Genomic DNA, 65347 nt, shown 5'->3' with positions numbered 1-65347 from the left:
CCCTTGCAGGTACAGAAACCAGAGGCCTTAGGAAGCAACCTGTTGTGAGGACTAAAGAATAGATATTTATTTTTATTTATTTATTTATTTATTTATTTATTTATTTATTTATTTATTTTATGCAAATGGCTGACGCCTGAGCTTTGGATTGCATGCCAATGTCTGCATTCCTGCTGAAATACAGTACTTAAAAAAGCAAGTGAGGAATGGCAAGGCTCCTGGCCCACTCAAATCACTTCGAGTATGAGATGGTATTGCTAGTGTGTAGTTACTATTGCTGACTAATGTCTTGGGTGAGCTTAACCACTGAGTCACCGCTTCATCCCTTCCTTGTTTCTTAACAATGACCATTTCCACCTCCCGTTATTATTATTTCTCTCCCGGTAAAAGTATCAGTGGCTTTGAATTAGTCTATACAAATTTTAAAGATGTGAACACAAGTGAATGGAAGAGATACAGGAAATCTAATCTACTTCATAAACAAGGAAGAGGGAAAAGATTAATAAATACAGTTCAGTACTTAAAATCCATGAGGGACAGAGAACATGTCCACTTTGAATCCTTGGTGACCACTGACTCAAGATCTGAAATTGAACAAAAAATTGTTCTTAATTCAATTAAAATCTTGCTTCACGGTACCTGGAAGGCTCCAAAAGGAATCCACTGTCTCCCTCACCCAGGACTCAAGGACAGGCTAGAGACACAAGTTGCCTTGACCTAACAATATCAGCTCTGTAAAGCCCAAACCCAGATTAGAAGGGCTGGACCGGTATAAACCAGGGTGATTCCACCAAGAACTACCTTCTGGGAGCTTCCCACAGGCAGGCCCAAGGGGCAGTTCCCAGCAAACACAACAGTTTAGACCAGAGTCTCTGGTTGCTAGACAACAGGGCTCTAGTACACTAGGCTTCCTCTTTGAGCTCTCCAACTTCCTCAGTAATATTAAAGGGGGAAGTTTTTATTCAACTCCACGTCCTCAGTTCCCTCTTGGAAACTTCTGGTCCAGTGCTATATATCCCATCCCACCACCCAGCAGACCAGTTTCCACACCCTGCACTCACAGGCAAACTCACCCAGAAGTCTAAGAGGTTTCTGCTTTAAGACAGAGCTTCCCAGGCCTGAGAACCCTGCTCTGCCCTAAATCCTGGACTGGAGTCACAGCACAGGAGGGAATTCACTCACAGCAAGCTTCTCTTGCACCAGGAGAGCGCCAAAACCTGGGAAGGATCACGGCCATTGATGAAACATTCATTTAATGGAATTCCTTTGAACATTACTTCACAGAGCAACTATCATATATCCAGAGTCCAGGTTGATAGTTGAGAAGAAAACAACATAAAAGCATCCTGAATCCCAGTGTACCACCAGTTTTCCCACCTAAATCTTAGCTCTTTCTGCAATGCCTTTGGGCCACAATGACACAACCACCTGGCCATAAATGGACAAGGCTAGCTTGAGATATTTGTAAAATTCTACTCCAATAATAATAGGTAGTATCTTGACCAATGCAATGTCAGATCCACAAATCTTATGAGGGTTAATTTTTTTTTTTGGGGGGGGGTCAATTGCAGTATCTTTTGAAAAATAACTTTCTTCAAAACATGGATGTCTACATATACACATTAAAACAGTTGCAGATTAATAATTTCAAATCTCTTTTGAAGGTATAAAAACAGTGAAGTAACAGGTGGGATTGCACCTCAGTGCATGGCATGCTTGAGGAGGGGATTTGATCCCCCAACATTTCAAAAACCTAATGCAATGGTTTATCCTAGCACTCAGGAAGTGGAGGCAGGAGGATCCAAAGTCTAAAATTAAAGGATCCAGGAATTTAGAATCATAAAATTGTGAACCTAAAAAATAAAAGCTGGCAGTCATCAACTCGAAAAGTTAACTTCTAACAATGAGTCTCTGCTTTTAACCCCCTTACTCCTTATAGTCAACATCTGCCTGGACCAAAGTTTACTTTTAATAGATGTTTCTACATGACTTCCATCATGCATCCCATGCCTGACACTTTCCCCCTAACTATAAAAAGGGGACCAGAACCCGCCACCATTGCCACAACCTCAGAATCCCAAACACTGGCCGTGTTCTCAGCTGGCTGATAAGCTTTTGTGCCCCATGGTAATTTTTTTTTCTTTCTTTGTTTTTTTTTTCTGGAATAAAATCTGCTTCTGGATTAATAGACTTTGGTAGTCTGTCTCCCATTATTGTGTGACCCCAGACCCAAATAGATCATTCCCAGCTACATAGTGAGTTAAAGAACTACAGTCTGAGCTACATTAGATCTTGTCACAAAAGCAAAAACAAACAGAAAACTTATCAGGATCCATCTGTCTCCCTCCCCTCCCCCAATGCTGCGGTTATAGGCACACATATCTAAGCCTGTATTTTTGCATGGATGCTGGGAATTCAAACTCAAGTACTCGTGCTTACAGAACATGTATGTAGTCTTACCTCCTGGGCCATCTCCAGCCAATACAAAATTTTCATTTGAGGTTCATGTTTTTACTTTCAATATTTATTTGCATATTCACTCAGTCGTTCACGTCGTCAACATACACACAAAAAAAAATACACAATCTGCTAATGTGCCAAAGATTAGAAAAAGTAAGATATGTAAGCCTATGAGTCATTGCCTCTTAAATCACTGACAGAATCAGGAATGTTTATTAGGCCCTCTGTGCATACAAAAGACAATTAAGATACAATTTCTGCGGTCAAGAAGATTAAAACACATAAAACATAATAGTAGCATGCTCGTTTCTTTATTCAGTCAACAAACATTTACTAAAGGCTTAAAGTACCTGTTTTAGGTACTAGAGAAAAATGAATGAAGAAAGTAAAGCCATTGTTCATGGGAAGGGCCCAGTCTGCTAGGCAGGTGCTACAGAAAAGGAAATAATTTCAATTAGCAATTGATTCAATGAAGAAATATGGGCACCTTGGGGTAGGAACTGCAGAAAGTTCAGGGGAGACTTGAGAGAGCATGGAGCAAGCATCCTTGTCAAGCTGAAAGATGTCACTGAAGCAAGAAGGTATACACTAATGGGACCAGTGTATCAGCCATAGTCGGATTATATCATGGCAGAGGCATATAGGTATATACACAAGTATGTGCTTGGACTTAGAGTCTGTCTGAATGTGTGTGAGAAGACACATACCTATCTTTGTATTAGAGCATGGGATAGAGAAACTCTGCTTGCCTATGTGAGGGACAACACCTCAGTCCAGGCAGCCAGCCCTCATCATCGGATAATAAATCAGAAATGTGTCCTCTCTCCCTCCATAGAAATTCTTTTGGGTCCTCTGATTTGTTGTTCTTGTTTGTGTTTGTTTGGTTTCTATTTTCATCTCATAAACTTAATTTCTGCTTTCTGCTGTAGAAAAAAAAAACGGATAACTTGTTTCATCAAATAAGATTTTTAGCTATTTGTTTTTCTGGCAAGGCTGATTGACTGGAACAGAACATTCGGTGAGCGTAAACATGTATTTGCTTGAACTAAATGGCACGATAAATAACCTAAGTATGAAATGAAACAATCTGAGAATTGCAGATATTCACCAGAAACACTGGAAAGTATTGATAGATGTTAAAGAAAGTTCTGGTTTATGAGTGAATAACAGTGACTGACAAATAGACTTTAAACAGTAAGCCAAACGAAGGTGACTTATACTTGCTTTTTGGGAAGGTGAGCAAACAACACACTCCACTCAAAGACCTAGTCTTCAGAAGACAGATGATCTAGAATCTGCTAGTATCTGCTGTGGGATGTTCTGTATGGCAAATGTGTTGCTGATTAGTCAATAAATAAAACACTGATTGGCCATTGGCTAGGCAGGAAGTGTAGGCGGGACAAGGAGGAGAATAAAGCTGGGAAGTGGAAGGCTGAGTCAGAGAGACACTGCCAGCCGCCACGATGACAAACAGCATGTGAAGATGCCAGTAAGCCACGAGCCATGTGGCAAGGTATAGATTAATGGAAATGGATTAATTTAAGCTGCAAGAACAGTTAGCAAGAAGCCTGCCAGGGCCATACAGTTTGTAACCAATATAAGTCTCTGTGTTTACTTGGTTGGGTCTGAGCGGCTGTGGGACTGGCAGGTGAGAGAGATTTGCCCTGACCCTGGGCCAGGCAGGAAAACTCTAGCTACAAGTATCCGTACAATAGGGAGGTTCTAAATTATCAGAAGGGAAGACGTTTTTATCAGAAGAAACTATTTGGCTATAATTTCCTACATGCCTATTTTCCAGATAATCACTCAGAAGAAAAATTCTAAATGTTTGAAAAGTAATAAGTGGATGTTATAAGGTTGCCACGGGATTATTGGTTGCCTAGTCTATGTTCCCAGTTTCTGAAGAAAGGAATAAAATAATATGCAGCTTATAAATTTAAAAGAATAAAAAAGCTAAGCATGGAAACAGAGTCTATGAAACTCATAAATTATTTGCTCTTTTGCCCCCATCCTGACAGGGTCTCAACCCTTGACTAGCCTGGAAGTCGATGATGTGTAGATCAGGCTGGCCTCACACTCACACTTCCTGACTCTGTCTCCTGAGTACAGTGATAAAACCGACTGCTCCAATATGTGCATCAAAGTCACGGTATTTTGTTTGCATGGGTCAACCTGACCCCTCCTCAGCACCCTGGGACATCCCCTCTCACAATCCAGACTTTCCATGCTGAGATTAGCTCTTCAGAAAGCAAGTTGGTTGGTTAGAACTGTGCACCAGAGGGTGCCTCAGGCTTTCCCTGAGAATTTAAGGAGTGGCTCAGAACTCTGTGTGCATCCGTCTCCATGGCAACACTGAAGCCAGGGAAGCAGTCTGCTGCTCACTACACAGAAGACCAGCCTAATCAGAAGGCAGAGCCTGTGTAGAGGGTGATCCCTGTTCTGGCGTTTTCAGTAGGGGTATCCTCTACATCTTTCCATGGTCCTGATGAAGAAACTTAATTGTTTCTGGACATTAGGTCTATGTTTGGTAGCCAGCAAACTTTCCAAGGCATCGATCAAAAGACCCAGGGTGCCATCTATCTATGACCCAAAATTTATACACGAGGTTGTCGACAGCCATAATGAACTTCGAAGGAAGGTCAACCCCTCAGCAGCCAATATGAATTACCTGGTGAGAAAGGGACCGGTGTGCTATCCAGAAGAACTAGTGTAAGCAGGAGAGGGCTGGCTCATAAATCAATTGTCTGTTCTTTTTGTCTTTTAGCTGCATTTCATATGATTCCCCAATTAATTAAATTAGGCAAAGAATTTCAAACACAGAGCCACGCAGGAATTCTGTGTTTTAGAGAAACAAGAATAATTAACATTTGAAGGGCATCAAGGACCACTGAAATGTCACCTACTTCCATTGCCCATGTTGACTAAGAGGAACATCAGTTGAAGGGCTCTCTTAGATCAAGAGGACATAAAAAAGGGTTATTGAGAGGGCTTGTTGGTAGTGGTAATGCAGATATAGGGAACAATGAAGGCAGAGAAAATGGGTGTCAGTTCAACTAGCCAGAAGACAGTGATGGGCACTAGTTCCACATAGGAAGAAAGTCCTGAGTAGTTAACACACATGGTGATGTCTGGTGCCTTCATTTGGGTTTTATTGCTTGAAAAAAACACTATCACCAAAATCAACATGGGAAAAGAAAGGGGTTTGTTTTTGTTTTTGTTTTTTTACCACACACTTTAGAGCCCTTCATGCGGGGACCTCAGGGCAGGGACCCAAGGCAAGAATCTTTAGGCAGGAACTGAAGCAGAAGCCATAAAGAAACGCTGCTTATGGATTTTCTTACCGTGCTGTGCACAGCTCGCTTTCTTAGTCCACCCAGGACCTCTTGCCCAGTGGTGGTACTGTCCCCAGTAGCCTGGGCACTCTTACATCAGTCCTTAATCCAGAACATCCAGGTGTACACACTTGTTCCAGGCAGTCTGATGGATGCATTTGAACTTTTGAGGTTCCTCACCTTAGATTTCTCTAGCTTGTAATAAGTTGACAAAAAAAAAAAAATCCAACCAGGACATCTAGGTAGAAAAGTAAGTGGTTAGTCGTGATATAAAAGAAGAAGTTGAAGCAGGAGAAAAATATCACAACAAAACTGTTGCAAGGAGAAGTTGAGTGGAGACCTTTAGTGTTAGAGTGATATAGCTTGTCTGATTTACCCAGGACAGGTTACAGTTTGGAGGACCAATGTTAATCTCCGCAGAGACTGGGTTGGGGAGGGCCCCTGGCCTTGACCTGGCCACTTCCTGTGTCCATTGCTTCCTGTTCACCATGAAGAAGTTCCTGGTGTTAGCCTCATGATGGGCCCAGAAACATGGCACCAAGTGACTACCATGTCCTGAACTCTCTGAAATGGTGATTTCAAAGTAACTTCTTCTTTAAGATGTTTGTTTCAGGTATTTGATTGTAGTACAAGAAATCACGAAAACAACAAATACTTTTGTAAAAAATGATGTCTTTAGAAGAGCTACAATTAACTGAAATTTAATTTACCACACTTATGAGGCTGATTTTATTATAAACAAATATGTACTAATCAATTTAAATATTATTCTATTTTTTCAGACTTGGGAAAAGGAATTTGCAAAACTGGCCAAATCATGGAGTAAAAACTGCAAATATTCCCATAATCCCTGTTTAAGAAACCGATATGGATGCATTGAGGGTTATGACTTTCTTGGAGAAAATATGTATTTAGGTAAAATAGAAGTTACACCAAAGGAAGCTATTTCTTTTTGGTATAATGAAAGTCAACATTATGATTTTGAGACTATGACCTGTTCTAAAGCTTGTGGACATTATACACAGGTATGTACTTGACAGGTTGTTACTTGACAAGATGTAAAGTAGCTCTTGTGTTCATTTTAGTTACAAGAAAAAATTTTCAATATTTTCTTTTACATTCCTTTAAAAACTCCATTTTATTGAGTATTCCATGTACTGAGTGTAGTATTTTCAGTCTTTTAAAAATGCTACTCTGAGGCAGTGGTGGCACACGCCTTTAATCCCAGCACTCAGAAGGCAGAGCCAGGTGGATCTCCATGAGTTCGAGGGCACCCTGGTCTATAGAGCGAGATCCAGGACAGGCACCAAAACTACACAGAGAAACCCTGTCTCGAAAAACCAAAACAAAAAAACAAACAAACAAAAAAGACTAAAAAATGCTACTCTGCTGCCATTTTCTTCACATTACTAACAACAAGAAATCTACTGTGATTCTCTTGCTCAGCCCTGTGGCTTTTCGACACCTAGGACTGTGTTGACTTACTTCCAGTCTTCATCAATTTTACATCAGGTGTCCGGGACATCTTCACATTCCTTGTGCTATAGAATCTTGAGCTTAGCATTCCAAGTCTATAGATTAAAACACATTTGTAAACCCTAGGTTGCTGATCCTTATAACACTTCCCTCCCCTTTCCCTCTTCCTAGTGGCCTGCTACCAGTGTTGGAAGCGTGCACGAGCCATGGCAGTTTGGTGCCTCTATTATGTTTATGGAATTTTTCTCTCAGTGATCAATTTGATAATTTTATCACTGTGTCTTTTACTCACAGTCATTCTTCCACATGCCAATGTCCCATTAATTGGATTTAGTTTACTTTCTTTTTCTCTTTGCAATTACATTATAATTACATCAGATTCTCCCATCCCTCTCTTCCCTCCAGCACTTCTCCTGTACCCCTGATAGCTCTCTCTCAAATTCATGTCCTCTCTTTCTTTAATTGTGGTTACATATGTACGTGTGTGCCTAAATACATAAATACAACTTATTCAGTCTATATAATGGTACTTATATGTATATGATTTCAGGTCTGACCACTTGGTATTGCACAACAAATTTGGGGGTTCTTCTCTGGGGAAGACTACTTCTCCCACTCTTAATGTTTCTTAGTTGCCTGTAGATCTTGTCCAGCATTGAAGCCCAGCGAGATGCCTCACTTCCTCATTAGCATGTCTACTGGTGTGCTCTTTCTTCAGGTCTCATTTAGGGATCCATGTTGATGAAACTCAATGGGAGTAGCTTATACCCTCTCTCCCACTATGAATCCTGAGCCTATGTACAAGAGTTGTATTATAGATGTATCAGTTGGATTAGGGCACCAGAGTCACATGCTCTCCGCATTGATATTTTCTGTAATGATATCCATGTGTTGCAAGGAGATGTTTCTTTAACGAAGGGTAAGATATAAATTTTACTGTGGACATTAGGATTAATATTTAGAATGCAGTTAAGAATTATGCTTTTTCAGGAAAGATGCAGATGTAGGTCCTAGTCCAAGATCCATGACTTCACTCTCTAGGTAGTTGGCTAGGTTTCCAGTAACATACATGATTTCCTTCTTTGACAAAAGCTTTTTGGGTGCCTGCCCCAAAGAGCTTTCTCCCAGAGTCCAAGGAAGAATGTACAACCAGCTAGGAAATCTACTTATCTGAGGGTAAGGATAAATCTATGCACATTGTGCCCTTTCAGTCCTTCACTTTATTGTTCTAAGTAAGCCTCCTGATCTCTCTGCTGTTCTCTCCTTGTTCCACTGCTTCTCTAAATCTACAGCTTCTTTTCAGCTCTCACTCTTAGCCCCTCTCTTGCCTGACTATCCATACATCTCTAACAGGGACTTCTTGCAATCCTGAGAAAAGTTTCAAAACCTTCAAGTCATAGCACATTCCCTAAATGGCAATAAGGAGCAGAGCCATTACCATGGTAACACAAGGTTCCAAGGTCTCAGGACCAGAGGGAGGGGGTACAGTGCCCATTGCGACAAACTCTGAAACATAACTTTTTCTCAGCAGACTTGGCAAGTGAAGAATTGGCAGGATTTTCTTGGGGTGGTTTGTGTCAGTAGCCTTGATGGAACACCTGCAACTCTGCCCTTGTGCATAACTGTAAAGTTTTAAACTTATGGTCTAATCACAAAGGCCTATAGTCTAGTTTGCATTTCCTTTGAGGTAAAACTGAGCTAAATGCATGCAGTTTGTGTTAGACTGAGGACAGATTATTATTTTCTGTGTTAGTCTGAGCAAAAGGAACAAATCAAGCTGTAAGTGTCTACAGTCTCATGGGACAATGGATTTGGCTATGAAATGTAACCTACCATATTTTCTATATATCAAAATTGCACAGCTAAATGACAAGCCATCTTCCTGACCACCCACAGATCTATGTACCCATATGATTGAGATGTAATCATGATATTACATATACACATTTTATGAAAATGCATGGTAATGGGGAGATATCACAGCTGTTATTGCACAAGAAGTTTACAAGAAACAACCAATTCATTCAAAAGGCAATACCTCCAACAAGTCTTGTGTGGTAGCTTGGTCCTCGACCAGAACCCTTGGTTCTGATAGGTTGACCTTTTGAACACTATTTGTCACCTACTGTATACTCCCATGGCCTTTTGCTACCAGCAGTTCTCAATATTTCTTGTTGATACATCTTACGTACAATTAGAGAACTCTTGGTTGCTGCCAAGGTACATATGTCCCATATAGTTTTTTATTATTATGGCTGAGGAATATCTTGAGATATTGAATGGTACTCCGTCCAGCAGTCTTTTTGCTCAGGATTAATTTGGCTATCCAGGGTCTCTTATGGGTCCTTATGAATTTTAGAAAAGTTATTTTTATATTTTATTTGAAGATGGGGATTTTAAATGCGCATACACCAAATCTGTTCATTGCCTTTGGTAGAGTAGTCATTGTTACAACACTAATTCCACCAATCATGAGCATGGAGTCTCTTTCCACATTCTTGCATTCTTGTGTCTCTCTTTCTCTCTTTCTTCAGATGTGTAGTTTCACTGCAGAGGTCTTTCTCTTCCTTGGTTAAGTTTATTCCTAAATATTTTATTTTCTTTGAGACTATTGTGACTAGAGGAGGTTCATGATCTCTTTCTCCACAAGTTTGTTGTTGGTATATAGAAAAGCTATTGATTTATCCATGCTCATTTTGTGTCCTGACACTTTGTCGAAGTTTTCTAGCAGAAATTTTGAGATCTCTCATGTTTAATATCATGCCATCTGCAAATAGGATTGTTTGACATCTTCTTTCCCTGTTGGCTTCCCTTTAATTTCCTTCTCTTCTCTTACTGCTCCAGCTAGTGCTTTGAACACACTGTTGTAAAGCAGAGGGGATGGTGGACATCCATGTCTCATTCCTGATTTCAGTTTTTTGCTAAATTTTTCTCCATTTAAGATGATGTTGGCTGTAGGTTTCTCATTTATACCTCTTACTATGTTGAGGTAGGTACCCTCTAATCTTATTCTAGTATTTTTATATTATGAAGGCATACTGGATTTTTGGCAAAAGCTTTTACTTCATCTTTAAGATGATCCTATCATTTTTATCTTTAAGTCCATTTATGTGCTATATTACACTTATAGGCTTGTGTGTGTATTGAACCATCCCAGCATTTCCAGGATGGAGCCAATCTGGTCATGTTAGAATTTTTTTTGTTTTTTTGTTTTGTTTTGTTTCCAGAGCTGAGGACCGAACCCAGGGCCTTGTGCTTGCTAGGCAAGCACTCTAACACTGAGCTAAATCCCCAACCCCAAAAATGTGCGCCACCCACCACCACCACCCTTAAGGACCATAAGGAATTATTTTGTTTGTTTGGTTTGTATTTTTGTTTTGGGTTTTTTTTTTTTTTTTGGTTTTTTGTTTGTTTGTTTTTTGAGACAGGGTTTCTTTGTGTAGCTTTGTGCCTTTCCTGGAACTCACTTTGCCTGCCTCTGCCTCCTGAGTGCTGGGATTAAAGGCATGCGCCACCACCGCACGGTGGGAATTTTTTTGTTATTGTGTGTCTACATTTGGTTCTCAGGTATTTTGTTGAATATTTTTGTATCTATGTTCATCAGGCATATTTTCTTTTATGTTGTTGGTGGGTTTTGTTTTGTTTTGTTTTGCCTGGTTTTGATATCACATTGGTAATGGCTTCATAGAAGTAGTTTGGAAATATTCCTTCTGTTTTGTTATTGTTTGTTTGTTTATTTTTTAGTTTAAGAATGATTAGCCTAGATCTTCTTTGAAAATCTAGTAGAATTCTGCTTGGAACCCACCTGGACTTTTTTAGATGGAAGGCTTTTCTGTCTGGTTTCAATTTCTTTATTTGTGATGGGTCTGTATAGATTGTTGATCTCTTCATAGTTTAACATTTGTGATCTGGCTAAATCTAGAAATTCATCCATTTCTTTCATATTTTTTCCAATTTAATGAAGCACAAGTTTTTAAAGTATTCCCTTCTAATATTCTAAATTGTAATGTTTCCCTGTTCATTTGTGATTCTGTTCATTTGGGTCCCTCTTTCTTTCTTTTGGTTAGTTGGGCCAAGTGACTGTCAATGTTGTTTATGTCCTCAAAGAACTATAGCTCTAACATTTGTTGATTCTTTGTATTATTTTCTTTGTTTCTACCTCATTAACTTCAGCTTTGATTTTTATTACAGCTTACTATCTGGTTGTTTGTGTTTGGTTTGCTCTTAGTTTTTCTAAATGTTGAAGTTGCATCATTAAGTCATTTATTTATGTTCTCTCTTTCTTCTTTCCTTCTTTCTTTTTGAAGAAAGAGTTTAAGGAGGGGGCTGTGTTTTCTGAAGGTTAGAGTCCATGACCATCATGGCAGGGAACATGGCAGCAGGCAGGTAAGCACGGCACTGGAACAGTAGCTGAGAGCTCACAACTTATTCACAAAAACACAAGGCAGAGAGCTAGCTAACTGGGAATGGCTTGGGCTTTGGAAACCTCAAAATTTATCCCCAGTAACATGCCTCCTCAAAAACGCCATACCTCCTAATCCTCCCCAAATAGTGCCACCAACTGGGGACTAAGTATTCAAATACATGAGCCTATAAGGGCCATTCTTATTCAGATAACCACATTCAACTCCCTGGACCCCATAGATTTGTGGTCATCTCACAATACAAAATGGACTTAATACAACTTCAAAATCCCCTATCTCAACACTAATTAAAAGTCCAAAGCTAAAGGTCTCTCCTGAGATTCAAGGTAATCCCTTAATATTGAGGAATTAACCAGTCCTTGGAATTCTCCTATATTTGTTATTAAAAAGAAATTTCAAAAATGGAGAATGGTAACAAATGTAAGAGCTGTTAATAAGGTGATCCAGCCAATGGGCTCCTTACAGTCTGGAACTCCCCTGCCTTCTCTATTACCTAAAGTATAGTCTATTGGAGTTATTGATTTAAAAGACTATTTCTTCACTATAAAAGAAAAGGATAGAGAAAAATTTGCCTTCACGGTGCTTCTTATAATAATTCTCAGCCTGTTAAAATATATCAATGAAAGATTCTCCAACCAGGGATGTTAAACAGCCCCACCTAGTACCAATATTTTTATAACAGCCATTGGAAATGAATCATGTACAGTTTCCTCCATCTATAATTTATCTTTTTATGGATGATATCTTACCGGCTGATTCAAATATAGATACTTTAAAGAAAATGTATTAAGAAGTAAAGAAAATTTTGCCTTGTTAGGAATTACAAATTGCTCCTGAAAAACTACAAAAAGGAGATTCTATTCATTTCTTAGGATATAAAATAGGTTTACAAAAAATTCAGCCCCAAAAGGTACAAATCAGGAGAGATCAATTGTAGACTCTTAATGACTTTCAAAAATTGCTGGGAGACATTACCTGTCTATGGTCCACTATTGGATAACAACTAAGGAACTGAGTAATTTGCTTCAAACCTTTAAAAGTGACAAGGACTTAAATAGTCCAAGAGAATTATCAGCTGAAGCTGAGAGAGAATTGGCTTTGATGGAAAAGAAATTATAGGATGCACATGTGGATAGGTTGGATCCAGAATTTGATTGCATCCTGGTTATTTTACCCTCTACACATTCCCCTACAGGGATTTTAATGCAGAGGGAAGATAATATCTTAGAATGGATATTTTACCACACAAACAGAGTAAAAAAAAAAATTAAAGACATATGTGGAAAAAATTTCTGAGTTGATTCTAAAAGGAAAATTAAGACTTCGTCAATTGACAGGAATGGACACAACAAATCATAGTGCCTTTTACTAATGCTGAAATTTCCTCTTTATGAGCAGAAAATGAACATTGGAAAAGAGAGTTTGCAGTAATTTTTTGGGGAGAGATTAACAATAGATATCCCAAAAGCAAGAGACTTCAATTCATAAGGAGAACTAACAGATGCTTCCTCACATTGCATGGGGAACACCAATTTCTGGAGCCCCTACATTCTATACTGATGCAAACAAACCAGGAAATGCAGGTTATAAATCAGAAAATTTGAATAAAGTGGCTCAAAGCCTTAATGATTCTGTTCAAAGTCAGAATTCTATGCTATTTTCATGGTATTATTAGATTTTCCAGAACCTCTTAATATAATACTGACTCTCAATATGCAGAAAGAGTTGTTTTACATATTAAAACTGCTGAATTTATTCCAGATGATACAGAATTGATTTCATTATTTATTCCAATACAAGAAATAATCAGGAATAGGAATAATCCCATATATATATATATATGGGATTATTATATATATTATATACATATATACATATATATATACATATATACATATATATATATATATCTGATCCCATACAGGTCTGCCAGGCCCCCTAGCATAAGGCAATGATGAAATTGATCAGCTATTAATAGGAAATGTGCTGGAGGCCTCAGAATTTCATAAAAACACCATGTCAATAGCAAGGATTTGAAAAAGGATTTTTCCATCACTTGGCAACAAGCCAAGGAAATTATAAAGACATGTCCTACTTGTTCCTTGTATAATCAAACTCCACTACTGCGGGAAGTAACCCAAAGGGTACTCAAAGAAAAATTTGGCAAATAGATGTGTTTTGTTGTGCAGTTTTTGGAAAATTAAAACATGTATCCCACACCACGGATACATATTGATGATTTCAATGGGCAACTGCTTTGAGTTCTGAAGAGCCTGATTCTGTAATTACACATTTATTCGAAGTCATGGCCATCATGGGAATATCTGTGCAAATTAAGACTAACAATGCTCCAGCATATGTCTCTAGTAAAAAAAAGACTTTTTGGATATTAAAACAAAAAACATATTACAGGTATACCACACAATCCTATAGGACAAGCAGTTATAGAAAGATCTAATCAAACTCCAAAAGATAAGCTTAATAAACAGAAAGTGGTAATAAAGACCTTCAGAGATAGATTGCACAATGTTTTATTAACTTTAAATTTTCTAAATGCAAATGAGAAAGGAGTGACAGCTATGGAGAGACATTGAATAATAATAATAATAATAATAATAATAATAATAATAATAATAATAAAAACTACTGAATTAAATCAGTTGTATACTTTAAAGATGTGCTGACCTCAGAATGGAAACCAGGATATGTGTTACATTGGGGAAGAGGTTTTGTTTTTGTTTCCACAGGAGAAGAAAAGCTATGGATACCATCAAAACTGATAAAGAATAAATTTGAAAAACAGAGACTTCTTAATTAGAAGAGGTGATAGTTCATCAACCAGCATGACCTTTCAAACTAAACTAACTTATAACAAGTGTTTTCCATTTGATCAGATATAACTTGCCAAAATGGAAACTCCCCAAAGTTAGGGTTCGGGCAGGGTTATTCTTTTGTCTTTCCAGGAGAATGAAGGCAACCAGCTAAGGAATCTGAAGACCACTGGACAAATGAGACAGCTGAAGAAAAAAGATGACTCATCCAGAGAAAAATGTCCCAAGAAAAGGAGTAAATTGGCCCATTGGGATATCACATTTCCAACAGAATAAAATTTCATATGTCTCTCCAAATGTGTGTTTCTGCTGTTCTCTACAGACACATAATGCAAGTGGTCTTTTTGTAGTCTCAGTTCAATTAAAAATTAAAGCTGGGGGTTGGGGATTTAACTCAGTTGTATAGTGCTTGCCTAGCAAGTTCAGGGCCCAGGGTCTGGTCCTCAGCTCTGAAAAAAAATTAAAGCTGCTTTGGAGTTGGAACATGGCTCTCTCCTTCTCTAAACCCAAGCACTCTTGTTAAAAGGAAAATCCAAATCTCTTTTTTATGTCAGAAAAGCCACCTGATATGGGACAGAAAAAAAAACAAAATTAAGGGACTCTTCTATTGCCACAAATCTCATGATCCTTTGGTTTCATTTTGATTTTTTAAAACTTTTATTAAGGTATGAATATTATATCAAAATTTGTAGTATGTGTATATATATTATAAACTTTTTGTCCTGATATTAATGGTCATATAGAGTACTAATTCTAGAAAAGGGCTTCATCTAGCTTCCTGTACATGATTTTGGGTTTGTCTCTATCAGGTAACTAGGAATTAAGTTTTTGTACTCTGGCTGTATTTAAGAAACAAATTATGGTCCTTTAATCTCTTTGAGATCTGCTGCATATGACATTTAAAATGTTTAAGTTTTCTGCAGTGAACCATGACCAATTCCTAACAGCAAGTCTCTCTAAAAGGAGGACGGGGCCCCACAATGATGATTCTACCTGGAATATGACAGTGCCACTAAGCTGACTAATGCCACTGAAATATTGGCTCTGGACTACAAACCACTCAGGACAATTTCAAGGTGGCTAGCTGAGATGGTTCAGCATCACAGACTATTTAATCAAGACTTGTCACAAGCCCTGCACCTTCCCGTTATACAGAGACTGAACAACAAATGACACAGCCAGCTCTCCCAGGACTTGACCATTATCCCAATTTTTTTCAGGGTCCCCTAAAAATGCCATCACCCCCAGAGAGCTGGAAGTAATTTTGAGAATGTGGTGCCCACATTCCCAAGAGGTGGGGTGGGTGGTTTTTGGTTGTTCAGTTTGGGTTATGAATATTTGTCATCATTTAGGGTGCTTGGTTATATGTTATTATTGGTAGAACCAGGAAAAAAAAGCTGAACAAAGGAGATTAGATTCAGGGATCTTGTTCTAAAAAGAAAAAGGGGGATATAGAAATAGGATAAAAAGGTAGATTATTGAATCTACTTATAAACTAAAAAAAAATCTACTAGTTTTAAATATTTTATGTTGGCTTGGAGTCTTATATATTGATACAAAATTGTGGTTATTTTTGTTATACTGTATATATGTTATAGAAATTATAGGATAAGAAGGTAGATTATTTGAGTCTGTCAGATATGCTAAGCCTATAGGCTGAAGATGATGCCCCAACACTGTGGAGAAACCTCAGGTGACTGTCTAGGCAGCTGTCTGTTTCTGTCAACTCACAAATTTTTTGGAAGTTGCTTGCATGCACTTTCTGTTTTTATTTTTGTTAGCTAATATTATTTCCTTCTTGGGTCTCTGAGGGAGTTGAAGATTAGTTAGTTATAGTTGAAGGTTAGTTAGTTATAGTTGAAGATTAATTAGGATAGAAAGTGAATTAGATACATTTTGGACTTAACAAAATAGGATAGATAATGAAATTATTTTCTCTGAATTTGTCAAATACAAATGGACTAGACATTGTTTAGACATTTATTACTTGTATATATTGTATATAGTCATTGTACTTTTGTATATAGTTTTTCTTTTGTTAGTTATAACCTTTTTCTTTTTTTTCCTTTTTATTAAAATAGAAAAGGGGAAAAAAAAAATGTGGTGTCCTCCTAAAAGCCTAGAACACAAACCTTTGAAAACTAAGTTATGGGAGCATGGGCCACATGTTCTACAATGAAGTCATGTTTTGATGGAAAGCTGGATACTGTATACATGACATCAATCATTAAATTCACTGTTTCAAAACGTGAAAAAAAAAAAAAAAAAAGAAGGTAGATTATTAAATCTACTTATAAACCAAAACAGCAACTACTAGTTTTAAATATATTACACTGATTTGGATTCTTGTACATTGATACAAATTTAAGCTTATGTTGGTTAGAATATACTGTTCACATGTTTCTACTCTTGTTCAAGGTATTGTCCCTATACAGCTCACCTAACAATGTAATGTAAATTTCTAGTCCTTGAAAGTTATTATTACAAACTATTTAAGATAATAAAGAAATGCAGGTTAGTAGTTAGTCACTTATTACGATCAAACTTGTAGTTGTGTTAGGTATGTTTTCAAGGTCAAACAGAGATATATTTTAGATAGACAGGCTATCTTCAAACACTTCAGAGAGCTACAGAATGTGGCATTTAAGATGTTTTAATAGCATAAGGTTCTTTTTTATGACAATGAGAGATATGTGTCCAGGCAACACCAGATTACCTCAGAGAAGATGATGGGCATCAAAGAAAAACCATATGGTGTTTACTTTCTTTGTGACAGAAGTTAGCCACTGGGCAAAAAAATTTGCCCTTGCCTCAACTGCTGACAGTATGCTGTCCAAATTGGACAAGCAGGATACAAAATAAAGTTACTGAAGAACTTTGCCAAGACAAGGGGGGACAATCCTTCAAAAATCCTGCTTCACAAAAAAGTCTGTCAGATATTCTAGGCATGCAGGCTGAAGATGGATGCCCCAATGTTGCAGAGGAACCTTGGGTGACTGTCCAGGCAGCCAGCTGTTTCTGTCATTTCTTAATTTTGGAAGTTGTTTTCTCTACATTTCCTGTTTACTCAGGTAATAATATTATATCCTTCTCAGGTCTCTGATGAAGTTGAGGACTAGATAGTTATAGTTATAGTTTTCCTTGTTGCCAGACTCAGGAAAGAAACTCACAAATAGAGGTGTAAAGTATATAAAGTTAATTGTATAAGGTGTAAAAGTATAAAAGGATAGTTTTGGGTTGGTAATGAAAATTAGGATAGAAAGTGAATTAGGTACAACACTTTGGACTCACCAAGATAGGATAGATAATGGAGTATTTTCTCTGAATTTGTCAAATGCTAATGGGCTAGGCATTGATAATGTAATTATTACCTGTATATATTTGTATATAGTTATTGTGCTTATTGTATATACTTTTTCTATGTTAGTTAAAGCCTTCACTTTTTATTTAGACAAAAATGGGGAATATGTGATATTTCTATTGTGTTCTCACAAATAAAACTTTCCTGAAGATCAGAGGGTGGAGCTAACGACTAGTTAACCACAGATGTCTGGATGTCTGTGCAGACAGGAGCCCGGAAGGGACAAGGCTGGGTAAAGATGGGAGTGATAAATTGGGGTGGAAACAGGGGTTGGCCCTTTTTGGTCAGAGGATTGGTAGAGGTAATAAGTCTCTAGTGGCTGCTGCTCTGCTTCTCAGATTTTTTCAGCTTTCACCCTGATATCTGATTCCTTGTTTTTAGTGATAAGACTAATTAGGATCATGAAAGAACCACACTTTAAAGCTATACACTATCAATATATGTTCACTAATCTCAAAACTAAAAATATCACAATTTAAATATGAAGCAGTGCTGGGGAGATGGATCAATATGTAAGAGTGCTTTGATGTGCAAACATAAAGATTTTTTTTCGAATCCCCAGAACCCATGTAAAAATCTGGGCATTGTCATGCATGACTATAACTCCAGCACTGGCAGGAGTTTGGGGGGAAGCATAGTGGAGACAGGAGGATCAATCCCTTAGGCTCTCTGGCCAGATAGCCTTCAGCAGGCTTAATGAGAGACATTGTTTCCAGAGAATATGATAGAGAACAATAAAGCAGGAACCTAACATATTCTTGCTTCCATGCATGCAGAAACCCATTCACAGAAAAATACACATGAGCGAACACCACACACATAACACACACAAATACACTAAGCAAATAGAATTTGTAGTACAGATATTAATAAACCAGACTCTAACTAGCTCTTGGAAATATATACACTTGCAGTTGTTCCATCTCAAAAAAATTTTTAAATATTCAAAATAATTATTAATTAGCCTAATCTTATTTTTATAGCTCAGAAGTGATCTGCTACTCTGAGCCAGGTATGTGGTGAGAAGCAAAGTTCATCTCTTAGTCCTCAGCTAACCATGCCTGTTCCTGAGCTGTGCTGTCTCTCAGGCAACCAAAGATCCACTCAAATGTCTTTAGTAAAATAATGAATTACATGTATTTCAGCCATGAAAAAAAGTGAATAACATCTCAAACTGTGAAATAGTTTCATTCATTTTGGTAATGAAACTATAAAGTGTAAAAAGTTAGAAAGTCTGTTTGCTCAGTTTTTTTCTTAGATTTTTTTTTTTTTTTGGTTTTTCGAGACAGGGTTTCTCTGTGTAGCTTTGTGACTTTCCTGAAACTTTGGAGACCAGGCTGGTCTCGAACTCACAGAGATCTGCCTGGCTCTGCCTCCAGAGTGCTGGAATTAAAGGCATGCGCCACCACCGCCCAGCATTAGATTATTTCTTTTCCAAGGAATATCCATAAAATATTTCCTTCTCTTTTAGTTTGGAGAATAGAAGATATTTAATTCTGTCATTGACACAAGGGACTGGAAATGTTCATCATCTCTTTAGCTCTTTCTTATGGTCCGTTTTCCATACAATTCTTCTTCTTTTGAAATTAGTTTTCCTTACATCTTAAAACATATTAAAATTTGCCACTCTTATCAATGACCATTTAAATAAACTTTGTACATTCTTAATCCATACCTATCTTATGACTTAACAAAGGTAAGATTATATTTAAAGCTGTGAACTTTAAAAATCACAGTCAAATTAGCAACACTTTTTCCTAAGAAAAAAGAAAATTATTTTCATTCCCAGCCTGATTTTGATGTTTCTTCTAATATGCCCATGGAGAGAATTAAAATATGTTTTCTAAGTTATCCAAGAGAAATTATGCTTTTACCAATGTATTATATTATGGTTTCATTATTAAGTTATCCTTTTGGTTTATGATAATTATATCTGAAAGAAAATGATTTAAATTGACCTTATGAAAGGCCCATTAATAAAAATGTAACTTAATGTGTTTGATATTAGGGAAAATGTAATAAATATATATTATATATATATATATATATATATAATATTGTACATATCCTCATAGTGAATTGTGTGCATGGATTGCTTTATTATGTTATTTCTTAATTCCTTTTCTTATAGGTAGTTTGGGCCAATTCACTTAAAGTTGGATGTGCACTTTCAAATTGTCCTAATCTGATGGGAACTTCAACTGCGCTATTTTTTTGTAATTATTCACCACCGTAAGTTAATTTGCTAAAAAAAAAAATAGTGTTCTAAGTTGATAACAAATATTTACAAAGTTGGGTGTGATGGAGCACACCTTTCATTCCACACCCAGGAGGCAGGGGTAGTTGTATCTCTGTGAGGTCCAGGCCAGCCTAGTCTACATAATGAGTTTCAAGCCAGCCAGTACTACATAAAGAGACACTGTCTGAAAACAAAACAAAACAACAACAACCAAACCCAAATGTCTACAAGACAGAATCTTATACTAGACCCTCGAATATTTCTGATGAAGTCTCCCTCTGCAAAACTAATTTTAAAAGTCAAAATAGGATGGTGACAAGTATTGCCTAAATGAAAAGCCTTTCCTCTCATGAACTACTTCAACATAAGAATAGAAATGACAGAAATTGAGCCGGGCAGTGGTGGCGCACGCCTTTAATCCCAGCACTCGGGAGGCAGAGCCAGGTGGATCTCTGTGAGTTCGAGGCCAGCCTGGGCTACCAAGTGAGTCCCAGGAAAGGCGCAAAGCTACACAGAGAAACCCTGTCTCGAAAAACCAAAAAAAAAAAAAAAAAAAAAGACAGAAATTGTTTCTAAAGTTTAAAAAGTAGAGGCTGGGAAGATGACTCAGTCAGTAAGATGGTTGTCTTGAGTCATAAGGACCTGAGTTTGGTCCCCAGCACCCACGTAAAAGGCCAAGCACGGCGGGCTTACCTATAATAGCAGAACTGCCAGTACCAAATAGGCAGAGTCAGGAAGATCCCTGGTACTTGCCGGCTCAGCCAGTTAAACCAGTCAGTGAGCCACAGGGTCTGTGAGAGACTGTCTCAGAAAACATGCCTGAGAGGGACTGAGTCAGACACCCAACAGTCGTCTTTACACACATGGACACAGGCACATGAACACAGAGGCAAAGGTAATTTAAAATAAACTGCCATAAGATGACCTAAACGTAAAACACAAAAAGGTTAGCAAATGCAGCTCCAATGAACATTAAAATGGAATAAGAATAGAATAAAATTACATTCTTCAGAGCAATTTTTTGAAGAAAGAATGTAATTGTTAAATGCCCTGTCGAGAGTTCCTACTCAAGTGAAAATATAAACACAATGAGGTCTAAAAATGAAATTTTGGAACTCAAAACCAAATATATACTAATATAAAAGAAATATTTTAGCAGGTGATAATGTGATTCTTCAACAAACAAAAATTTTAGAGCTAAAGATTTGTAAAGGAAAACACAAAGAATAAATACACAGGACTGATGAAAAGAAGGTGAGAGATGGACATGTGTGTATCTATGGCTGCTCTTTCTTCTGCCTTTCCCAGAGCAGCTAAAGCAGGATGACAAACACTGCCCCCAAAGAAAGGGAGAATACCATTTCTCCACATAGCAACAGGATTGTGTAATTGCTGTCATGCAGCATCACATTTCTTTGGAAGAAATCAAGAAAGGCTAACCATTGATGAAAATCACTAGAGGACAATGTCACTTTCTTACAATTCAGGCTTTTGGAAAGGAAGAAGGGACTGGAGAAGAGAGGAAAGAGGGAGAGAAAGATGAAGGGAAGAAAAAGAAAAGGAAGGGAAGGAAGGAAAGGAAATGAAGGGGAAGTTTTGATGGTTTCTCAGTACATAGGAAATGAGTCTTCTGTTGAACAACAGCTGTTGCTCTTGTTCTTTCTAACATGTGACTTACTGAAAGACAGAAACAGCTTGCATAAATGTAGATCTAAAAAAGGTAAAGAGCATCATTGACTCATGAATGTTCTCTGTTTTTGCAGAGGAAATGAGAACAATACCAGTCCTTACATAAAAGGAGAATCCTGCTCCAAGTGTCCCACAAATGACTGCCAAGATAAGCTCTGCCATAAGCAAAAAGGTAAAAATAATAACATAGTATTTAGATCGTAGTGTTCTCATAATTTCATTATATTTTTTTTATTTCTGGCCCCATCTGTTTTTGATTTCTAGGAGACATGGTTGTTTCTATAAGAATATAAAGCATTCACCATAAATTATATATAAATATATTTAGTTTGGATGATTGTCCCCTGTACTTGGGGGTTTTTTTATCCCCACCACTTTGGTGGCCAGCCACCCAGATCCTAAATAAATCACACAGGGAGGCTTATTCTTTCTTACGAATGCCTGGCCTTAGCTTGGCTTGTTTCTAGCCAGCTTTTCTTAAATTATTCCGTCTATCTTTCTCTATTTCTGTATACCTTTCTTTACTTCTTACTCTGTGGCTTGCTGTGTAGCTGGGTGCCTGGACCCTGATGTTCTCTTCCCAAATTTCTCCTCCTATTTATTCCCTCTGCCTGCCAGCCCCACCTATCTTTTCTCCCGTCTCAATATGGGCCACTGAGCTCTTTATTAGACCAATCAGGTGTTTTCAACAGACAAAGTAACACAGCTTCACAGAGTTAAACAAATGCAACATAAAAGAATGCAACACATCTTTGCATCATTAAAACAAATGTTCCACAACACAAACGAATGTAACCCATCTTAAAATAATATTCCACAACAACCCCCTCCACTGATATTTCCCCTTTCGAGTAAAAAGACAAAAACACATTAAATACAACTGAGATCTAGTTTGTGGCTGTGCTCAAAGTAGCTACTGGTTGAAATGATTGTTTGCACATGCTTATAACCATGGTCATTTGCTTGTTATTACTCTAATAGTGAGTCATTTAGAGGTAAACACCAGTCTCCACCAGAATTGTGATTACAAACATGTTTCTTTTCCATCATCACCTTTTTTATTGATTAATTTTGCTGTTTCACGGCTTCATACCTCTATATAATCCATTCGGATTATTCTACATCCGTGCATTCGCCCTCTCACCCCTGTCAAACTCCTCTCATTCCCACCAGTTCCTCTCACTATGCAGCCAACAACAATCTTCCGTTCCTGACCTTCCTGCCTTTGCCTCCTGAGTGCTGGGATTACAGATATGAACAACCACACCTGTTTTATACTGGCGCAAGGATCAAAATGCATTGTAGGCAAGCACTGGGCCAAGTGAGCTATATCCCCATCCCAGTGCTTTTGAAATTATTCTACGTATATTTGTGATTAAATCCATAAAAATTAATTTGCGTTTGCAGTTGTTGTGATGGGTACCTTTGAAGGAAAATGAATAATCAATTGGATGAGGATGACCAAAAACTTTCTAGCCCAATGCACAGAAAGCAAGAAGTATGGGCTTGATGGTAATTCACCAGACTCCCCAGCTGATGAGTTCTGAATTAGTCTCCATTGAAATGATATTTTCTTTTAAAATGTATTTGAAATTATCTCATAGTTCAGATTTAATTAAAAGGCAGGCTTTTTAAAGTAATGTGATCTTTGCCTCATATTTTCTAGTCAAAAGAATTTAGAGATAACAACAATCTATCTACCTTTCTTCCACTTCTCCTTCCTGCCCAGTACCCAAATTGATAACGCTTTTTGCCAGCATCACTGCTGATTCCTATTTCTCTTCTTATGTGTGTATATATGTGTATGTGTATTATATATGTGTACATGTGTATATATGCACATTATATATATATATATATATATATTGCTTTATACAAAGAAAATAAGATCAGATTATTCCTTCCTTCAACTGCTCAGTTGCTTTGTATTAGAGAAGGAAAAAACCTTCTTCCAAACCATACAACTAAAAAGGTAGCACCACCTCGCTGCTGCCCTCTCTCACCATCCTTTCCACTATTCTTTCTTTGAAATCAACACTAAGCTCCTTTATCACCACTCCCAATATTAAACTTCCTTCCAGTTTAATAGCCAGTATCCATATCACCATAGATCTGTGTGTAAGTTTAAGACTGTTTCTGCTGTTCGTAATATGCTCGGTCTATTGGTATAAGGTGAATTATTTTTGCAGATACGATGAGTTTCCAGCATCCAGAATTGGAGAGTAATTGTATTCCCCTTGAATAAAGACTTTCTAGTTCTTTGGCTAACCGACAAGAAACCAAAAGCTTTAGCCTTCTGCTCTATTGGAAGGAAGCCCCTTAGTATAGAAAGGAATTCACACTCTTACTGGGAATGACGCTGAGAAAGGTACTGGAAGTAGAGACACCTTTTCCTGTTCCAATGCCAAAAGAGCTTTATGTAAACACAGTCATGATACTGAACCCTAACGATTCCCGACTTAGATAATTGTGGGAAATAATTATCTGAGGTTTAAGCCATTAAGGTTTTATTTGTTTGTTTAGTTAGTTACTGTTGGTTATTTTGAAGCAGGGTCTCATGTAGCTCAGGCTAGCCTGTTGTAAAATGTGGGAACTGGTCTCTCAGCTGGGTTCTCACAAACCATTATGTCCAAAGCTTAAAATCACGGTACATGGTAGGAAGTGAATCAAAATACATCAGTGAGCAGGAGTAGGGAACATCAGGGGTAGGTAACAAATGAAAAGAATGAATTTTGAACACACATAGGATCCTATTAAAATTGAAAACTAAGGAGAAAATTTAGATGTTGGAACAATGAATTTGGGGTAGAAATGAAAATCATATTTAAAACTTCACATAAAAGAATTGAATTTTCCTCAGAAACTTAAACTGGACATGATAGAGTGCCAAAAGAAAGCTAATTTTTTGTGGTTTTGCCTATTTTAGATACTTAAGCATCTAATACAAGAATCATTCTAGAAATATGTGTTGGCAAGATACTATTGTTAGGCAACACTGTAAAGATTTTAAGTCCAGTAAGTCTTGAAAGTTTTGGGTTTTTAAGATCAAGAATCATTTCTGACTTGATTTCCTTATTTTAAAAGGCAGAAAAACCAATCAATAGTTTTCGTTTTACATAGTTTTTCTTTCATTAAACCTCCATAAATTATACATGAGAGTACACAAAAAATATTTCAGTTATTTTTTCTTTTGGAAATTAAATGGGGCTTTTAATTGCTGTATTTTATTGACAGGTCACCATATTGGGAAAGCAACTCAGCAGAGAGCATGCCATCTACTCATGCTAGGTTTTATTCTTCATAGAATACTTTAATTGTTATTTCTATTCAGAAGAAATTTTTAAATGCTACAATAAAGACTATTTTCTGACTAATTAGGACTCAAGTTCTGTTTAGTTCTCCATTACATCTTCTATATTCTTGTCTGAGATTTAACTTCAATGCCTACTTTTCAATTCAAAAGTATATATATATATATATATGTGTGTGTGTGTGTGTGTGTGTGTGTGTGTGTGTGTGTGTGTGTGTACATATAGATAAATATTAGTTTAGAAATTGGAAAGCAGTGGAATGAAGTTAAGCTTGAGTTTTTATTTTTAAGGTTGTTTGCTGATAATGCACATGTATGTATGTCTGTGTAGGTATGTGCACACGTGAAGACCAAAGTTCAGATCCTCATCACCCATGGGTGCTGGGGTAGGTGTGGCAGTGCACCTAAACCCACCACGTGGGAGGTAGAGACAAAGGATTCTGAGAGCAGGCTGGCTAGCTAGACTTCAATCAGCAAGCTAGGAGTTTAACTGAGAGACCCTGCCTCAATATTGAAGGTGGAGAGCAGTACAGGAAGACATCCCATGTCATCCTTGGGCCAACAAACATGCACATGCACCACACGTGTACATCCAGACACATGTGAATACACATACACCAAAAAAGAAGAAGTAAAGGAAATAGGAAAGACTGATAAAAAAAGAGTCAACAAAGTTCAAGCATACTCCTACTATGCAGAGAACAAAACCATACATTTGTGTATTTTTAATGTTATTCCTTGTTTTTTCTCATTAAATGAACACAAAAGATATATTTTTAAGTTTTCTAGTTTTCACAAAATTTTAGTAGCCAAATTAAACTTCTACAAGAAGAAGTAGAAAATCTGAATAGGCATATGCTTATTAAATAAATTGAAGAAATTATCATTTAATTTCCCAAACAGAAAGCATCAGGCCCAGATAAACTCACTTGTAAAATTTACAAATATTGAAGAATGCTATTATACATAGGCAGAGGCTGCTGAATCTCTGAGTTTGAAGCCAGCCTGGTCTACAGAGTGAGTTCCAGGGCAGCCAGGGCTACACAGGGCGACCCTGTCTTGAAAACAAAACAAAACAAACAAAAAAGAGTGCTATTACAACAGTGGTCTATAGCCATCTGTAGAAGACACACAGAAAAGGACACACTTCCCAACTCAACCTATTAGGTAGTGAATTTTGCACACAACACCAAAGGCATGATCCGTGACAGGAAGAACTGAGATAAGCTATACCTCATAAATTAAAAAGACTCCTAAGTTGCTGACAAAAGCAGAAAAAAGATAAAATACTTTCAAAATCATACTTGCATAATATGCAAATGCCCCTTCAAACTCAAGAATTAATGCTAAACTCGTTAGAAAAAAAAAAAAGAGGACCAAAGACCTTAGCCTCAATAAAAGGAAAAAGGCATATAAAAAGGCACTGTACTTCGTAAATCAACAGGGAAAGGAGACTAGATGTAACAATCCCGCCCACCTATTAGAAACCTCCAGAAATTGACACCACCACATGGGAACGATGTGAAACAGCAGAAATTCTCTTTCAACCCTGGCTGGAAAGCACAGGGTCCAAACACACTGCAAAGTAGTACACCAATTTCCAATCAATCAAACTGATCCAGAGAGGTCTGGGAGGGAGTTCATCAGGTCGCGGTACCTGCTGTAGAAGCATGGTGACCTGAACGCAAGCCTGGTGACCTGAATTCCAGTTCACATAAGGGTGGAAAGAGAGAAATGACATCTCAGAGTTGTCCTCTGACCTATACATATGTGTCTGTGCCATGGCACAAGTGCTCAGACATAGAGACACATGAACAGTAATAATTAATAATAATATAATATAATGAACAATCTTGAGCACACTCCTGCCATACGAGCAATAAGCATGTCCTTTTGCATTGCCTGCAAGAGTTGAACATCATTTTTCATACAAAAGTCTTCAGCTTTGTTTATAATGGCTCAAACTTGGAAGAAACCCATATGTCTTTCCTTCAACGGATAGAGGAATAAATTTGTACACTGAAAAAAATGGAATATCACTGTGTCAAAAAGAAATGAACTACCAAACCATTAAAGGACATGGAGGAAATTTCAGTGTAACACTGCAAGAAAGGTGTCGTGTGACCGACTTACACATTGCATGACTTCAACTGTACAACATTCTTGAAAAGGCAAATTGTAAAAAGAGTGTTTGGCAAGATGTTGAAGGGAAAGAGAGATAGACGGCATGGAGAAATTCCTGAGCACAGGAACTCCTCTGTGTAGCACCAAAATCATTAATTTTAATGGTGTATAATATGCAATGATGAATCATTACATATTTGCCCAAATCCATAGAATGTCTTGCATCCAAAATGAACCTTAATGCAAACTGTGAAATCTGGATAGTAACATGCCACCATGGGCTCATCAATTGTAACAAATATACAAACTAGTGAATTTGTTTTGTATTGTTTTATTTTGGGTAGTAAACAGAGAATTCTTAATGAAAGTGGGGTTGGGGAAGCTTTTTCATTTTGTTGCTTTGAGAAAGAGGCTCACTATGTAGCCCAACCTGGTCTAAACTTGCTGTGTGGCCCAGGCTAGTATAAAATTCATAATTTCCCTGCCTTAGACTCCTTAGTCCTGACATTATAGGAATATACCATCATGCTTAGCTCCAGTGAAGGGTGATGATAATGGAGAAGCCTTCATGTTTTGCAAGGACAGAGATCACATGGGATATATCTGTACTTCTCCACCTACAAATTTTCTCTTAGAGAGCCTATCTTTTGTTAAGAAATACCTAAAAAAAAAATTGCCTTCAAGAATTAATGGCAAGATTGCTTTAGACAAATTACTTGACTGCCCCCACAGACACACAATGATTCTCCATCTATTTGAGGAGATACAAATGATCAGTATTTAATAAAGATATTATCTGACTAAGTTCATATCTTACAACTATTTAAAATAGTGATAGACAAATTTGGTGAGATGAATTTAAAGCAATATTCACAACTGCATTGTAATTCACTGTTTAATAAATTATTTGTAGCACTGGATGAACTTAGTTCTACTTTGCTCAGCTTTTATAGTCTCGTGGGCTTTAACTGATGGGAAGTATTAAAGAAACATTTGTCAGGATAAGGGAGATGCCCAGTAATGGCATGAGCTGCCCAGGAGATGGGGGCTTTCCTATAAAATTGGTCAGAGGGTGTGACCATCACCAGTCCTTATTACATTAGAGACCATGCCTGATAGGGGGTCCATGCAAGTGTCAAAATATCATCCAAATATAAAATTGTCTTATTCACATTTGAGAAGAAGGGCTGTGTCTTGTCTGCTGGTCCTTTTCAACCATTTAATATGCTGCCTCACTAGATACACTGAATGAATAAGGGCACGACTGAAATCATCTTGTGTCAGTTTACTGCTTTTCATCTTGTGAATCAAAGATAATTTTTGACAATTCCTTTCAGGTATTTTTGGATAAGACTTAAAGAGAATCTTCTGTCCCTAACAGAGACAACAAAAAAACACTCACAACTCAATAGATAAGACAAAAAAAATTTTTTAAAGTGAGCCGGATGCCCGTCACTAACACGGGACGAATGACTGTTTCCCCTTGCACAATTACAAGGTATCTCAGAGTTGGGAATCATTCAACACTTGGGGTACAAATTAATGTTTGATTAGTAAATGAAGGCACACTCTTCAGTGTCAGAAAACAACTCTAGATACTGCTCAGTTAGTCTTGTGAAAAACGTACTTGTTTAACTCAGGTCTGACTTTGGTCCATCAGCTGCAGACAGTTATCACGAATTGTGCTCTCCCAGCCCACTTCTCGCTCCGCCTCCTTCTCTTCCCACTTATGAGCCCTCTGCCGACCCGTAGATTGGCAGGTCTCGGGGCGGGCTGGCGCATGTGCACTGGCTCCTCCTCGGTGGTGGGTGACCATGAAGGCTGCTCGGCCTCTGTGTGCGGTGGGGGGTGCTCTGTCACCGCATCCCTTGACACTAGGGGCTGTACTGCCGCTGTGGCTGTGTGAGCTGTGGATCCTGCTGATGGGCTCTGGGTTGAACGCCGGCGTTCTGCCTCATGAAGAGAATGTGGACTTCATCAACGAGTACATCACTCTCCATAATGAGATCCGAGGCAGCGTCTTCCCCGGAGGGTCTAACCTGCGCTTCATGGTGAGGCCCGGAAGGCTGGATCCCAAACCTCCCACCACCCAGGCCACTGCTCGAAAGTGGGGGGAAACGCAGAGAAGCACACGTATTTGAGCTTAACAATACATATCTAACCACTGTCGCTCTGATACATGATGATCAGTTCCATGGTTTTACATAGGACCAAGTGTGGAAGAAGTGGGGGTACTCCCCGGAGGTGCAAATTTTAAGGGACACCAATTTAAAAATTGTATTTTAGCCGGGCGGTGGTGGCGCACGCCTTTAATCCCAGCACTTGGGAGGCAGAGCCAGGCGGGGTGAATTTGAGGCCAAGTGAGTTCCAGGAAAGGAGCAAAGCTACACTGAGAAACCCTGTCTCTGAAAAACACCCAGAAAGAAAAGTGTGCAGGACGAGGGAGATGAGAGGGTAGGCCAGAGCTGTGTGGAGATGACAGAGCAGGGAGAGGAGCAGGGAGGCAGGTGTGGGACAGGAGAATCTACAGATGCTCTCTCCTTATGTGGGTTGCTGAGGGGGGTCCCTGCAGGTGTCATACAGGGAAGCGAACCACACAGAGGTAAGAATGAAAATCCAATGCAGACTGACTTGAATCAGACTTTAGGGAGTCTAATAACAGGCGGTTGATTCCCAATGTATTAAATTTAAGCCCAGTGCAGTTTGGAACAAGTTTCCTGGTGTAAAACAATCCCCATTGCACAAGGAAACATAATTACATGAAACTCAACCCAGGATACATATCCTTTCTTCCAAGAAGATAGGTTCAGGGTCTAGCCTGGTCTCAGTCATATAGATAGCATAGAGGTCATTTGGGTTATTAGCCACCTCAGTCCTGGTTGTGGGAGCTTGGGAGAGCCTCTGGCTATAAAGGTCATTTAGATTACTAGCCATCTTTGGTCTTAACTGTAAGCTTGATGTGGCCTGGCCCAACAGATAACGCAGATCACCAGGCAGTTAATCCTTTCCAATTCTCAGTTTTCTGGATGGAAGAACAGGTTTTTCATCTTTCCCACTGGAAAGACAATCATGTGTGCTTAACATTCCTATGCTCCAGACAGGTTGCCTATCTATTTATAGTAAATCTCTTAAACCTGAGGCTGGAGAGATAGCTCAGTAGTTAACAGCACTTGCTGCTCTTGGAGAAGACCTGGGTTTGATTCCCAGCCCTTATAGACTACTGTAACTCAAGTTCCAAGGGGGCTCTAAGACCCTCTTGTGACTTCTTTGGGCATCAGGCATGCAGGTGGTGCATCTGTGTGCATGCAGGAGAAACATACATGTAAAAATAAGAATAAACGTTTGTAAGAAGTCTTAAAACTTCGATGAGAGCTACTCCTTTTCCTTTATGCATGTCCTTTTGGTACTGTCTTAGAAAAAGAATCACCAAATCTAGTTTATTAAGTTTTCATCTACATTTTCTTAAAAAACAAAACAAAGCAATTTCAGGTCTTACCTTTAGGTCTTTGATCTATTTTTGATTAATTCTTTGATACGATATAAGATAAAGGCCTAATCATATTCTTTTTTGTGTGGATATCCATTTTTCCCAAGGCTTGGTGCAGAGTATTGTTTTTTGTCCATTAAATGGTCTTGGCAGCCTATGCAGAAACTATTTGCCTTCCTACGTGTGTGTGCAGGAATTTATTTCGGAGCTCTTTATCTCACCCCACAGTCTGCCAAGGCCTCTTCTGAGTTTGTTTTCTTTCAAGACTTTTTTTTTTTTAATCCTATTTTGTACCCCTTAAGAGTCTCTCAGAATTGCTCTTGGTGGGGGCCACACTACTTTACAGAACATTTTGTGTAGTGAGGGCATCTCAGTATTAAGTCTCCCAGTCCCTGGCCACAGATACCAGTCTTTTCATTAGTGTCTTCTTTTATTTTCTTTAGCAACATTCTATGGTTTAAAAAAAAGTCCAGTTTGGTTAGGGTTATTATTATTATTTTTCAGTGCTGTCATGGTGGAATGATGTGCCCAATTTTTCTGTTCAGATTGTTCATTAATGTATGTGAATGTATGTAATTGTGCATGCTAATTTTATGACCTCTTATTTGACTCGTCATTTCTAAATTTCAGTGCAGAATACATCCTTCAATAGTTCTCTCAGTCAGGCTATGAATAATAAGTTCCAGATTTCTATATCCAAGATAACCTTCATTTCTCCCTCTGTTAAGCCTTTATGTGTGTGGTATATGCTTGTTTGTACATATGTGTGCAGGTGTACATGTGTGCATATTTATTTGAGAGTATATAGAGGCCGGAGGAGGTCATCCAGTGTCTTCCTCCAGTGCTTTCAGTCTTATTCTTTTGAGACAGCATCTCTCACCAAGCTCCAAGTTTATTCTGCTATGCTGGCAGCCAGTGAGTGACTAATAGGAAAATAAATTGACGGGATGCTTAATTTTTTAAATGTTTAATATATCTTTCTAAAAAGTATTTTCCAAAACCTTTTTTAGTAACATTTTACCTTACAACTAGGGCAGGTTAAGTTTTAGAGAATCCGTTTATGGTTGTCACCTTGAGCTGTCTGTAAAGAAATACTAGAGAAACAATGGCCTGTGAGTGAACAGTAATCTGGTGCTGAGAAAATAAACCTCAGCCCATAGACTCACTGTGTTATGCTCAGAAGAGAAATCATAGTTTTGTTCCAAAGTAAAATGACCAGTTGCTACAGGGGAGAAAGGAAATTTTAAGATAAGAACTCAATGGATATAGAAAGTTGTCAGAAAGCTTGTGGGAAAGGAATCTCATGTGGTGCTATAATATAAGTAGTCGGCAGTTGGATGTATTTATTGATGAGATATTTTATGAGTAAATTTAAACATGAAAGGGGCTTGACACAAACTAGAGTATGCGTGAGTATGTGTGTGTGTGTGTGAGTGTGTGTGTGCTTGTTGAGTATGTGATGCTTGTGTATGTGTGTGAATGTATGTGTGTGTGTGTGTGTGTGTGTGCACACGCGCGCGCACGCGTATGTATGTATGTATGTATGTATGTATGTATGATGTTTGTGTGTGAGCCCAGAAGTGTATGCCCAGAGGCCAGAGGAGGATGTAAGGTGTCCTTCTCTCCACCTTACTTCTTTAGAACCAGTTTCTCCCTAAATCTAGTGTCATGTTTTGTTTTCAGCTGAAATGGTAGCCAGGAAGTCCTAGCAATCCTCTTGTCTCTGCCTCCTCAGGGCTGGGAATACAGCAACTTGAGGACCAAATATAATTGACTTCTCATTTTATATCTGAAAATAATATTCTATATATAATGAATGCTCACTAAATAGTTATTAGATGGATATTTTAATTTACTGGACACAAAATACAGAACATTAAAAATGTGTATTCTGCCGGGCGGTGGTGGCGCACGCCTTTAATCCCAGCACTCGGGAGGCAGAGCCAGGCGGATCTCTGTGAGTTCGAGGCCAGCCTGGGCTACCAAGTGAGTTCCAGGAAAGACGCAAAGCCACACAGAGAAACCCTGTCTCGAAAAACCAAAAAAAAAAAAAAAAAAAAAAATGTGTATTCTGATCAAACTATGTAAACTTATTATGTAATCCTGAAAAGGCTATATGCAATAGTATTAGAATGATTAGTTTAATCTTTCCCTTGATTATTTCAGTTACAGACATATATTGGGCTTTGCCTTGGGAAGTAGTCATTTAATTTTGATGACCTGAAAGGAAGTGTTTCCTACAAATATTGCTCAGAAAACAAAAAGCAAAAAACATGTAAATAATAAAGAGTTGGTCTAAGAGAGTAAACACCAAGAAAATAAATTAGAGCATTAAAACAACATTATTTTTAATTATTTTGTTTTCTCTTGTGTGTGTGTGTGTGTGTGTGTGTGTGTGTGTGTTTATTTTCAGACTTGGGATGTAGCTTTATCACGTACTGCTAGAGCATGGGGGAAAAAATGTGTGTATCAACGTAATACACATTTAGACAAAGAGCATGAGGCCCATCCTGTATTTACTGTTGTTGGCGAAAACATGTGGGTTGGTCCTGAAGAGGAATTTACTGCAAGTATCGCTATCAAAAGTTGGCATGAGGAAAGGAAAAGCTATAATTTTCACAACAACACCTGCGTTGATGATGACTGCTCTCATTATATTCAGGTATCTGATTTGTGTATTGTTATTAAATTAGTAGATTTTTAAAATTGCTTTACCTAGTTTTCTGTTTTAAATTTATAAGCTCACATGACAAAATTACTCCCTTAATAAAATAAAAATTTTAATCCTCTCTATGCCTTTAAACGTCCACCATTCCATCTATTACGTGACTCATACAAGAAATAGGCATTGTCTGCGTACCTCAAGATCAAGGGGGTTGTTCTGAAACTAGCACCTGGTAGAAATGGAAGGAAAACTCTTAAAGAAAATGACTTACAAATTACTGACCGTGCACAAACATAAAAGGTGTTCCCACAGAGTATGTAGACTATGTAGCTAATTGGCCAACTTCTAATATATTTCCACCACCCATGCCCAGCACTCCAGGTGCCCCATTACCTTCCAGGAATTCTTAGCCACCTTTAATTTTCTGTACTCACCTTTATTATTTTACACAGGAACTGAAATAGCTCATACTGGGCTGAGAACAGAGACTTTGTCTTTTTACCCACATATTCTCAAAACAACTTGACCCTGCTTCGTTTCTTCAATAAGTGTTTATGTCAGAAATCAAAAGAGATTTTGAATGAACATGAATTTATTTGAAACATGACATGATCTTCTCAGTTTATATCATATTTCATGCAAAACATAATTTTGAGATTTCTTCATGGTTTTGAACTCTACTCTTTATTTTCTAGTAAGTGAATTCTTCAAAGAATTTTTGATCTGTTCTTTTTTTATCAGTTCCTCCTTCTTATGGATAGCAAAGCTAGACTCCTTTATGTAACTTTAATCACCCTCCTGTTACTTTACTGTTTTCTTTTCTGTAATTCAAGCCACCAAGGCATTCTTGTTCTTTATATTGGACCTGCTAGATTTTGCTTCAACTTTTCTTTTTCAAGGTCAAACAGAGATATATTTTAGATAGACAAGTCATTTTCAAACACTTCAGAGATCTACAGATTATAGCATTTAAGATGTTTTAATAACATAGGGGATTTTTTAATGACAATGAGACATGTCTGCTCCTGGCAGCACCAATCTACTTCAGAGAAGATGATGGGCATTGAAGAAACTCCATTATGGAGTTTACTTTCTTTGTGGCAAAAGTTAGCCACTGGACAAGAAAGTGCCCTTGCCTTGACTGCTGACAGTATGCTTTCCAAATGGACAAGCAGGACACAAAAGAAAAGACTGCCAAACCTTGCCAAGACAAGGTAGGAAGGCCCTTCAGAATATCCTTCTTCACAGAAAAGTGTGTCAGATATGATAGGACTGTAGGCCAAAGATGGATACCCCAGTGTTGCAGAGGAACCTTGGGTGACTGTCCAGGCAGCCTTTGCTTCAACTCTTATATTTTATTATATTATTTTGTTATTTTTGCAGTAGTGGAAATAAATCCCAGGGCCTCACATATGTTATTTGAAAAGTGGTCTACCCTTAGATTTTTGTCTCTATTCTTTAATATATCACTATATGTCTTTAAGAATTAAAATTTGAAAACAACAAAAGTTTGTTAAATATTGAGGAGACAGAAATAGCTCCCCTTCCCCACACGTTATGAGCCAAAAGAAGAGCTTTTTCCTTACTTGAAATTTTACTAATACTGAGATCACACAGCGTATTTCTGCAATGTCTCTCATTACTCCATCCTACCCCCACCCCACCCCACCCCCCATAATTCAGGGTCTGTCCTTTTGTTAGAGGGAGCAGATCTCCTCTGGGTCTTTCCGAATGAAAAGCCCATACTTTGTTTCATTTTGTGATCCAACTTCCTCTACAGGAGGAAAGGTAGATAGATGCCTTGTCACTGCTAGACTTGCATCTTGTTTCCTTCCTGTTTAGAGCCCTAATAGTCCTCTTTTCTCCCTTCTGCTAGAAACTTCCACTTCTACAACACTTCTCCTCTTCTCTCTCTCTGATCTTTCTTCCTCATTGCCAAAGACCTAAGACTGTCCAATTTAACCTAGTACTGGGAAATCACTTTGTCAGATGTGAGTTTCACTGGCTTAGAGCACTGCCTGGCATCAGTGTTTTTCGGCTGTTCCCATAATATGAAACTATGACAATGTTGATGTAAATACATTTGGGAAATGCTCCCTAAATCCATAACAGTTTCTTGCCTGGGTCTAAAACCAATTTTTGATAGTCCTTGAATTTCTTAGTTAAAGATTCTGTGTGAATGGAATATAGTGTATATAGCATAAGTACTTCTAAATAAAATTTACATTTTCTTTGACATGCTTATTTCAGCTTGTTTGGGACAATTCCTTCAAAGTTGGTTGTGCTGTTACTCCATGTAAAAGAGTTGGCGGTATCCTACACGCTGCACTTTTCATATGCAATTATGCACCAGGGTGAGTGATTTTAAAGCAATAAAAAAAAGAATAAAATGAAACTACTTCAACTTTAAGTTTTCCTAACTTGTAATATGTGTTTGAAGTCTTTATTGGCCATTAAAGTTTTAGATATATTAATAGAAGACTTCATGACAAAATGTTTTAAATTTCATAAGAAATAAGTCATACCTTGGTCAAGTTGGCTTTACTTACAAACTCTTTAATGGTTACCACCTGTAGGAAAGAAGCTTAGCAGTAACTAGTTATAATAACTAGAGGAGCTGCAGTAGGGTTTCAGTTATTTTTCCAGAATGGTGTATTCTCATAGCACTAATAAAGTTGTAAAACTCAGCTAGGTTGAAATTTGTGTAATAAGAATTGTGTTAGAAAGATTGCAGTTTTGTAACATGAGGTACACTTCGCTAACCCAAGATGGTTGTTTGGGCTAATGTGTATCATACAAGGATTCATTAATATCAGAGACAGAAGAGCTTCTTCAAAAGTCTTTGAGTCAGACTATCCACTGGAAGCTTGAATTCTTTCTACTTACTCCTCATATGACTATTTTCTTTATACTTGAACACCTGCCATTTAGGGCAAGTAACTACTCCCCAATCACCTTCATCTCAGAAAAACTCTTGTTTGGAAGCTCTGAGTCATATAATGCTATTAGTAACAGGACTGTAACTTCCAAATAGGCAGGGGAATATTCTAATCAACGTCTTAAGTGGAAAAAAAGACTTGACTACCTCTCAGGATCAAAAAATACTCTGTGAGATTAAACCAGGGAGTGGGGAGAGAAAAAAAGAAGGGAAGGAAAACAGAAAGGAAGTCAGATCTCATTGGTTACAGATTGTTTTCTCCTAGATAGAGAAAATAATGGAATTGTGTTGTATGATGAATTAAACTTAGGAAGCTCCTTCCCAGTGAAAAGCCATCCGTATTTATAGTCTCAGCAACGAGATAAACCTCTTAATAAGTAAGCACACAAATTATATTTTAACTAGGCAACAAAGTATGCCATAAAAATAAAGCAGAGGAAACAAATAATGATTGGGATGGGAATTGGAGAGATGGCTCAGTGGCTCAGAGCACTGGCTGCTCTTCCGTAGGACCCAAGTTCAATGCCCAGCACTCAGATGGTGGCTCACAGCTCTGTAGCTCCAGTTCTAGGAAATCCAATGCCTTTTTCTGGCCTTTGTGAGTACCAGACATACAAATGGAGCACAGACATCATGTAGGCAAAACACCCATGCGGTGGAGGTCTAGGGGGAAAGAATATGAATATGATTGGTATGGAAGAAAACTAAGTTAGTCCCAGATCATAGCATTTGAGCTGAAAGCCAAAGAAGAAGATAGATAAAGAATATTCCATGTGTAAGAGTTTCATTAAAAAATTACAGGGGCCATTGAGATGGCTCTGTAAGGGTCTGAGAAAACGCTGAAGGAAGACTCCAGATTCAAATAGTGTGCAAGAACCAAGAGCGTTTATTTACCAGCATGTAGGATGGAACACCTGTACAAAATGGCAATGACCCTGAGAGGAGCAAGCAGGCTCCTTTGAAGCACAGCTAGGGGAATTTCAGGGACATTTAGGTCATCTCAAATGGTCAAGCAAGCAGCAGTTACACTGGTATACTTTTAATTGGCTGAGGTTCAGTTTTACCATTTTTGGGCATACTTGAGTAAGTTTGGTCAAGTCAGGACATGACTCAGAAGGGGGTTGCAGGATTTGTCCTTGAAACACTGTGGCGCTGACTCAGACCTTGTGTTTGTTCTCTCCCTCCTCCCTGAATGTAAGGGTGTTGTTGACTAAGGGCCCTTTGTTGGGAGAGAAACCTGTTTTGCCCCTTTCAAAGGACTGAAACCTAAATTCAGTTGTAAAAGTGGGAAAGTTTAAACTCACTCAGCAGGTAAAGGTGCTACCAAGCCTGACTATGTAAGTTCAATCCCAGAACCTACGTGGTAGAGACAACCAACTCCCAAAAGCTATCTTCTGACCTCCACAGATACACCATGGCACCCCCATGTGTGTGTGCGTGTGTACGTACACATACACACACACACACACACACACAAATGAATAAATAAACAAAATTTAATTTTTAAAATTCTCTGCAGTTGTGTGAATTTAGCACATCTGAGAAGTGGGTAACCATGGTTAGAAGTTGGAGTGAAGAGTATGTGGTAAGTAGACCAAAGAGAAAAACAGTGCCATGTTAAAGATTCCAGAATTGATTCTAGAGAGTGGCAAAGTCATCGGAAGGTCATAAGCAATTGACTACCATGATCTCATGTGTGCTTTATAAAGAATGGCTCTTTTGAAAAAAGAAGATTAATCTGGGTGCTCTGGAGCGTGGACTATAGAGAGAGCATATCCAATCGGGGTATCCCCTTAGCACAGACGCAGACAGTGATATCTGGAGTAGGGACTTAGCATATGGACAGGCCTTCTACTGCTGCACATTAAATACCACAAACACCGTGCTTATGAACAGCATCCACTTATATCAAGACTCAGAGGTCATATGTTCATTCTCATGTGACTGGGTTTACTGCTTAGGGCCGCAAAGACCAAACTCAGTGTGTCCACTACATTATCAATGGGGGAGAACCTGCTTCCAAACTCATTCAAAATGTTATCAAGAATTCAGTCCCGTGAGGCTCTGGGACTTGGGTTCCCAACTGCTTCCTGAATGTCAGCCAAGCTTTTCTCTCATTTGCTAAAAGCTCTGTATTCCTTGATACACCCCTCAACACACACACACACACACACACACACACACACACACACACACACACACACACACACACATCGGGTAAGCAAAATCTGAATCTCACACTTCAAATGTTTGATTTTTTTTGCTGTAATCAACCAAAGAAAACTCTGCTTTAAAAACATGCTAGTGATTAGATAAAGCTCACCTTGTTCCATATGAGAAAATTATGAATAAAATTCATAGTATTCAGTGTCCCAAGACTTGCATATACAGATGTAGAGGATCCTGTGGTTTGTTTTAAGCAATCTGTCATATTATTTTTCAAATATTAGTTTAGTAACCTATTGGGAATTTCATACAGTGTATCTTGATCACACTTACTCCCATTGAGGACCCCCCCTCTCCTTCCTACCACCCACTTCATGTCCTATTTTGTTTGTTTTTAGAAGAGACTATCTTGTAGCAGATGTCCTGGTCCACTGGCTCTTACAATTTTTTGTTCCTTTTATGCAAAGTTACCTGAGCCTTTAGTTAGAAGTTGTGTCGTAAAGGTATTAACTGGGGCCAGGTACCCCACAGTCAATTGATTTCTGCATTTAGACCAGTTGTGGCTTTCTGTAATGGTCTTTGTATTAGGGTTATCTAGAGCAACAGAACTTACATAATGAATACACACACACACACACACACACACACACACACACACACACACACACACACCTATATATATAGAGAGAGGGGGGGTTATGGAACGACTTATAGGCTGCATTCTAGCTAATCCAACAATGACTGGCTGTGAATGGAAGTCCAAGAATCCAGTAGTTGCTCAGTGTACAAGGCTGGATCTTTCAGCTGGTCTTCAGTATATGCTAGAATCCCAGAGAAGCAGGCTCTCCAATGAAGGAATGAATGTGCTAGCAAGGGGAAGGCAAGCACGCAAAAGGCAAAAGCCTTTTTTTTCCCATGTCCAGCAGAAGGTGTGGCCCAGATTAAAGGTGTGTCTCCCACCCCAGGATCCAGATCAAAGGTGTGTCTTCCCACCTCAAAGGTCGGAACTAGAAGTGGATTCACCCACTTTAAACCAAGCCAAAAAAAAAAAAAAAATCTCTCACAGGTGTGCCCTCCATTTCTGGATTGAACTTCACTCCAGATGGAGTCAAGTTGACCACCAAGGACAGCCATCATAGTCTGGTCTGCTGCCTGGAGAAGCTTCTTTGATGAGAGTGAAAACTACATTTATCTGTGGGTATAAGGCTGAGTCTTTCGACCGCGGTTCGAAGTTACGCTGGTTTAGGCACGTGGCAGTAACAGGCAGTCTCCAGGTTCCATGGACTCACCAGCTGTAGGTAGATGGCCCAGTAAACAGTTCCAAGCACAAATTCCTTCCTGGGCTTCAGTCCAGTTAGGCGGCTGTCACTGAACACCTCGGTTGGTCTCATAATTTAGCAGTGTGAAAAGAGCTGCAATGAACCTTATGTGCAATTACCTTTTCCGTATATCCACTCAGAGGTGAGTCTGTTTTCTTAACTAGATCTTCTTAAAATAGTTAAATGTGGGAACCACACCATTTCATTAATGTAAACTAATAATATAATGAACAGAAATTGAATTAACATTACGTAGCATGAAAACTAAGTCTTGTCTTCCTTTCTGCTTTTTTCTAGAATAATTCTGGCAAGGAGGCCTTATGAAGCAGGGCCGTATTGTAGTCGGTGTCCCCCTCGAGACAAATGCACAGACTTTCTATGCAGTAAGATCAAATAAATCCGTAAGACATAAGACAGTGAGAAAGCAAGGTGCTTGGCACTCACTTTATCGTGCTGCTCACATTGACCCCGGCTCAGATGCTGTCACTGTACTATCAAAACAGTCTTACCTGTCACTTCATCACAAACTGCAGAGCCCTCTCTGCTCTCCTTGCTCCCTATTGCTCCCCCTAGGAAAATATAAAAAAATCTCAGCATTAAGGAAAGAAGTAACGGTTTACTCTCTGAAAGAACTTCACAACTAACTCCTTAAAGAGTGGCCACTTTGACAATATCTGCTTTAAAGAATAGAGTATTCCAAAAATATTCATAAAAAGGAAAAAATAGTACAGTAACATATTTAAGAAATCTTTTTTATTGCTCTCCCTCCCTGGGGGGAAAAGTTCCTAAAGTATTCAGAGGGGAAAAAAAAATCTAGAATGTATGTCTGATTAATTTTTCTATTACTTCTTCCAAACATAAGAACTTACAATCCAGTGATAGAACTAAAGCTGGAGTATACAACACTTAGAAGAATGTCATATATATCTACATACCTAACTACAACAGTAGTGGGCAGTTTCCATGCAACAACACTTGGTGTTGAATGTGCATTAACATTGCTGCCTTCTGGTTCTCCTGGAGCAATAGGCAAGATGTCTGCTAACATATGGTGCGTTCAGACCACCAATAAGAAATCAGGTGACTCGTGTGTTCACACTAAGCCTCCTGTTTTGTTTTCTGCTTATTCCTCACTGATTCTTTCTACGTCCTTTTATATGTTTCTCTTGATTTTTTTTTTACCTTTTTACACTCTATTCAACTCATCTACAATGACTGATACTTCCCTGTATAAGAATTTCAGTAGCTCTTTCTGTAATAACTACATACTTAGTTAATATTTCTTTTTGTTTGTTTGGTTGGTTCGGCGTTTTGTTTTGTTTTGTTTTGTTTTTCGAGATAGGGTTTCACTGTGTAGCTCTGACTGTCCTGGAACTCACTTTGTAGACCATGCTGGCCTCAAACTCACAGAGATCCACCTACCTCTGCCCCCCAAGTGCTGGATTAAAGGCATGAGCCACCATCACCTGGTGTTAACATTTCGTTCTATTTAGAATCAATCTAAATAGAATATAGAGATCCCCTTGCCCTCCTCATATATCTCACAGTTGACGTACATTATTCTGTACATACCTTGGAAATGGCATCATTGGCATGCTTTTACTTTCAACTCTCAACTATACTTAAAAGAATTGAAGAGCTGATGGCCCACATGTATCATTTACTATATTTACACAGCTCATCTCTCATATTGGCCTCTCCTTGGCTCCTCATTCCTAATCTTGTCTTTCTCCTGACATCGTTTACTTCTTATGTGAGGAATTCACTTCAGTAATTCTTTCACAACAGGCCTGCTAGCAACCAATTCTCTTAGAGTTCCTCCAGTTGTTTATGTCCAGATTTCTCCTTTTTCATTCCTAAAGACATTTCTTTTTTATTCAATTGCTGGACAACACAGAATTCTTGAGCATTCTGTTCATTTTACCTCTTCAAAAATACCATGACTCTTCATTCTGGCTTCTATGGTTTCTGATGAGAAATCCAGTTGGTTATTTAAGTTTCTTTATAGGAATGTCATTTTCCTCTGACTCTATTTGAAGGTAGATTTTGTCTCAAGTTCCAACAATTTGATTACAATGTTCTGGATGTGGATTGCTTTTGGGTTATTCTACGGACCATACAGTCGGCTTCCTAAACTTATCATTTACATCTTTTTCAAACTTTTCTAAGTCTCAAGCCCTAATCCTTTCCATTATTTTTTCTATCACTTAACTACTTCTCCTTCTGGCATTTTCTATGACCTATATAGGAGAACTTTTGTTGTTTCCAGTTGGTTCCTTGAAGCTCCCGTGACTTTTTATTACACGTTTGTTTTTTTCTATTTAGAGATCTTAGGTCAGTCTGTTAGTCACCCTCCAAACTCAGAAACCCTTCTGACATCTCTAGTTTCTATTGAGTCCTCCCATGTTATGTCATCTTTGTTCATGTCTTATTGCCTCGGCCTTGTTGAGACTTCAGAGGTGAAGCTTCCCTGGCATTTCTAGATGAAATCTCACAGGAGATATTGTGTTGTTCTGGCTCTTACAATCTTTCTACTCCTTCTGCTATATTCTCTGAGCCTAGGCGCAGGAGTTATATTATAGATGGATCAGCTGGGGCTGGGCACTACACAAGCATTTAGTCTCTGCATTTTGGTCAATTACAGTTTTCTGTGAAGGTCTCTGTCCTTTGCAACAAAAAGAACTTTCTTAGTTGAGGGGTGAGAGCTATACTTACCTCTGGTGTAAGGATATATGTTTAGAACACATTTAGGAATTATGTTAATTTAGTAAAGTGTAGTTGTAGTTTCTTGGTTTGGTTACTGCCAAGGTATGAGTACCACTCTTAGTCCTTAGGATTATTCTGCCATGCTGATCATTGTTGTAGGCCATAGGCATCATAACTGGGTAGAACTATTGGTGGCTTCCTGTGGGGGACCAGGCCCCACTTTTACGACCAGGGGACTCTTGAGCAAGGAGAAGTGGGAAATATTTAGATAGAGATGCCGAGATGATGAGAGGAAAGACAGAAATAGAGGATAGCCTCAGGAGGGCCTGGGTCAAAACCCACCAGCCCAGAACTTTATTCGAAAGGACTTTTATAACAATGCCAAGGGGCGAGACAATATATAACCAAGTGTAGACCCTACCAAACACCTGGTACCCAGGCCTGTGGCCCAGTCATCGTCTTATGCAGTCCCGCTGGGTAAAGCCACTAGGAATCCTCAGTGGGCTCCAACAGCTTCCCTCCCTTGGAAGGTTGCCGATGCCTTCTGGTACCATAAAAGCTGTTCCTCAAGGAGGAGGCTTTCATGCCAGATACAGCTTGGGTCCTCTGCGTCTTGTGTCTGAAATACATAGTGTCTTTAGCAATAGCTGTCTTCAACCTCTGGGATGCAACCAAGGGCAATAGCAATAGTCTACAATGTTTTGGAAGTCTCTTGGTCACCCCAGACCAAGAACTCATAAGGGAATTCCCTATGCCTGGTATTGGGGATTTCTTAGTCTGTGGCTAGGTTCGGGTCTGAATTTCCAAACTGCTTTCTTCTGTGGTCTGTCATTCTGAGGCTCAGTTTCTTTTTTTGAATGCTACCACCAGTCCAAACCCCGTCACTTAGAGACACAGGGAAAACTCTTTATACATTAGCTCAGCTCTCAAAGTCTTTAGCATTCTATTTAGTATCAGATCTGTATCCAGCCTAGGTGATCCAAAAGTTCATCAACATTTAAGGTGGGTTTTTATTATTGCCTTTTGGTTTTGGTTTTGTTTGTTTTACATAGTCTCTCGAGGTAGCCTGGGCTTCCACCTTCCAAGGACTAGCATATGCCTCCACATCCATCATCCAGTTTATAAACGCTTTTCCTCTTTTCTTCCAAGCATATAACCCTTTGCAGTTTATCTGGGATCTTCCAGTGATGGAACCCACTTTTTTTTTTTTTTTTTTTTTTTTTTTTTTTTTTTTTTTTTTTGGTTTTTCGAGACAGGGTTTCTCTGTGTAGCTTTGCGCCTTTCCTGGAACTCACTTGGTAGCCCAGGCTGGCCTCGAACTCACAGAGATCCGCCTGGCTCTGCCTCCCGAGTGCTGGGATTAAAGGCGTGCGCCACCACCGCCCGGCATCATTTTTTTTTTTTTTTTGAAGATTTATTTATTTATGTATACAGTGTTCTATCTGCATGCATGCCTGCACGCCAGAAGAGGGCACCAGATCTCATTACAGATGGTTGTGAGCCACCATGTGGTTGCTGGGAATTGAACTCAGGACCTCTGGAAGAACAGACAGTGCTCTTAACCTCTGAGCCATCTCTCCAGCCCATTTTTTTTTAAAAGATTTATTTATTTATTATGTATACAGTATTCTGTCTGCACGTATCTCTGCAGGCCAGAAGAGGGCACCAGATCTCATTACAGATGGTTGTGAGCCACCATGTGGTTGCTGGGAATTGAACTCAGGACCTCTGGAAGAGCAGTCAGTGCTCTTAACCTCTGAGCCATCTCTCCAGCCCGAACCCACTTTTAATGTTGAATCATGTTCAGGGCCAAAGCAACAAGCAAACAGATGTGCAAAGGAGTCTGGCCTGAAGTCTTGAAGCTACATGTCAATGAAATGGTGAAGACAAGTCTCCCCCTCAGAGGATTGGCTTGGGTTTCTTTTTGCTGGCTATCTCCATTGCCCCTACCACTGCTCCCAGACTGTTTGGGAGCTGGCCCTTGAATGAATGAAGAAGAGGATGGTAAAACTAACTTAGTGATTCCTCTTCATTCATTGAATAGTAAGATTCTGTTTCCTGCTCCTTCAGCCAAAGCCAGAGTACTCGCCTAGTTCTGCCCATACCAGAGGGTCCACAGAGTTGGAGGAAGTATTGAATTTCAGTGGGAAAGTATGAGAGATGGGAAACCCAGTAAACACACCAATTCGTTGGCATTCTAAGTCCTGACATTCTCTCTCAATCTGCCTTTAGATAGTTGCTCATCAAAGTTATCCTAATGCTGTGCCATGAATTCTATGCTAGGTGTATAGTTTTATTCTCCAGTGGGCAAGAAAAGTTAAAAAATGTTTCTATCATCTTCTTTAGAGCCAGACCTGGAAATTTGGTTCCTAAATAGTGCTTAAGTTTGACTGTTCCCCTTTCTCTTTAAAAACCACTGAGAACCCGAAGAAAGAAGAAGTATGTTTCATCTTCATTAGAATTATGAGTCATTTCTGTCACTCTCCTACATAGATCTATAAGTAGTCAGATTTCAAGACTGTGTCTGCAGTTGCAGATTCAAAGCCAAAGGAACACATTCTCAACGTGAAATTTTTTGTTTCAAGGCTTCAGGTAGCAGACCTGAGAGACACACTCTGAAGTCCTTTTCTGACACATAGGGTCAAAATCCATAGCCTGGACTCAACCACTCATGAACATTTTCCCACCAATGAGAAGAACGAGAGGTCATCTGCCGTCGAAAGAATAATCCTTTCTAGTTTTAAATTGACCCAGAACGTAAAGATTACCTTCTGAGGAAAGGTAATCCAGTAATTAACAGTAATCACTACTAATTATTGGTAAGATGGGGGTGGTCCTTGACAAGAGTGGTCTCTGGATCCCCGAGAGGCATCCTTCTTAGAAAAAGAAAGAACCCAGAGGAAAGGCCACATGAAGATGGAGTGGTGAAGCAACAAACCAAAGAATGCCAAGGACTGCCAGGAACCACTGCTAGGAAGAGGCAGGGAAGTTATCCATGCCTTGTGTTCGAAAGGTTGCTTGGGATTCCTTGAATTGTAATTGCATATTTCTGTCTTCAGAATTGTGGCAGAATAATCCAAAGGTAAACAGTGCATGGCTGTTTCCAGTGTGGCTTTAAACTCAGAGATCCAGAGGGATTTCTGCCGCTGGAATGCTAGGATTAAAGGTGTGTGCTACCACTGCCTAACCTCTATGTTTAATATTGTGGCTGCTTCTCTGATCTTCTAGCATTCACCCCAATACCTGACCCCAGGTTTGTTTTATTAATAAGACCTTCTGACAGTTCCTGCTACATTGCCAGAATAAGAAACCACCTAGAAAATGGTGTGTTCACAGTAAGAAGTCTGTCCTGAACCAGCAAAACTGCTTTGACAGATTTGTAATAGTCAAGCATTACCTATCAAGGAAAAATGGTGGGAATCACATTGGAAATAGCACAAAAAACCAAGATACCGGAAAACAGTAAAAACTGTATGGGTCATGACTGAAATATGAAGTTAAGAGAGTTCAGGGCCAAAGAGAACATTTGAAATATACACTGGTTAAGTCAAACTCAAACAGTGGTAGGATCTGAAGAACTGAAGCAAAATAACAGCAGGAAATATAAGTAGGAACAGTTGCATAAATGTGCAATGAAAGATCACCTTCTCTCTAGGAATAAAAATGTTAGTTCCGCCGGGTGGTGGTGGCGCATGCCTTTAATCCCAGCACTTGGGAGGCAGAGCCAGGCGGATCGCTGTGAGTTCGAGGCCAGCCTGGGCTACCAAGTGAGTCCCAGGAAAGGCACAAAGCTACACAGAGAAACCCTGTCTCGAAAAACCAAAAAAAAAAAAAAAAATGTTAGTTCCAAACATTGAAAATGAACACTGTACCATGAAAGGGTGGCACAAAGTCATTGTGTAGTTGATATACTTGGTAAGTTCATGGATATCAGCAGAAGAGAAAGAATCCTTTAAGCATGCAACCCAAAATACAAAATCCTTTGTTAGATTGTGTAACACTCTGTTTGCCCAAGGACTCAGCAAGCACAAGCACTCTGGCAGGGAAGTGTAGAACACAGGAAGTACAGTTTTGTATGGATGGCAATAACAGAGAAGTGGTCACCAAACCAGCAGTTCTCTCTTTTATTGAGTAACCACTGTGACTCTTGTGTTCCTTCATGTCCCCCTCTGGCTTGCAGCAATCTCTTCAGAATTAGGCTATCTAGCTCTCCTACAGCTTCCAAATACTGTGTATATTCTAATGACTGGTAAATTCTAAAACTGTACAGAGGCTAGAATTCATAGAATTCTTGTTTCTGGTCTCAGCTCTATAGTAAAGATTTGGCTTTGCACCAGTGTTGTAGCAATTCCACATTGGCAAGGTGACATTCTCACTTCAGGGAAAAGAGGGATTTGCCTTCACCTCCCATACTATAACATTCAGAACTAAGAAACAGTGGAAACGATGCCTAGTTTGCCTTTACATGTAGAGAGTCAACCAACAATCTCTACATAGTTAAACTTTGTTTACAATTAAAGACAAATAATTTTTTCTGGGAGCATACAAGAACTGTTGATGCATAGCTCAGGTGAGTGCTTCCTCAACAAACTCCTGAAGATGACCTTCAACAAAAAAATGGGTCGTGTTTGGGGAGTAAAGTGAAATACATTTGTAAGAATTGCATCATAATTTATAGACTAAACAAAATTGGACCATTATTATTGCCAAGCAAAATGTAACGAAAAATTGTAGCAAGATAAAAAAAAAATGGCATAATTAAGCCAGGTGTAGTGATGGGACACCCTTAGTCCCAGCACTTGGGAGGCAGAAGCAGGTGGATCCCAGTGAGTTTGAGGCCAGCCTGATCACAAAGTGAGTTCCAGAACAGCCAGGGCTATTACACAGAAAAATCCTGTCTCAAAAAAACAGAAAGAAAATAGAGAAAAAGAGAGAGAGAGACATAATTAACACATAGTGTACATATATGAAATTGTGAAAAATAAAATAAAAATAATAAAACATAAAAATGATGTAATTAATAAAATGGGAGATGAATGATATAGATCTGTATTTTCATATCCCTTATATCCCGGGGCCAAAAACAAGACTTAAAAGCTGGCTGACATTGGCTTTAGTGGGCAGGTAAGTCAAAGCCACCAGGAACTCCAGTTCCATGAGACACAGCACCTTCTGACCTCCACAGGCACCTGCATGTGTGTGTGCACAGATATCACATATAAACACACACGCAGACTAAAATATTCCTTCAAAAGCAGATAAACAATCCAAACAATCCATCTGTAAATAGATTTAAATTTGTTTAAATATTTGATAAAAATACAAATATAAAAGAAGGCCAGGTGGTGGTGGCGCACGCCTTTAATCCCAGCACTCGGGAGGCAAAGCCAGGTGGATCTCTGTGAGTTCGAGGCCAGCCTGGGCTACAGAGCGAGATACAGGTCAGGCACCAAAGCTACATAGAGAAACCTTGTCTCAACCAAATATATATACATATATATATATGTATATATATGTATATATATACATATATATGAAGAAAATATGAATAGTAATAAGAATAATAATATGAAAAGTAATCAATGAAAACTAATGGTGACACGTGAAGAAAGGTGATGAGAAAGAAGGCTCTGTGACATCACAGCTTCTACTAAAGGGTCTTTAAGTCCAATACACCTACAGCAGGAAGAGACCCTACAAACCATATAGAGGAGGATTCTTTTCGGAAAGATGCTCTGATATAGAGTCACCACATAAAGTATGAGGGACCAAAACCAAAATACCAAAATGACATCAAAGGTGCAACAGAGTGCAGGTCATCTCCAAGGACCCTAGAAAAATAAATTCTAAATTTCACCGTAGAAGTAATATCAATGCAAGACAAAGTCCACATCGGCATTGCACTTTCCACATGTTCACTAGTCTATCGTCTTACTAGAGGTCAAGAATGACTGGCATGGAAAGGGAGTGGATCCATATTGGAGGGCAGGTGGGGAGGGACTAGGAGGAAGAAGGGGAGGGAAAACTAATCAGGGTGTATCATGTAAGAAAAGAATCTGTTGTCAGTAAGAGGGAAAATGATTATCTGACCCTCTCCACTCACTTGAGCAGATGAAAAGAAAGTTGTCTCCTTTCAAATGTAATTATCTCATTGCAAAAAAAAAAACCACCCTAACTTCAATGAATCCCAGGTGGTAGGCTTAACCTTGCTGTTTCAGAAATGAAAATGAACCAAAATGAAAACTAAGAATTACATGAAAAATGAGTAAATCCATATTAATTTGGAGTAATATAAGTGGAGAAAGATGGAAGAGCTGTGGTGCTCTGCCTTGTCAACATGGGAAGGGTCTTTAGAGGGTAGAAGTGAAGTGCTTAGCTAAGGTGACATGGTCCTTTGGAGAGATCATCAGTACTAGAATCTGTATCTCCTTAGCCATGCATTTCTGTAGCCAACCAGGCTGGCTTCTACTGAAAAGAATATTGTATCAAAAACTATAGAGCAGTGGTTCTCAATGTTCCTAGTGCTACAACCCTTCAATACACTTCCTCATGCTGTGGTGACCCCCAGCCATGAAATTATTTTCGTTGCTACTTCATAACTGTAATTTTGTTACTGTTGTGAATCATAATGTAAATATATGATAAGCAGGATAGCTGATATGTGATCCCAGGTTGAGAACCACTGCCCTAGATTCTAAGAGCATGAAGAGTGGTGGCAGTACTGTTGAGAAAATTCTTATAAAGATAGAAAAAAAAAAGTATGTATTTCTTTATAGTTTTTATTTTTCTTTCTAGGTGATGCAGATCGTGACCAAGCTACATGTATGTATTGTTGTCCTTTCTTTCTTAAGCAGATTAAGCATTTTATATGAACTCTAGCTCTCTTCAACTGCTTCTTTATCTACAGATTACCAGTTCTGGTACCCACATTGGGAAGTGCCCCGCCCACTCGTGTGTGATCTTCTGTGCATGTTCATCTTTTCGCTGAGACTAGCATGCTTTGTGCTCTGTGTTATCGTTGTTTTGATAATACAGTTTCGATTCCCAGATATCCTAAAGGAAAAGAAGATACTCTCAGAGAGTAAGGTATTTTCGACAGAGGAGGAAATGAAACCTGAGGAGGAAGAAGAGGAGACAGAGGAGATCAGGGAGGAGACGGAAGAAGAAGACGAAGAATAAGGAGAAGATGACCTCAGAGAAGGCAAAGCCCAACAGAAAAAAAGTCCCAAAACATTGAAAGTAGAATGCTAAACTTTAAGAAAATATACAAGCCTCAATTGCGGTATTTTTTTCATTTCTACACTTATTTAACAAATTTAAATTGTAAAACAAAAACAGTGTAAATACAAAACTTGCATTGTACAGAAAATATTAAACCCTTAAAGACACAGAGAACAGATAATAGAAACAGCCACAATAAAAAGCTGACTTAAGATTTTCTTGTGGTATCTGATAAAAAGAAGGAATATTTATATTTCCATCTCTCTGTGTAGCCTTTTTATATGAGTTAACAAGTATCTGAAGTATGAAGTTAAATGAAATTGTCCATGTAAGATGCTTAGGACCACTCCAAGTTTAGAATAACCATTTGGTATATTTATAATATTTATGAGCTTGCTTTTATTATTCCTATTATAGTTATCAGTAGCAGTTGTATGTGATATTTCCATGTGATATCAGAACATCAAATATTGTTTATATTTTATGTATATTTGTGAAATAATTTACATGATATTAGTCCCTTCTGTTAGAAGATAAATGTGTAATTTCTACTTCATGGTCAGTAATTCATCAAAGACTTGCTGTAATTTTTGTCTTATAGGTCCAATGAATCCAAAAATAATTCATTGTAAATAAACAATAAAGCTGCTTCTAAATATATATGATAAAGTACATCTCAAGAAATCACTTATAGTTAGCATGTTTAGTAGAAGTTTACACATTTATAGGAAAAATAAGTTTACAATATGAATGGTAATACTAATAATTTAATTGAATAAAATTTTAGCCTGGCAAAATATACAAAATGGCATCTGTTCTTATAAAGTCTAGGCATTTCTGTAGTTGGAAAATTTCCAGTGACCCACCCGGCCCTCCATGGTCCAGCAAATCTCTCTCACCCATGGTCCTGCAGCCACTTATAAAATAATCACTCCGAAGCTTATATTAATTATAACTGCTTGGCCATTAGCTCAGGCTTATTACTGACTAGCTCTTACACTTAACCCATAATTCTTATCTATGTTTAGCCACGTGGCTTGGTACCTTTTCTCAGTTCTGCCTTGTCATCTTGCTTCCTCTGTGTCTGACTGGCAACTCCTGACTCTGTCCTTCCTCTTCCCAGAATTCTCCTCATCTGCTTGCCTGCCTATACTTCCTACTTGGCTACTGGCCAACCAGAGTTTTATTTATCAACCAATGAGAGCAATACATATTCACAGCATACAGAACGACATCCAACAGCACATTTCTAGTTATGACTAGCATCATATTAAAAGCTTTTTTTTAAGTCAGACAAATGATAATAACTCAAAAACAACTACAAACAAACAAAGGAACCAGCAGCCTAGACTACCCTCTTTAACCTAAGTTTCTAGGATTTTTACTACTTGTTTAATTTCCCTTGTTTTTTTCAAGCCATCTAAATTTTAGAAATTGATGTGGTTTTCCATTATAGAGTCGCCTGCTTTTACTCCGCATCCCGGGGAAAAGGGTTGGGTAGAGACATGGAGATGCACTCTATAGTGAGTGAATTGAATGTCATTATTGTGTGTTTGTATTCTACTCAATAGCTTCCCAGAGCACCTCCATGCATTTTACACTCAGAGCCACTCTGTGAAGCTATTGTTGTTTCTATATTTAAAAGGAGACATCTGACTTCAATATGTAAAATGGTTTAACTAAACCAAGACTGACAACAACTTAATCTCTGAACATGCTGATGCATTTATAGTTATAATTCTTTTTAACACCATGCTTAATTGTGACAATTGGCCAACTCTTTTCATATCAAAGAATTTGCATTGCAATGTCCTATAGCTTTCAGCATACTGGTTATTCACACACAATAATGAATCGCTCGGTAGTGCCTTTCACATCACCACATGGGTAAAGATGTCACATGTCCTTGAATCTTCTTTCCCAAATGTTATGCTAGGTGTCATCTCTAGCCTTCCTCAAGCCCTCATACCTCATGCTCTGGCACCCTTAGTTCCTAATTTTCCTTGTTAGTAAACAAATTACAAGTTAATCTCTTCGGTGAGCCTATGAGATTAACCAAAAAAAAAAAAAACAGGTGCCTGGGAGAATTAACCTTTCTTCTGCTTCCATGGTATTGAGTTCAGAAATGCACTTTAATCACAGTATTCTTGCCTGCCCTGAAATTTGTACTGGGGAGTAAACATCTGCCTGATTCATGTCTTAAAGTAGTGTGCATTCTATTCTGCAACATGAAACTCTTGAGACTCCTGAGATGCCCCCTGGCCCTTGAATTATCTCTAGCAAGTGTCTGCTGTAGATTATGTGAAGGAATGCTCCAGCAGGTGTGCAGGCTGAGAGAAAGGAAGACATGCTTCTCTGGTGGCCTTCTTCCAAGGGGTGGGGAGAGTTCTTACACTCCAGTAAGTAACCCCTTACCTATGCTCTGTAAGTAAGCTCAATAAATCCATTAGTTCCCCCAGAGTGAACTTTGGTAGAATTTTACCTTGGTTTGTCTTTGAGACCTTAAGAGAAGGGGTAGGCATTGCCCAAGTCTACCTGTGGGAAGGAATTTTAGCAACGCTTGGTATAAACAACAGGATAGGATAAAACTGAGAAATTCTGAGTTTGGGAAGAACAATGGTGTTGTCCCTAGTATGGGGAATGAGATAAACACGCAAAATGAAGTTGATTTGAGGGATAATTGCAGAAGAAATTTTGACATGGTGGTTTGTCCCTATAGGACTACTGGGGTAGTGGTTGGGACATGAACAGGGCAGAGAGTAGTGTGAAATGTCACTGTGGTCAGGATACCTGGGCAGAGGCTGTCTGTAGGGGAAATCTTAGGGTGACAGTCTTCTAGGTATGGAGTGGTATGCATGACTGATGGATGAGGTCTGCCCTGGGTGTATGGAGATGCTTTGAGAGCAACCAAAGATCTAAAGCAGACATTATGAGCCCTGATAGTAGTACATCTGGCAAGCACATCAGCAAGCAGCTGCACAGGCAGCCTGGATGCTGTTTTGTGTAATAAGTTCAACACAGGTGTAAGGAGGGAACTGGGGCCAGAAATGGATCTAAGGTTGGAGGCCCAGCTACTGATCTCTGACTTCGAAGGAAAATTGGATGAAAATGGAGGAAAAATGGAGATCTTTGCCCACTGTCTTTTACAGCTGGGGGCCAAAAAAGGGGGAAGAGGACCTAAATTGCAGAACCCCTCCTAGGACACCAAAATCCATGGGATGAGTCAGGTGGCCGAGGAAGGGAGTTACCTAGAAATAACAGAAGGCTCTCCTCAGGCCCTACCTACCTTTAATCCAGAGAGAGAGAAAGCATATGCTCCAGTGTGCTGACAGAGGTCTTCACAGTGGTCTGGAGCCAGAAATTATGATAATCAGAATATTCAGTGCCGGGACCTGTTGGAGCTGGGGAAGACTTTTAACAAGCAGTGGAGGAGCCTCTTGCCACCTGCCTTGTGAGGCTGTGGGACATGTGGGCAGATGGGTCCATTTAAATGCCATGGGAGCAGAAAAGTTGAGCAATATAACCCAACCATCCCTTCTTGAGGAAAAGGCTTCCCAATCTAAGGCTACCTCAGGACAATCAATCCCTGGGGAACTGGCTCATACAAGCCAGTATGACTGGCTAGTGCTTGTCCTCAGCTGAGGTTCTCGTGAATATCAGGGGCAGGAAACAATAGAAGGGCAGGGGCTACTAAAAGAACTGGGTATTGGGAAGTGGTGTTTGATGGCCAGTTCACAGGCCTAGGCAGGACTGTATTCACAGGAGACTAAGAAAGACATTAAACCAGAGCTGTGAGACCAGTGCAGGACATCAGTGGCATTCGAACTATGAGGACCTGCATGAAGTGGACCAGTCTAACCATTTTGGATCTGCATGTAAAATATAAAATGTTCACAAGGTGCTAAAGCAATAGGAGCAAGTTGAGAGGGGGAGGAGCCAGGCAAAGTGCCTCTCCACATGTTCCGAATACAGATGTGGCTGGACTTGCACCTAGCCAGAAGCCTTGGGGACAAAACTGGTGGGCAATGGGACACTGTGTTAGTCAGCCTACAGAGGGCTCTAAGACCAGCAAGTCACTCCGGAGAGTAAAGGGGAAAGGTGACCAAAAGGTACAGGCAATTCCTGCACACCCGCTGCAAAGGAGGGTCTCTCGGGATGACACCCTTCCTAGCTACTCCCCTGGAGTGGTGCCCACGGTTGCCTGTATTTTTGAACTTCTGTAATAACCTGACATTCCCAGGGACCAAAGGACATTCAAAAGCCTCACTAAGGGTTATCTCCACACTGCCACTCTTCATTTTGGCGTGGCTCCGGGCTTGAAGACGTTGTTCTGCTCAGCCTCCGTATAAAGGTCTTCTTACACATGGATAGCGTTAACCCTAAACTTGGTTGGACTGTTTCACTGAGTCGGAGACTCGGTTAAGAGCCAGGCAAGTGCACAGGCAAGAAGCAAGCATGGGGACTTAGGGCACAATGGTGCGAAAGGCCAGGTGTGGCTGTGGCCAGGTGTGGCTAGGAAAGTCGCAAGTGATAGCCATCAAGGTAATTGTGGAAGATGGCCGTAGCCTGTGCCTGTAAATGTTAGAGTATCCAAAAGGTAAAAACATGCTCCCAGAAGCCAAGAGGAGATTAATTGGTATGCCAGTTGGTTTTTATGTCAACTTGACACAAGCTAGAGTCATCCAAGAGGGAACCTCAACTGAGAATATACCTCCCTAAGATCCGGCTGTAGGACATTTTCTTAATTAGTGATGGATGTGGGAGGGTCCAGCTCACTGTGGGCAGGGACACCCTTGGCTGGTGGTCTTGGGTTCTATAAGAAAGCAGCAGCTGAGTGATCCTTGAGAGATGAAGCTTGTAAGCAGCTGCTGCTTCCAGGTTGCTGACCTGCTCTGACTTCTTTCAATGATGAACTGTGATACGGAAGTGTAAGCAGAAGAAAGCCTTTCCTCCTCAGGTCACTTTTGGCCATGGCGTCTCATCACCGCAGCTGTCACGTAAGTAAAACCACTGGGTATCTCGGTGTCAGGAACGGGTTACTTTCCTCAGGGTTGTTGGTTACAGGGGCTTTAGAGCCCACTGAAACAATACAGGCTTTTGCCACAGTTGTTAGCTGCATTCCAGAATGAGCGTTAAGACTCCGTTGCTAAAGCGAGTGCATGCTTTGGCTGCCAGACTTGGAGAAACAGAGCTAGGACTGGACCGAAGTGCCTCTTCCCTGCTAGCTAGCGGTTGCTATGGATGCTGCTGGGGGAACTGAGGTTGCAAGTCCTGTTCAGCTTGGGTCCTAGATACTTCACAACGGAAGTGCCAGGCCAAGTGTGCCAGATAGTGCCAAGAGTGCTTATGGGTAGACCCAAATTTGTGATTGGGCTTAAGGACAACTTCACAGGGCGGGAAAGTCACATCTGGTACCTGGTACAGGGAAGCAAAAGTCTGTGGCCAGGGAAGTCACAGGTTTCAGTGGCAAAGCGACCGCTACGATTGGGTGAATGATGTGCCAGCTAAAATGCTTCTCCACATTGGTGTTGACAGTCGTTGTTTGTTACTGCAGCCTATGGCCATTTGGAAAATTTTCTGTTCCCGTTGTTTATCCTTTTCCTCATCTGTGTTTTGTAGTGAGAGAGAGAGACCGCCCCCGCCCCTAAGTTGCTAACAGCTGTGAGATAAAGGCAACATGAAAGGGCACAAGGGTTTGTTCCCTCACTGGATTTAGAGGACAGACATCTATGCCACCGTTCTCTGCGAGCCTTGTGGGAGTGGAGGGCAGAAAGAACGTAAGAGCAGGAGGAAATGGTAGAGATGTTGGATGTTGTTCAGGACTAGCCTCGGAACCAAACGGCCGCCATCTTGAGGAGTTCAGCTGGGCCTGTTTGCAAATAATGATCATCCCAGCTGTGCTCGCTGATAAATTGCATCAGCTCATAGAGGAGTGAGGAGGGTCAGGAGACTCACCTACGTACCCAGTCACTCCCTACCACGTGCTGTATGTAACTTTGCCCTTACTGTACAAGGCCTCTGGAAAGGGGCTAGAGTCTATAGTAGGAGGGGGAAAGAGATTAGGGTAGGGAGGGCTCCATCAGTGCAGTGATGGGAAAATCATCTCTACTGGATAGAGTTCTGGTGTGGCTTTGGGGGAGAGCCCCACACGCTAGTAAGTAACACCCCCCACCCCCCCCACCTCCACCCCCACCCCACCCCCACCCTACCCCCGCTCAATAAGGAAGCCCAGTAAACTCATCAGTTCCCCAGGGTGAACTTCCATGGAATGATGCTTTGGTATGTCCTTGAGATCTCAGATGGGAGGTAGACATCATTTGTGTCCCCCACAAGAACTTTAACAGCATCTGCTAAACTAACACATTACAAACATTTCATCTAATAATTAAGATATTCATAAGTCCAACACGGAGGCTGATAATATAAATGCCCTACCAAGGAGAAAAAAGATAGTCCGCCACAATCTGGGCCCTGGTTCTTCTGCATTCCATCTCTCCACAGTCACGGAGTTCTAACAAGTACAGGGGAGTGTCACCACATGCTGCTTCGGGGCACTTCAGCTCACCTTGATGAGGAAGGGAAAATGGCTGTGTGGCCCTATGATATAGACTCCGCTTTTTAATGAGCCAATGTCTCTGCACTGTGAATTTAAGTGTTTCTCAGCTCCCCTTTGCCCTTAGGCAGGACAGGGCAGAAAAAGAGGCCTCAGATTGGGTATTTTCCTTCATTCAGTTCTGCTGAGTTCTGAGCAGATTGCAGGAGTTTAGATTTTATTAAATGGCCATTCCTTGTGGAATGATTGTGCTCTGGGGCATTTCAACGTGACTTCTCCCTTCCCCCAGAAGCCAAGGTATTTTCCTCTGGTATTTACAGTGAGGATCTTGGTAGCATTCCTGGAGGTAAACGAGAAAAGCATGGGCCCTGGGCTTCCTTAATTGAGTTCCCTGAAGGTTGTCTGTTTGAACTGTAATTTTTATTATCTCATTGGACAATTGTATGAATGTATATAAACAGCATTCTGGTAACTCTCGACCCATTACCCTCTCCTGTCTCCCTCCAAGCACCAACATCAACTCTCCTCTTCCCTGCTGGGGACCAGCCTCAGCAGTTTCGGGGTCCGAAGGACGGGATACCTGGAAGGCATAGTAACACTCAGAGACAGTGCTCATGCAAGCTGACAGGTCACTTCCGACTTCTGCAGTTGCTAAGCAGTTTTTTGCTACAGTTTCTTTAGCTTCTGCTTTTGCCTTGGTAACCTCAGTCTTTTATTTCCCTACAAGTCCCTTTCTCACATTCACGACATTTTGTTCTGTTTTGGAACCCTCTGAGTTTATCCAGGGTCCCCCTATGATCATGAGTCTGGACCTGTCCGTTGGTCATATGTCCTTCCCCATCCTCCACCCACATTCCAGTGTAGTTTGGCTGTCCCTCCCCTAGGATCCACCAGTAGTTTATAGTTCATCCTGGAAGACAGTCAGCCTCTCCCAGTCTATGACTAACTAATGACAGGCCCAATCTCCTGCAGGCTGGTGGTTTAGTCACCTAGAGCCTCTAAGAACTCATCAGTTCCTGTTACAGATTTCTCACCCTGTGGCTGCTCTCTCTACTCTCTGGTAAGTTTTCAGTCCCTCTATTTGCTTGTCTCTTTGAGACCAACTGGCCGGCCCTGTCCTCAGTGTTTTTCGTGGATCCCAAAAGAGCTGCTTACTTTTCGGTCTGTTCAGCTCCTTTCTTTTTAGGAAGAAGTAGTAACTTCCAAGGGCCACAGAAAGAAACACAAGCCAGAAGTCTCCCTATTGACCTTAAACAAAAATCATTATATTTGGTATTGTAGTTAATCCCTTCTGTAAGCATGGAAAATCGGCAAGGCTCAGTGCAGCTTCCCAGTCCAGGGAACTGGCTCCTTATTTATTCTGTACCATCAGACCCAGCCTAGTAAGCAAAGCGCTCCACCACTGACCCCCCCCCCCCCCAACTGTCACTCCCTTCCAACTTCTTCCCTCTGTGGGAACAGTACTTTCTCTGCCGGGAACCTATTTTCTTTCACGGCTGTTGGTGTTGGTTTTGGGGCTTTGTTTCTTCAAGTCCTTTTCCCAGACACTTTGAAGTTCTCCCCTGCTCCCCTTGACATGACGCAGTCTTGAGTTTGAGCCAGGACAATATCTTAAACAGCTGTATAGCTTTTTGTTATATATAATTATTAGGATTTAAGTGTTTGATGGCACCAATTGATATGTTAACATCCAAGTGGCCATTGCATAAGAATTCCTCTCCTATTTTAATACTGAACCTAATATCCTAAAAAAAACCTGAAAATCAATCATTTTAAGCACCTAACACTTATTAAATAACCTTTTAAAAGTAGACTATAATTTCAGTTTTAATGTGATCTCATCTGTCAAACAATTTATGTAACTTAAAGGCAAGAAAATATTTTTGCAGGTAAATGAGAAAACGCTGTCTCATCATAAAACCCCAACACTGGACTATCAGTGATTTCTGTACCGCTGCTTCTGATTCTGTCATAGAGGTAGAGTAATGTGTTGTAGAATATTATTTCAAGATGCGTCACTTTTGTTTATGCTCTGAAACGTTTGTTTAATGACTCAAAGATGTGTTTGATGAAATAAAATGAACCTGGGCTGAGGATGAGTCCAGCAGCTAGCTGACAGGAAGTGGTAGGGGAGAGCCAGGTGGAGAAGGGTTTATAAGGAGGGCCAGGAGAAACACGGAGCTTTTTGGAGGACTCGAGCAAGGAGAGGAGGTGAGCTACTTGCTATTCAGCCTCTCTGAAAAGCAGAATTCCCCCTTAACCTTTGGATCAGTTGAGAGTTCTTTAGAGGGACAGAGGTTTAGTTAAGTTCCCTTTGTAGCTTTGCAAGAGCTGAAGCCCGAGGGAGCCCTTGCAGTCAAACCACGGCTGGTAGCTGTGGAGTTGCAGTTGCTGATTCAGACAGCTGTGCTTAAAAGGCAGCAACCATTTAAAAAGACAACAGTGTTGTCTTGGGGGTTGGGGTTTTGTTTGTTTGTTTGGTCTTTGTGTGTGTGTTTACCTCCCTGAGTCCTGAGTGGAACCCAAGAAAACCTTTTCTCTAAGTAGATCCAGTGCTATGTTATCACCCTCTCCACTCTGCCATAAGGAAGTATTATCCCGACTCTCCAAATCAGAACTAGGTACAGTGTTTACTAGAATTACTGTACCAAAGTACAACATACCAGATGACTAACAAGTCATATCTGGAGACTAGAACCCTTAAGTCAAGGTCTTGGCCAGACTCTGCTCCTCCCAGAGCCTCAAAGAGGATGCTCCCTGCACTTTGCCAGCTGCTGCTGGCCTCAGGAACTACTGGCCTCACGGCAAACAAGCCCATTCTCTGTCTCCATCTTCCCATGACCCCTTCCTCCCGTGTCTGTTTCCCTATGGCTTTCCTTCTCCCTCGGTCTCTGTCTCTTGTTTCTTTGTCTCTGTCTCTCTGTATGTCTCTGTCTCTCCCTCTGTCTCTCTGTCTCTGTCTCTGTCTCTCTCTCTCTCTCTCTCTCTCTCTCTCTCTCTCTCTCTCTCTCTCTCTCTCTCGTCTGTACTCCTAAGGAGAGCAGTTATACTGGGTAAAGCAACCTAAATAGCCTCCTTTTAACTCCATTGCGCCTGCAAGGACCTCATCTTTCTTCGTTAGAAGGGATGAGAATCTCAACATTTTGGAAGTTGTGCCGGTTAGTTTTATCCAGTTGACACAAATTAGAGACACCTCGAAAGAGGAACCCTCAGCTGAGGAATTGCCTCCATTAGATTTGCCTGTGTGCATGCCTGAGGAGGTGTTTTCCTGATAATGATTGATGTGGGCGGGCGGGCCGGCGGGCCGGCGGGCCGGCGGGCCGACCCCCCCCACCCCTTGGCAGGTGTTCCTGGGTTAGGTAAGAAGGCAAGCTGAGCGAGACAGTAGTAAGCAGCATTTCTCTCTGGTCTCTGCTTCAATTGGGGTCTCCAGGCTTCTACTTTATCATCTCTAGATGATGCAGTGTAAGCTGTATGACAAAACAGCATTTTCATACCCAAATTGCTTCTTGGTCATGGTGTTTATCACAGGAACAGACAGAGGGTCAGAACTCAACCCTCACAATGGGGTTTAGCTTGGGATGTTGGCGTCTCTCTGTATAACTCTTCTGGAAACTGTCTCTGTTGTATCCCTACTCTGATAAGTACCATTCTTTCCTTTGTATGTCTGCAGTGAGTCAGGTGACCCTGGGATAAAAAAGCATGAGCAGAAAGGCCACATGCCGATCATCAACAAGCAAGGATACTCAGAGAGCTTAAAGCGCCGCTGGTATCATATTCCTGCTTTACTGGTTCTGGATTGCCCTCGGCAGTCTTTGGACTTCCGCACTGAGAAAAATGCCTTGTCATTTAGCCACAGTGGATAAGTTTTTGTACAACTAACACACTTTTTCTCCATTTGAAAACAACTTCCAAAGAGTGAAACTGAAAATGGACCCAGCCTGTGCTTTGAAGACGGTCTTGTTAGTGTTTCAAGTACGCCCTGGGTTTAACTTCTTATGCAACCCTTCTAAAGTCAATCATGCATATTAGCAGTTTGATATGGCATGTCCTAGGAGCTCTGAAGAAGCAAATGACAGCTTTTTAAAAATAATTAGTATATATTTCAATTCTCCCCCACCCCCCGCAACACACACTCAGTACAATTTTGACTGTGCATTTATTATGTATAGCTTTTATTATGTTGAGGTATGATCTTTCTACGTCTAATTTGCTCATGGATTTTTATCACAAAGGAAAGTTGGATTTTAACAAACCCCTTGTCTGTGTCTATAGAGACTGGATTGTGTCCATTCAGTTAATGTGCTGTACTGTGTTAAGTCATTCTTGCATCCCTAAAATGAAACCAACTCGATCATGATGTATTCCTTTTTGATATTTTACTGAATTTGATTTGATAATAATGATGCTAAGAATTTTGGCATCGACTCTTATCAAGGATATTGGTCTATTGCAACAGTACTCCACCTACAGGTCACAACCCTTTTGGGAGACAAACGACCTTTCACAGGGGTCACCTAAGACCATTGAAAAACACAGATATTTTATATTACAATTCATAACTGTAGCAAAGTTACAGTTATGAAGTAGCAATGAAAATAATTTTATGATTGGGGGTGAGCACAACATGAGGAACTGTATTAAAGGGACACAGCATTAAGAAGGTTGAGAACCACTAGTCTATAGCTTTCTCTTGTGAATTTTTCTGCCTTTAGTAAGAGGGTCATGCTGGCCTGATAAATGTGTTTAAGGGATTGCTCCCTTTTAGTTATTGGGAATAGAGGAAAACTGGCCTTAACTGGAGGGATCTTCACTAGGAAAGCCCAGGACAGTTCCGTTTGAAAGGAGGTCACTGGAGCCAAAGTCCCTTCTTCCCTCAGCAGGATTTCCTGGTTCCAGGGTGTAACACCCTAGTTTCCTGGGACACTACTGAGGATGGCGATATCTAGTCCAGGAATGGGAACTCAGAGTATATCAAATACCCCAGGATTCTGTTGTTCTATCTTTATTTCCTGTTTCTAAATTTGTTTTCATTTAATGCATGTGGCTATTTTGCTTGCATGGATCTATTTGTACCACATGTGTGCCTACTGCCCGAGGAGGCCAGAAGAGAGTATTAGATGCCCTGGAACTGGGTTACAGACAGTAGTGTGAGCTGCCATGTGGGTGCTGGGAATTGAACCCAGGTCCTCTGAAAGAACACCCAGTACTCTTAACCACCTAGCCAGGTCTCCAGCCCTACATGTAAGTATGTCTGTGTGTGAGTGCGTGCATTCGTGTGTATTTATGGCTCTGTGTGTGTTTGCATATGGTGTGCATGCACCTGTGTGCATGTGTATGGAGGCCCTCATCAGGCTGTGGGGATTTCTGCAGGCACTGTTGGTTCTAGTTACACTAGTAAGAGTGAGACCAGTGAAAATGCTGGTGTGACATGTCTGTAAACTGTTGCATACTAGCTCTTGGGCTTTCAAGATGGAAAAATAGGTTAGAGTTGGTGATGATAGGCTGAAAAAAAAATATGAGAGGCCTGAAGCCACCGCCAGTATGGCGGCAGACAATGCAGACATTAGGCACCAAGGAGGAGAATGTTACAACCCAATGATAGAAATTTAGAGGCGAAGCAAGTCTGGTTAGTAAGGCCCAAGCTATGTCTCCACAACTCATTTGTTAAAAAAAAAAAAAAACATAGAATAGTGTTGGTCTAGGAGAGCACTAGACAATTCAAATTAACCAAGACTATTGGGGGCTGGCCCCTAATAACCTTTTTCCCAGGGTCCGTGGAAGACTCTAACAACCAGCTGAGGAATCTAATCGTAAGGATATCCAATGAATCCACATACTCGAAGCTCTTTAGTCCATTCACTTTATTCTTCTGAGTCAGTTCTCTCTCTACACAGCTTCATTTTCTGTTCTCATACTTAGCTCCTTTCTTCTACATCTTCTGCTCTATCTTAGCTCTATCTTAGTTCTTTCTTCTTAGCTCCCCCCAAGTCTCAGGATTCCAGTTATATACCCACATATAACTGGCCAAGGCAAGGTCACAAGGCTTGAATCTTTCCAGGGTCATAAAGGCAGATAAGAGTTTACATCAGGCAGTGACTGTCAGGTGTCCTATTCCAACACAAAAAAAAACTAATAGGAGGATTTAAGCTTAATTTGTACAAGAAATAGTCTTGTACCTAACATCTTCCTGGCCTTGACAGTTGTCTCAGTAAGATATTTACCTTAGGAAACTAGCACGCGGTCTGAATGCTTGTCTATCTGCAGTCTGTCCTTGGATGTTTGAGAAGAATTTCAGAATAGTTCTGTCTGAAGATGACCCTGGCCAGATGCTTGCTAATGAAGATAATTACAGAAAGGCAGACTTCTCAGTCTAACGCTAAAAAGGAGAACAAAGGCCTAAAAAAAAGAGGTCTTGGCTGTGTGACTGTTGTCAACACAGTTGGGGGATGTTATCCAAATACCCCAATAGTATAGAGGAAATTGTGCCCAAAGGATGATCAACTACACTGCTAGAAGTTCCTAGGAAAAGAATCAAATAAGAAAGCTACAATAGCACACAAGAAATTCACTGCAGGAAACGGCTAATATATTCAAAAGCCGACATCACCAAGACTCCTTGAGTTTTGGCTTTATCCTCTGGAAGAGTTTTTGACTCTTCCAGATAATAGCTTTTGCCATAGTCAGCTGAATTCCTACTTCATATTTCTGTGGCTCACAGCATCAAACAGAGAGAAAGACTTTATAGGCCAGTGCCAAAGTGTCTCGGGACTATAAAAGAGATTTTCAGATGATGGTGTTAGTGTAGAATGTGGTATAATATGGATTTCACATATCTAAAACACTCCCAGGGAAGGCCTGGTAGTGGCAGTCTGGAAGCCGCAGTAGGAAACTGGAAGATTTGGATGTCAACAGCCCAAGATACAGGAAATGAGATTACATGATTCAGCCTATCTTTAGCAGGGAGAAGATATCATTAGGGGAAAATAAGCCCAGAGATGTCAAGTAATGGCTTTCCTATGCCACAGCCCAGAAACACTGAGAAGAGCAGAGTAAAACCACCAGTCACTGTGTTGGTACCAAGGTCTGAAAGCCATTGCTACTATGAAAAGAGACAACTTGGGTTTAACTTCCTTTCTTCCATTTTCTGTGTGAACTGGGCCTAGTTCCCCTGCCCTTGGATTCTTCATCCAAAATGTACCTATCATGGGGTGTGGTTGGTGAGTACCTAAAATACCAGCACTTAGAGGAGACGACAGGGGGATCAAGAGCTCAAAGTCATCCTTGGCTACATAGCATGTTCAAGACCAGCCTATCTCAAGAAAGTAAAATAAAAATAGGTAAACATCTTGAAAATATAATGTACCTATGTGATTCCAGGGTAATAAGGGAGCAAACATCAATAGACTATGTCAGGCGATAGTGTCATGAAAAATACAAGGCTGCTGGTCACGAGTCATGATGACCTGGCAGGAGATGGCTGTCCCATCTTTTTTTTTTTTTTTTTTTTTCTTCTCGAGACAGGGTTTTTCTCTGTGTAGCTTTGCACCTTTCCTGGAACTCACTCTGTAGCCCAGGCTGGCCTCGAACTCACAGAGATTCGCCTGGCTCTGCCTCCCGAGTGCTGGGATTAAAGGTGTGCGCCACCACCGCCCGGCTAAAAAGATTTATTTTATGTTTTTTTTGCCTGGATATATGGAGCCAGTTAACCTGGAACTGGAGTTACAGATGGTTGTGAGCCACCATCTGGGTGCTGGGAATTGAACCTGGGTCCTCTGGAAGAGCAGCCAGTGCTTTTAACCACTGAGCCATCTCTCCAGCCTGTCCCATCTTTTTTTTTTTTTTTTTTTTTTGGTTTTTCGAGACAGGGTTTCTCTGTGTAGCTTTGCGCCAAGGAACTCACTTGATAGCCCAGGCTGGCCTCAAACTCACAGAGATCCGCCTGGCTCTGCCTCCCGGGTGCTGGGATTAAAGGCGTGTGCCACCACCGCCCGGCTCCTGTCCCATCTTTTAAGTCAGTGGAATAGTCTATCATAAACCTGTTAGTCTTCTTTAGTCTTAGAGGTTAGATCAATCCCAAAGAGCTGAAAAGATATGAGTGTGTAGCTAAACAGTTCAAGAGAAAGAGGAAGCTGTGTTGCCACGGTAACCACAACAGGCTCACAACCTGTCCACAGGAGAGCTGATTTCCCTGTAGTTCTCCATCTGTGCAGTGGTCTTCTCGGCTGCTAAGAATTTGGTAACGTAACTGCCGAGGCATAAGTCTTCCCCAGCAGATGTCACTGGAGAAGCTTGACAGAGCACACAGGCAGATTCTCTTCTTACAGAGACAGGAAACCTCCGATGCTTATGGGAAACCTAGTTACTCATATTTCAGCTTCAAAGCATACATGTAGAAGTGAGAAATACGAGAGAATATGAGCCCTTTTTAAAATACCCGAAACATACCAGTGCTATGGAAAGTGTAAAATCTATTTGCTGTAATTATAGCCGTGTGTTTGAGAGTGTAGGAGTGCATGATATTCACTCTCAGCATTATCATAGTTTGAAAAAGAAAGGTCTCCGCGGGCTCATGAATTGGGGTGTGATAGCCAATTGATTGGTTTCGGGAAACTTATTAGTTCATAAGAAATTACTGGGGAGTATGAAAAGTAGGAAATGGGGCCTAGTTGGAAGAAGGAACTCATTAGAGCCATGCCCAGGAAAGATGCATTTAGTCCCCTGACCCCTCCCTTCCTTGCTCTCTGCTTCCTACAGTCATGCAGTACACATGCACCACCTTACCCTGGCCTAGAAACAACGATGGACTGAAGCCCTAAACTAAAATCTCTTCTTTGAGGTGTCCTCCTGGGAATCTTGTCACAGCAATGAAAAACCTGGCTGATGCAATTACTTTCAAATTCCTCCTTTTAAGTCACTGCTGTGTTCTGGTGTGAGTGAGCACAGTTGATCCTGGCACTCGTCATGTTGATCTGGGAGCTCTTTTCCTTAGTATATAACACCACAAATCAAAGGGCAAATTTGGAAGTTCCAGGTCAGATCCATC

General features: G+C 40.0%; 2 protein-coding genes across 4 annotated transcripts; both read left to right on the top strand.

Moving 5' to 3' along the window:
• Nucleotides 1–4936: 4936 nt before the first annotated feature.
• Nucleotides 4937–28998, top strand: LOC128119548 (GLIPR1-like protein 1). The gene is made up of 5 exons (XM_052752882.1): nucleotides 4937–5131; nucleotides 6575–6817; nucleotides 20016–20116; nucleotides 21887–21984; nucleotides 28907–28998. The coding sequence occupies exons 1-5, from the start codon at nucleotides 4937–4939 to the stop codon at nucleotides 28996–28998; spliced, it is 729 nt and encodes a 242-aa protein (XP_052608842.1).
• A 24-nt stretch (nucleotides 28999–29022) lies between these two features.
• On the top strand, nucleotides 29023–50408 carry Glipr1l2 (GLIPR1 like 2). Of its 3 annotated transcripts, none has more exons than XR_008221678.1 (6): nucleotides 29023–29297; nucleotides 33147–33395; nucleotides 35649–35752; nucleotides 40119–40250; nucleotides 49323–49349; nucleotides 49435–49494. XR_008221678.1 is itself a non-coding variant. In XM_052753366.1 (6 exons), exons 1-6 carry the CDS (start codon nucleotides 29061–29063, stop codon nucleotides 49704–49706), a joined length of 834 nt encoding a protein of 277 aa, XP_052609326.1. In that variant the 5' UTR covers nucleotides 29023–29060; the 3' UTR covers nucleotides 49707–50408. The 3 variants fall into 3 exon arrangements, 2 of the variants coding, with proteins under 2 accessions (XP_052609326.1, XP_052609325.1); XM_052753366.1 differs by lacking the exon at nucleotides 49435–49494 and adding an exon at nucleotides 49576–50408 and having other exon boundaries at nucleotides 40119–40204; XM_052753365.1 differs by having other exon boundaries at nucleotides 40119–40204; nucleotides 49435–50408.
• The last annotated feature ends 14939 nt before the right edge of the window (nucleotides 50409–65347 follow it).

This window comes from Peromyscus californicus, unplaced genomic scaffold, assembly GCF_007827085.1.
Source record: "Peromyscus californicus insignis strain IS unplaced genomic scaffold, ASM782708v3 Scaffold_24__1_contigs__length_46423439, whole genome shotgun sequence".
In the NCBI taxonomy this organism is placed as follows: domain Eukaryota; kingdom Metazoa; phylum Chordata; class Mammalia; order Rodentia; family Cricetidae; genus Peromyscus; species Peromyscus californicus.
Note: the sequence above shows the minus strand (reverse complement) of the source record. Positions and strands in the feature narration are given on the sequence as shown.

Coding starts and splice junctions, on each gene's coding strand:
- LOC128119548 (XM_052752882.1), top strand. CDS start 4,937: ATGGTCCTGATGAAGAAACTTAATTGTTTCTGGACATTAGGTCTATGT. Junction 5,132..6,574: donor CAGCCAATATGAATTACCTG/GTGAGAAAGGGA, acceptor CTATTTTTTCAG/ACTTGGGAAAAGGAATTTGC. Junction 21,985..28,906: donor GCTCTGCCATAAGCAAAAAG/GTAAAAATAATA, acceptor TTGGTCCATCAG/CTGCAGACAGTTATCACGAA.
- Glipr1l2 (XM_052753365.1), top strand. CDS start 29,061: ATGAAGGCTGCTCGGCCTCTGTGTGCGGTGGGGGGTGCTCTGTCACCG. Junction 35,753..40,118: donor ATATGCAATTATGCACCAGG/GTGAGTGATTTT, acceptor GCTTTTTTCTAG/AATAATTCTGGCAAGGAGGC. Junction 40,205..49,322: donor ATGCACAGACTTTCTATGCA/GTAAGATCAAAT, acceptor TTTTCTTTCTAG/GTGATGCAGATCGTGACCAA.